This window comes from Salvelinus namaycush, chromosome 5, assembly GCF_016432855.1.
Source record: "Salvelinus namaycush isolate Seneca chromosome 5, SaNama_1.0, whole genome shotgun sequence".
NCBI classification, from domain to species: domain Eukaryota; kingdom Metazoa; phylum Chordata; class Actinopteri; order Salmoniformes; family Salmonidae; genus Salvelinus; species Salvelinus namaycush.
The window spans coordinates 39006858-39069929 of record NC_052311.1 but is presented as its reverse complement, the minus strand read 5'-3'; the positions used below and the strand labels follow the sequence as shown (position 1 = coordinate 39069929).

Here is a 63072-nt window from a genome sequence, read left to right as displayed (position 1 = left end):
CAGGTGCGGGTGAAATCAATCTCCCAATGAGCTAATTCGCCCGGCAACCAGACAGGGTGCGTTCCAGGACACCTGAAACACACTCCAGGACAGACACACAGGCAAACCCAGACTCAGGAAGCGGGATTCGTGACATTTAAATTGTTTAACTTGTGTCAAACGTTTTAGGTAGCCTTCCACAAATTTCCCACAATAAGTTTGGTAAATTTTGGCCCATTCCTCCTGACAGAGCTGGTGTAACTGAATCAGGTTTGTAGGCCTCCTTGCTCGCACACACTTTTTCAGTTCTGCCCACAAATTTTCTATGGGATTGAGGTCAGGGCTTTGTGATGGCCAGTCCAATACCTTGACTTTGTTGTCCTTAAGCCATTTTCCCACAACTTTGGAAGTATGCTTGGGGTCAATGTCCTTTTGGACGACCCATTTGCGACCAAGCTTTAACTTCCTGACTGATGTTTTGAGATGTTGCTTCAATATATCCACATCATTTTCCTGCCTCATGATGCCATCTATTTTGTGAAGTGCACCAGTCCCTCCTGCAGCAAAGCACCCCCACAACATGATGCTGCCACCCCTGTGCTTCATGGTTGGGATGGTGTTCTTCGGCTTGCAAGCGTCCCCCTTTTTCCTCCAAACATAACGATGGTCATTATGGCCAAACAGTTCTATTTTTGTTTCATCAGACCAGAGGACATTTCTCCAAAAAGTACGATCTTTGTCCCCATGTGCAGTTGAAAACCGTAGTCTGGCTTTTTAATGGCGGTTTTGGAGCCGTGGCTTCTTCCTTGCTGAGCGGCCTTTCAGGTTATGTCGATATAGGACTCGTTTTACTGCGGATATTGATACTTTTATACCTGTTTCCTCCAGCATCTTCACAAGGTACTTTGCTGTTGTTCTGGGATTGATTTACACTTTTCGCACCAAAGTACGTTCCTCTCTAGGAGACAGAACAGATGAACATTGTACCTTCAGGCGTTTGGAAATTGCTCCCAAAGATGAACCAGACTTGGGGAGGTCCCCAAAAAAATTCTGAGGTCTTTTGATTTGATTTTTGATTTGATTTTCTGATGATGTCAAGCAAAGAGGCACTTTTTGAAGGTAGGCCTTGAAATACATCCACTGGTACGTTTCCAATTGACTCAAATTATGTCAATTAGCCTATCAGAATCTTCTAAAGCCATGACATCATTTTCTGGAATTTTCCAAGCTGTTTAAAGGCACAGTCAACTTAGTGTATGTAAACTTCTGACCCACTGGAATTGATACAGTGAATTATAAGTTAAATAATCTGTCTGTAAACAATTGTTGGAAAAATTACTTGTGTCATGCACAAAGTAGATGTCCTAACCGTCTTGCCAAAACTATAGTTTGTTAACAAAAAATGTGTGGAGTGGTTGAAAAACAAGTTTTAATGACTCCAATCTAAGTGCATGTAAACTTCCGACTTCAACTGTAGGTCTGTAACAGTTTGGGTCTAGAGTGTCTCCCCGTTTGAAGAGCGGGATGACCGCGGCCGCTTTCCAATCTTTAGGAATCTCAGACAATACGAAAGAGAGCTTGACCAGAGTAGTAATAAGGGTTGCAACAATGGCGGTGGATAATTTTAGGAAGAGAGCATCCAGATTGTCTAGCCCAGTTGATTTGTAGGGATCCAGATTTTGCAGCTCTTTCAGAACATCAGCTGTCTGAATTTGGGTGAAGGAGAAGTGGGGGGGGGGGGGGGGGGGGGGCTAGGGCCAGTTGCTGCGGGGGGTGCAGAGCTGTTGGCCGGGTTTGGGGTAGCCAGGTGGAAAGCATGGCCAGCCGTAGAGAAATGCTTATTGAAATTCTCGATTATCGTAGATTTATTGGTGGTGACAGTGTTACCTAGTCTCAGTGCAGTGGGCAGCTGGGAGGAGGTGCTCTTATTCTCCATGGACTTTAAAGTGTCCCAAAACCTTTTGGAGTTAGAGCTACAGGATGCACATTTCTGTTTGAAAAAGCTGGTCTTTGCTTTCCTGACTGACTGCGTGTATTGGTTCCTGGCTTCCCTGAAAGTTGCATATCGCGGGGACTATTCGATGCTAGAGCAGTCCGCCACAGGATGTTTTTGTGCTGGTCGAGGGCAGTCAGGTCTGGAGTGAACCAAGGGCTATATCTGTTCTTAGTTATACATTTTTCGAAAGGGGCAGGCTTATTTAAGATGGTGAGGAAATTACTTTTAAAGAGCGACCAGGCATCCTCGACTGACAGGATGAGGTCAATATCCTTCCAGGATACCCGGGCCAGGTCGATTAGAAAGGCCTGCTCGCACAAGTGTTTCAGGGATCGTTTGACAGTGATGAGGGGTGGTCGTTTGACCGCGGACCCATAGCGGATGCAGGCAATGAGGCAGTGATTGCTGAGATCCTGATTGAAAACAGCAGAGGTCTATTTGGAGGGCAAGTTGGTCAGGATAATATCTATGAGGGTGCCCATGTTTACGGATTTAGGGTTGTACCTGGTGGGTTCCTTGATAATTTGTGTGAGATTGAGGGCAACTAGTTTAGATTGTAGGACTGCCGGGGTGTTAAGCATATCCCAGTTTAGGTCACCAAACAGAACGAACTCTGAAGATAGATGGGGGGCAATCAATTCACATATGGTGTCCAGGGCACAGCTGGGAGCAGAGGGAGGTCTATAACAGGCGGCAACAGTGAGAGACTGGAGAGATTCATTTAAAATTAAAATTAAAAGCTCGAACTGTTTGGGCATAGACCTGGAAAGTATGACAGAACTTTGCAGGCTATCTCTGGAGTAGATTGCAACTCCTCCCCTTTGGCAGTTCTATCTTGACGGAAAATGTTGTAGTTGGGTATGGAAATCTCAGATTTTTTGGTGGCCTTCCTAACCCAGGATTCAGACACGGCAAGGACATCAGGGTTGTGTGCTAAAGTGTGGAGTGTGCTAAAGCAGAGGCGGAGTGTGCTAAAGCAGTGAGTAAAATAAACTTAGTGTAACGCTCGTCCTCCTCCTCGTCTGAGGATGAGCAAGGATCGGACCAATATGCAGTGTGGGTTGAATACATAATGATTTATTAAAGAAAGACGAACACGAAGAACACTTGACATAATAACAAAACGACGTGAATAGACCTGTACTTGAGAACATAAAACAAGAACGCACGAACAGGAACGTACACACGAACGAATGAACGAAACAGTCCCGTGTGGCACAAACACTGACACAGGAACAATCACCCACAAACAAACAGTGAGAACAGCCTACCTTAATATGGTTCTCAATCAGAGGAAACGTAAAACACCTGCCCCTGATTGAGAACCATATCAGGCTAATTGAAAATGAACCCAACATAGAAACACATAACATAGAATGCCCACCCAGCTCACGTCCTGACCAACTAAACAAAGATAAAACAAAGGAAATAAGGTCAGGAACGTGACAGTACCCCCCAGCCCCCCCCCCCCAAGGTGCGGACTCCGGCCGCAAAACCTTAACCTATAGGGGAGGGTTTGGGTGGGCATCTGTCCACGGTGGCGGCTCTGGCTCTAGACGTGGTCCCCACCCCACCATAGTTAATCCCCGCTTCCGTGGCCTCCTCCTAATGGCTACCCACCATATTAACCCCACTGGATTAAGGGGCAGCACCGGACTGAGGGGCAGCACCGGACTGAGGGGCAGCACCGGACTGAGGGGCAGCACCGGACTGAGGGGCAGCACCGGACTGAGGGGCAGCACCGGACTGAGGGGCAGCTCCGGACTGAGGGGCAGCTCCGGACTGAGGGGCAGCTCCGGATTGAGGGGCAGCTCCGGACTGAGTGACGGCTCTGGCAGGTCATGGCTGGCTGACGGCTCTGGCAGGTCATGGCTGGCTGACGGCTCTGGCAGGTCATGGCTGGCTGACGGCTCTGGCAGGTCATGGCTGGCTGACGGCTCTGGCAGGTCATGGCTGGCTGACGGCACTGGCAGGTCATGGCTGGCTGACGGCACTGGCAGGTCATGGCTGGCTGACGGCACTGGCAGGTCATGGCTGGCTGACGGCACTGGCAGGTCATGGCTGGCTGACGGCACTGGCAGGTCATGGCTGGCTGACGGCACTGGCAGGTCATGGCTGGCTGACGGCACTGGCAGGTCATGTCTGGCTGACGGCACTGGCAGGTCATGTCTGGCTGGCGGCTCTGGCTGCTCCTGTCTGGCTGCCGGCTCTGGCTGCTCCTGTCTGGCGGGCGTATCTAGCGGCTCCTGTCTGGCGGGCGGCTCTAGCGGCTCCTGTCTGGCGGACGGCTCTGAAGGCTCAGGACAGACGGGCGGCTTTGAAGGCTCAGGACAGACGGGCGGCGTTGAAGGCTCAGGACAGACGGGCGGCTTTGAAGGCTCAGGACAGACGGATAGCGCAGACGGCACTGGGCAGACGGGCAGTGCAGGCGGCTCTGGGCAGACGGGCAGTGCAGGCGGCACTGGGCAGACGGGCAGTGCAGGCGGCACTGGGCAGACGGGCAGTGCAGGCGGAACTGGGCAGACGGCAGACTCTGGCCGGCTGAGGCGCACAGTAGGCCTGGTGCGTGGTGCCGGAACTGGAGGTACTGGGCTGGAGACACGCACCACAGGGAGAGTGCGTGGAGGAGGAACAGGGCTCTGGAGACGCAGAGGAAGCCTGGTGCGTGGTGTTGGCACTGGTGGTACTGGGCTGGGGCGGGGAGGTGGCGCCGGATATACCGGACCGTGCAGGCGTACTGGCTCCCTTGAGCACCGAGCCTGCCCAACCTTACCTGGTTGAATGCTCCCCGTAGCCCGACCAGTACGGGGAGGTGGAATAACCCGCACTGGGCTGTGTTGGCGAACCGGGAACACCATGCGTAAGGCTGGTGCCATGTATGCCGGCCCGAGGAGACGCACTGGAGACCAGACGCGTTGAGCCGGCTTCATGGCACCTGGCTCAATGCTCAATCTAGCCCGGCCAGTGCGGGGAGGTGGAATAACCCGCACCGGGCTAAGCACACGTACAGGAGACACCGTGCGCTTTACCGCATAACACGGTGTCTGCCCGTACTTTCGCTCTCCACGGTAAGCTCGGGGAGTTGGCGCAGGTCTCCTACCTGACTTCGCCACACTCCCTTGTAAGCCCCCCCCCCCCCAAGAAATGTTTTGGGCTGACTCACAGGCTTCCTACCGCGTCGTCGTGCTGCCTCCATTCGCCGGTATCCCTCCTCACACTGCTCCAGAGAATCCCAGGCGGGCTCCGGCATTCTCCTTGGGTCGATCGCCCACCTGTCGATCTCCTCCCACGTAGTGTAATCCAGACTCTGCTCCTGCTGCCGCTGCCTGTTACCCCGCTGCTTGGTCCTTGGTTGGTGGGTGATTCTGTAACGCTCGTCCTCCTCCTCGTCTGAGGATGAGCAAGGATCGGACCAATATGCAGCGTGGGTTGAATACATAATGATTTATTAAAGAAAGACGAACACGAAGAACACTTGACAAAATACAAAATAACAAAACGACGTGAACAGACCTGTACTTGAGAACATAAAACAAGAACGCACGAACAGGAACGTACACACGAACGAACGAACGAACGAAACAGTCCCGTGTGGCACAAACACTGACACAGGAACAATCACCCACAAACAAACAGTGAGAACAGCCTACCTTAATATGGTTCTCAATCAGAGGAAACGTAAAACACCTGCCCCTGATTGAGAACCATATCAGGCTAATTGAAAATGAACCCAACATAGAAACACATAACATAGAATGCCCACCCAGCTCACGTCCTGACCAACTAAACAAAGACGAAACAAAGGAAATAAGGTCAGGAACGTGACACTTAGGGAGGAGGCATCTGATGTTAACATGCATGAAACCAAGGCTTTTTCGGTTACAGAACTCAACAAATGAGAGTGCCTGGGGACATGCAGGGCCTGGATTAACCTCCATATCACCCGAGGAACAGAGGAGGGAGTAGGATGAGGGTACGGCTAAAGGCTATCAAAACTGGTTGTCTAGTGCATTGGGGACAGAGAATAAAAGGAGCAGATTTCTAGTTGTGGTAGAATAGATTCAGGGCATAATGTACAGACAGTGGTATGGTGGGGTGAGGGTACAGTGGAGGTAAACCCAGGCACTGAGTGATGATAAGAGAGGTTGTATCTCTGGACGCGCTAGTTATGCTGGGTGCGGTCACCGCATGTGTGGGAGGTGGACAAAGGAGGTATCTGAGGCATGTTGAGTGGGACTAGGGACTAGGGGCTCCGCAGTAAACTAAAACAATGATAACTATCCTAAACAACAGTATACAAGGCATATTGACATTTGAGAGAGACAAAGCGAGGCATAAAGCAATCACAGGTGTTGATTGGGAGAGCTAGCTAAGACAACAACGGGTAAGACAACAACAGCTAATCAGCTAAGACAACAACAACAGGTAAAATGGCGATGAATGGGCAGAGAGGGTCGGTTAACTACACACAGGGCCTGAGTTCGAGGCTGGGGCCGACAGATAAACAAAAAAATAAACAAAATGGAGTACCGTGATTAATGAACAGTCCAGCAGGCATCAGCTATATAGCCAAGTGATCATAGGGTCCAGTGAACAGCAATAGATGGAACAGGGAAGCCGCAGGGTAGTCGTTACTACGCTAGCACGCGGGAGACACAGCGTTTAAAGTTAGCAGGCCGGGGTTAGTAGAAGCGTCTGTTCCGACGTCCGGCAATGGCCGGTTGAGGGCACAGCAGATGGAATTCCGTCGGCAGACCAGTCGTGGTGGTACGGCGGGGCGCCGTGTCGACAAAGGGTTCAGGCCAGATGGCGAAAGGGGTATTGTAGTTGTAGTAATTTAGCTTGTTAGCCGGGAGATGCGCCTGGCTCGCGGCTAACTGGTGCTAGCTTTGGGGCAAGGGTGTTAGCCACTATAGCCACTCCGTAGCAGCTAACTAGCAGTGATGATCCGATGCAAAGGTCCAGAGCTTATGGCAAGGATCCGGTGGAGTAGTGGATTCTAGCCGTGTTGGGGTAGAGTCCAGGAGGCATCAGCTGTGTAGCCGAGTGATCACTGAGTAGGCCGGGAGGTGGGCCTGGCTCAGGGCTAGCTTCGAGGCTGGGTCACTCGGTGGCAGCTAGCTAGCTGTGTTGATCAGGAATATAGGTCCAGGGCTTACGGCAGGAATCCGGCGTTGTAGTGGAGAAAACAGTCCGATACTGGCAGGCTGGCAAGTATTATCCAGGCTTTAAAAAACGTCTGGTGTCTGTGCGGAAGGTTTCTTACGTGCTGTTCCTGATTTTTCCGTAGTGTATTTTTGTGTTGTTTTAGTGATTCACCATAGTGAAGGCGTAGACTCAGGTTTTCTGGGTATAGAGACCCAGAAAGAAATTAAGAAACCTATTTAACCAAAAACATAGAGGTTTTTGGTTAAATAGGTTTCTTAATTTCTTTCTTAGGTTTTTGCATTATTCATCAAACCATTTGTCATTGTTTTTAATTTTCTTAGGTTGTCTCCTTGACATTTTTTTGATGTGATAGGAAAGCTGAAATGTTAAATATACTGTTTAGACGTTCTACAGCCAGGTTTACACCTTTACTATTACAGTGAAATGTTTTGTCCAGGAAGTTTTCTAAAAGGGATTGATTTTGTTCTTGCCTAATAGTTTTTTGGTAGGTTTCTACACTACTTTCCTTCCATCTATAGCATTAATATTGAGCAGTTCCTTTTGCTTTGATGCCTCATGATAGAGTATTGCTCTGTTCAATTAGACTGTGATTTTGCTGCGATGGGGGTTTCAGTGGGCTGACTGTGAATGCTCTGAGAGACTCTGGTTTGAGGTCAGTGATAAAGTAATCTACAGTACTACTGCCAAGGAATGAGCTGTAGATGTACCTACCATTGGAGACTCCTTGAAGCCTACTATTGACTATGTACAGACCCAGCATGCGACAGAGCTGCAGGAGTTGTGACCCGTTTTTGTTGGTTGTTTTGTCATAGTTGTGTCTATGGGGGACATATTTGGGAGGGAATACTGTCATATTTGTCCCCGTGTGCTGAGAGTGTCAGGTTCTTGTCCAGTGCTGGCATTTAGGTCACCACAGACTAGTACATCTCCCAATTAAGTTGTCATTGTTAAAGTATGGGGATTCTATTGGGGGGATATAGGTAGCACACATGAGGACATTTGTCTCTGTTGAGATAATTTCCTTATTAATTTTGAGCCGGAAGTAAAATGTTCTTGTTTGGACTAATTTAATAGTGGGTTAGGGTTGCTCTATACCAAATTAGCATACTCCCTGAGTCTCTTCCCTGTTTCACACCTGGTAGTTTGGTGGATGGGACTACCAGCTCTTTGTAACCGAGAGGGCAACCAGTGGGTCCGTCTCCTCCATACCATGTTTCTTGTAGAGTGACAATGTCTGTATTGTCCTAATGTGTCCTGATTGCAGGTTCATGGGACATAATCACAGTGTATCAGTCCCCTCTGTCCAGCCTGGAGACACTGTGCAAATTCTCTGTAGAGCCTCACAAGACATTGGCAATGATATGGAAGTGCACCAGTTTAAACCTGGACAGGCACCCAAAACTCTTTTTATGATGGTAACCAGAGGTATTTATGCTCACCCGGGTCAGTTTGGTGGCTCCTATACTGGAGCTCACACCACCTTCACTATCAGTGGAGGTCAAGCAGAGGACGAAGTTAGTATTACTGTCAACACAGTGAAACATTTCCATCCACACAGTGAAATACAGCTGTACATAAACCTCAGATCACCGTTCTCATATGAGAATGTTGCCAAGCTCCAGTGCACAGTTTAGCTTCATTGAAAAACTGTTCCATGCTTGTAACCTCGGTTTACACTAGACTCTACATTCGGTCAAAACAGCCTCTCTCGTATGTGTTAGAGGTCATATGGACATTTGGGATCTACATTTCCTTATTGAAAACATGTTGTTTCTGGATATTTTGCTTCCATCAATAATGACATATCTACTGTACATGGACAACCTCTCAGACTCCTTATGCAGGAGCTATAAAGTCCCATGTTACCTGGGACATGATACAGCTGATCCTGGAATAAAGGCTGTTATGATTTTTTAAATTTACATTGATGGATATTGAATTGAGAAATGGGACCAGGCTAGGAATCACTGTGATGACATGATCAGTATGGGATGATTCCTGGTGCTAAATCTTTCATCTGTAATGAGCTATTTGTGTACACAAATATACATCCACTGGATTGATCAGTAAGATCATGTTTGAAATTGTAATGTTATTGAGTAAAACTATTTGAAAACAAATCCTTAACTCCCACTGTAAGATTGTTCATAGTTTATAACAAATCAATAGAAATATAATCTCTCTCACTGAAAAGAGTTGTAAAAAATGATGATAAACAATTGAATAGTTACATTAAATTATGGATAATTTGTATGATACTGTCGTGGTTGATATTTGTTTTGAAATTCTACCAACTAGTGCCATTCATGGTCCAGTGATTTTAGTGGAGAGAGGTTTTTGAACCTCCTCATCTGTTTAAATCACTGTGGTACATGTTTGGGCAAACGACCAAACGGACCGTTAAGAGTAAGTTGCAAATATTTATACAATGTTTCTAATCAATAGACTATATTGTTTATAGACATTTCTGTTATTATTGTAAGTGGAACCATCATGGTGTAATTGTGAACAGATATTTTACTGTAACAAACAACTATTTTCATAAAAAACAAGGGTGTGTTATTCTTTCAGAGACATTTTCATTTTGATATTGGCCTCTCTATGCTGCTGAATTGGAATGGACCCATCAAAACACTGCAGTTGTGTACGCTGTTTAATGATTTTCTTTAATCAATCAATTTCATAAATCGAATGTTTTGGTAACACTTTATTTCATCCTATCATATTATAAATTTCATGAAGCCTTCATAAATGCATATAAATGCTTTAAAAATGATAATAAATGTTCTAAATTATTATGGAATTAGAAGGCTTAGAATGCTTATAAATGTTTACACATTTATTCATGATAGTTATTATAATAAAGTGTTACCAATATTTTTCTTAATTATATTGTATTTTACAAATGTACAAAATATGTTATTATTATGTAAATCAAGAATAGATGTATTCATATTGTCTATCTGCATTTATACATATTTCAATCTGTTTATGCTGGAGGCTATGGAAATACTAAAGGAGAGGGGGGGGGGGGGGGTTCTACTAAGGTAACATATGGAATTGTTTTTAGATGGTCATACCATGGATCATTTAGCTATTTGATATTGAATTTTAGGACCCCTGTAGGTATCAACATTTTAAATGTTTGATAAAATATAGAATTTGGCCTTTACTACTATAGCCCATAGAAATGCATAGAATGGCAAAACAAAAAATTAATAATAAGGAATAAGGTTTTGAAGTGTCTGTCCAATATCTAGAAGATATAAGAAAGCTCAGAAATATATATATATATTTTTGGACACATATTTAACTCCTTTAAAAAAAATTTTTTTATCCGGTCCCGGGTTCCCTCCCGACGAGTTCTGTGACACTAGTGGGGGTCGTAGAGCAAAATGGAGAACACCACCGTGTTCGTGGGAGTCTCCCCATTCCAAAGAGTGGTTAAAGCGTTCGGATGCTACAAATGTTTTCATGAGAAGACTGATTTTCGGGAGGTCTCCTGGTCTGACAAACAGCGCTGTACTGTAGCTCTGCCACTTTCCACCGCAGATGAGGAAGGCCAGCATAGGCGGATGCGGTGGATTGAGATGCAGCCCATGCAGAAACATATCTCTAGATTAAACAGATTTTTGATGGTGATTTTGTATTATGTTCATTAATCGACTCTTAAGGATTAAACACTTGCTAGTTTGATTTTCAGGTTGTATAATATCTAACCTTTTTAATTCCAAGAGAATTGTTTTAAATATGTTTTTAATTACCATAATGTAGTATATTACCAGATGCTGATGCTTTGCATTTCCATTTATTCATGAATATATTTTCCACAGGTCATGCCACAGCCGCCGCTCAGGTCAGTGTCCCAACTGGTAAGGACCTGACCAGAACTCGTGGTCAGATCAGGCTGCTGTGTCTGATCAACAACTTCTACCCTGATCAGGTCACTGTGAGTTGGACAATGGATGGGAAGGGTGTCTCCGGAGACCAACAGGACAGCCAGTCTATACGTATTCCTGATGGGACTTACAGCACAAGCAGCACTCTTACTTTACCCCACTCTACCTGGGAGTCTGGAGAGAAGTACGTCTGCCAGGTCCAGCATTGAGCCAGAGGGAACCCATCACTGGAACCCTTCTGAGGAACCAGTGTGTGACGGAGGAGTTGCATCTTTATCTCTGTACTTTCATGAAGTATAGACATACAGCTGGTGTTTTCCCTTCTGCTTTTCAATAGACTGGTTCTGTTACTGTAGCTATACGTGCATTCGATTACTTTGACTACAACTAACAATGTTTCACTTCAGTAGGCTATTTGAGAAGTGTAATTACTTTTTCATCTTAAAAATGACATTTATTAAGAGGCATTTCTCTATTTTCACTTACATTCAATTAAAACATTAACACATGAATGAATCATTACAATCAAGGATGAAATTAAGTGGTGTACAATTGTTAAACGGTATCATTTTTGCTTGACAATAAGCATTTCATAAAAAATAAAAAATAAATGCCTGAGCGTGACTTTTTGATAGGTTGTTTGATTAGCTTATCGAGACAAGTGGGAGTGCTGGCATGAAACAGGTTATACTGCATTGCTCATGATTGCGACACATGCCACAAAGCCACAAAACCATATCTCATTCTCCTGTTGGATGCTCTGTCAAAAAAGATCGGTCATAGAAAAGATATAAGCCACCGGCATCTGCAATCCAATGTTGACAAAGTGCCACTTACCCATCCCCAACGCTCCTAAAACCATCCCTGCTGTAGTCCCTAGCGTACCTGCCCATGTGGACCACCCCACTGCCACTGATGCTGTGGCCCCAACAGACACCCCTGCTGCCCCTACCACCCCTAACAGTGCCCCTGAGGTCCCTCCCGCTCCCAGCACTACAGGGGAAGAGACCCTCACTACTATCAGAATGACCACTGCCAACCCAGCTGATCCTACTATAACCTTCCCCTTATCTTCCCCCCTGCCCAAAGGGCCTCCTATGGTGGCCCCTAAGCCTAGCTGATATAGCTTTGACACAAAAAATCCTGCGCCCAAGGCCTCTAGAGAAGATCTGTGGTTCATCTGGGTGCTAATGTTCCCTCTTGATATATCCTGACCAACCCTGCGCATTTTGATAGATTCCGACACCACTTCCTGATGTGCGTGCACAGTGAGCACCGCTATGGCAAACGTGGCAAACATTCCCATGCACCCTGCGAACATCCAGAAGTAAAAATTTGATGATTTCATGAACATGAAGGACATGAACAGGACCAAAGCTAAAAGGACCACAAACACAAACCGGTAGTCCCCGAATCCAAACACCCCAAATCCTGCTGTGACCATGGCGGTCATAGTCATGGGTATACCTGAAAATGCCAGGAAATCCATGTATTTCACTACCACTTTGTTGATCTGCTCTTGAATGGTCCTTTGCTCATTTACCTCCTCCGTCCATTCTCTCCTCTTTCTCCCCATCTCATTTCTCTCTCTGCGCTGTGCCTCCCAGTTTGCTCTATGCTCCAGGCCCTCTGTCCTCTGTCCTTCCTTGTCCAATGTGACAATCATCTGCTCAATCTCCACTGTCACTCTGTCTCTCTTCTTCACCTCCCTCACCTCCATCTCTCTCAGCTCTCTCTCCCTGGCCTCCAGAGAGCTCTGTCCCAGGCGGACACAGGACTCTCGTTGTCTCCATATGAACTTGAGAAGGAAGTGCAAAGCAGGTTTGAGCAGGGTGAATATGCTCAGTGCCAAGAGAAGTCCCACCAACCCTGAGCCCACCACGACTGTCTCAATGATGACTCCAAGTGTTGCTCCACTGGCTGTGGTCCCGAAAGCGCCAGCCAGTCCAACTGCGATCCACACAACCACAGATTCTGCCTGGGATGCTCCACCACCACTGCTCCTGGCACCCAGCAATACGGAAGCAATAGCCACTGCGAATATGACTCCAGCCACCACTGAAGTCATGACTGTGGTTAGTGCCGTTGCTCCCAGGAGGGTACCCAGTCCCAAGGGCCCCACAGTCTGGACTCCGTCAGACACATGCTTAAGCAGGGCCCCTGAGGTCATCACTGACATAGCCTCATTCACTGGCTCCTCAGTGGCCCCCAGCACACAGCCTCCCACCACTCCCAGGACAAAGCCCAGAACTGCTTCCAACATGGGGCTCCTGGCCTCTGAAACAAAGCAGGAAAAGGGAGGGTCACTGACAAAAACACTGGATGTGGTATAACAGCTTTGTGGTATAGTTTCTATATATTGCCTGAAGATGTGTAATAAGTAAATATTGATGAAAAAGTAAGTAAGTAAAGAGATCCAATCATCCCTGATATTTAATTGTTAAGTGGTTGGCAAATTGAGTACATTAATCATATTCTTCTATTGTACTTACAGTATTGACAGTATTTAAACTGTAGGCCTATGTATTTGTATTGTACCACGCAACTGAATGAAACCCCCATTTGTCACTTCAACCGTGAAGTGCCTGTAGCAAGTGACTGTCACCAGACTTGCTGATCGGGTTTAACCAGCAGAGCTGCCATGCATGGTGCCATGATATGTACTGTATATGGTGTTCACATTGCTCACATGGTTCCAACACTTACAATACTAGGATTTAGCTAATGCTCAAGCACTTTACTGGATATACTGTATATGTCCCAATGACTTCTCTCTGAAGCAGCAAAGTTGTTCTCCAATACTTATTTTATGACATCTTATAGCAAACAAGTACATAGTCAACATTATTCACAGTGTGCTGTCTGCACATGTATGTCAAGACAAAACAAGAGTTTCCATCTCCTTGATAAATAGAATCATTTACATATTGCGAGGTGCAGTACTTAATGGCAAACATGTCAATTCAAAACCACCTATCAAACTATTTGCCTCATATGAAAAGGTTGTTGCACACTACCTTATACAGCATAGGGAAATCATTCACCACCCCCATTATATGAAATGAAATGTTCAGTAAAATGCAGGTGACTTACTCAGCCTTGATGGAACCATGATGATACAGGAAGCTCAGTGTACAGTAGATGAGTTCCCTCTTCTTCCAGCGATTACAGTGCAGCCTCTCCTCCAGCCCTTTGTCTCAGGTGAGACTCTAGCTCTGTCTGTGTGTAATACAGGTGAAGTACTCCTCTGCTCCCTATTTGAGAGGCTGACTAGAACAGGATATACCCATTAACTGTTCCACGAATTCTCCCATCATTCTGTTCATACTAATCTCCAGGATCTCTACTACATCAAATGACTATCAACACTCACATGAGCATCGCTGTTCTTCCTTTGTCTGGCATCTGCCATGACTCCTCCCTGTCCCTGTCCTGTCATTCATCCACACCCTACTGGTGTGTGAAGGTAAAATGAGATAAAGATATAGTAGTAATGTATTAATCTTTATTCATCAATTGCTTTCTTTCGTAAGTGTAATAGAGTTCAAGTGCCTGTGCAGTTGTCTAAATGGGTTTGAATAAAAGAAGGCAGCTCAAATGACAACATATTTGTCATTGTATAAGTACACTTTGACGAATTAGACTCAGAAATAGTTTTTCAGGGACCATGATCAGAGTGACATCCAGTGACATCCAATACGAATGGTTGTAAACAGTATATTTCCAGTCCACCCAGCTGACCCCAGTTCAGTTGTTAGTAGTTCTGCTGCTCCCAGCACCATTGCCCCTAATGCCGCTAAAGCCAAGGCAGCTGAACTATGTTCTCCTCATCCAAACAAACGCTAGTATTGGCAAGGCTAGCGTTCGCACCAGAGCTGTATCTACCTTGCTCAATGTCACTGTTAGGTCTCACAAAATGGTGCCAATCACTGACCCAAAAACTGCCAGCCCAAGTCCCATCTATGAATGTTGTTTCCCATACGACCATAACAACTGCTTCTAGAGACACCCCCGATGCCCCAGCCATGCCCATCAGCAAACCTATCGCTCCTCCAGTACTAAGGTATGAGTCTCCTTCATGGCCGACCAGTGACATATCCACCTGTATGTTGTTGAGCACCACAACCTTCATAAGAGATATACTCACCCAGCCAGCTGTCTGCCTCCATGGAAGTAACTGAAACTGCCCCCAGAACAGAGCCAACCACCCTAACTAGCATCACTGCAGTATTAACCCTTGTGTCATGGATGTTTCAAACTGAGGGTGACTGCCTTCCTCAGCACTCAGTCCGAACAGGAATACTGCCAAACCGACAAACTGTCCACACAGGGCTCAATTCCCTGCAACTGTACTTGGTTTCCCCAAGATAATCTCTGCCAAAAAGGTCAGATGACCAGCTATAGGTAACAGAAAAATGCCTGCTAAAGGAATGGAAGGCAGGACACCCCCAGCAGACCTTGTAAACACTGCCAGCCAAACTCCTATACGCATGGTCATGAATGCCACAGCCATGAATAACAGCAACAGTCCAATCTGAGTAGTTGTCGTTGGCCTCTTTATTTGCCGTCTCAAGGGAAATAAGGAGAAGCTGAGAATCAGTCCCATGACACAAAGCCCCTTTGGTCCCACTTTCATCAAAGTAGATTCTAGTACTGCTCCCCTATTCTGGATCCCATTGCCATTTACCAGACCAGTTAAACCCATCTCTACAGCTGATCCGACTCTTGTTCTCATGACCAGTAACATAGCTCCAGCTCCAAAGATAATGCCACATGAGATGGATAAAAAGACCGTCCAAGTACTAGGAAGCCCAACAGTGCAACCAGTCCAGAAAATTGCCATGCAATCATCCCTTCCACAGTCTTCATGGCTTTTGCTGCTGCCATGATCAGAGCATAAGTACCTAGGCCTGATGTGATATTACCTCTGTATTGATAGAAGCAACATAAGTGCAACATAAGTATCAGCAATATGTGGCTAAAGCCTCTCTCTCTCTCTCAAACACACACACACAGTCAATGACAATCACAGTTTTTTCATACATGAATGAAAATTATTAAGAAAAGCAAATTAAGCCTTACCCATCTATGGCCGTCTGTAAGACGATACAGACAGCTACTGACAACCTGTAAAAAAAACAGGCCTACAGCAAGGAAAAAGTGCTGTTCTCAATTGATTCCAGTTGGCTAGACAGTGGGGAGACAGTACGGACTTCATCAGAGTGCAACGCATGCTGAATGCGGAACAAGAGAGCGCTCAGTTTGCTGTTTTGAATGTTTCTGAAAAGATTTTTCCTTGAAAAAACTATTATCTTTCCCAGGACACTGCCAAACCATAAAGTCTGAAGAGCTGATGCTTGGCAAAGCAGCTAGACTAGCTGCTAGCTATCAAGCTAGCCAGGTTTCCTTGACAGTTTGAACACAGCCCGCTACCGTGGATAGTCCCAGACTTGTAGCTGTTGAATCCCTGCTGTTTGTTGCTGTTTCCATTGGCCCTGCGAGCTGTGCTGGCTGGTATTGCGTGGAGTACCAGTGTTAGTCTACGTTATTACCACCATGCCGCCCAAAGTTAAAGAAGGTTGGAGTAATGGAGGGGACAGTGTTTCGCTATCACAGGTGAGTGATCTTTTAAATCAACAAAAATATGTCTACAAACAATTGTTACAACAACAGGAAAATAGCTGACACGTGTTGCTCACCCTTGTTTCCCCCTAACTGGAGACCAGCCCATTTTGTGTTTATTTATTTTGAGTTTGCAGGGATCTTTATTCTACATCTACTATCTTTATTGGCATACATTATTTTAGCCTGTGCTTTCCTTGGTGTTCTGTGCCTTTCTTTTGTGTGTCTCCTAATTATAGTGTCCTCCCATTTTGCTGGTCTCCATGGGGATCGGCACACCCCTAATTTACACACCTGAGCCTAATGCCCTTAACGAGCCATGTTCCCTGTACAAAAAGGTGCTCCCAGCTCACTTCAGCCCTTCTTCTGATGTTGAGAACAACCATTATTACTGAGACTGCTGCTGCCATGCCACCGCTAGACGACCGCAACAGAGCCATGCTGTCACCTAGAGGGGCGATGGAGGACAGAGCCCAGACGGTCTTTCCTGAACTGAGTGAATGAAGATTAAGTTCTACAGAGAGAATGCTGGCCTCACCCCTGCTCTGGTCTTTGTGCCAGTGGCGAGGCAGCATGTACCAATGACAGAGTGATGCGACGGGCAATCTACCCCCTAAAAAAAATATACAAGTGGACACCCAATGGATGGACAATGCACAGTGGTGGTGCTCATTTTTGTTCTACCTTAGCAGCAGCCAGGATTTAATCATAGGACTGAGTGTTTGTGTGGGCCGTTTGTTTGCTGAACTTTTGTAAACCCCTGAGGCCTCAAGTAAAGGGTATCTAAACTCTTAATATAAACATTGTCTGTGTGTTGACCTGGGATCGAACTTATCTTTGTCCAAATACTGCTGGGCTCAACTAACAAAATAATGGATGACCTGACCAGATAGGTCCAAGACCTAAGAACAGTTCAGAGTTCTCCCAGGAAGAGGTGCATGTCCTGAAAGAGACGTGCAGCAAGATGACATAAGCACTGTCTGTGAATTATTATTACAGATGACTGGGAAAACAGACTTGTCTAGAGGGACAACCCAGGAGGAGTAACACTGTTACCAGACTCTCCACAGGTCTGGAAAACCTGTAACCAGCCCAGGTGACAGACCCAGGCCAATAGTTGTCAGGTTCAAGGACAAGACGGTTGTTCTGGAGAGAGGCAAGAACTTGAGAGGAACCATCTTCCTCAATGAAGATGTGCAGAAAGAACTTATCCCAGCTATGAAAGTTGCCAGAGATCGTGAGGACATTGCTTACATCTGCTACGACAAGCTCATTGTCCACCCTCCCTCTCAAAAGCCTGGGAGGAGTGAGAGCCACACTTCTGGGCCAGTAGCTTCAGCACATCACACACACCAACTCACACAAGTCCCTGATTGACTGACTCTATAAGCTAAACAATGTTTATATTTTTGGTGAGCTACCTAAGGGCTAAGAATAGCCCATGTTAATATATGTAGCTTTAGAAATAAGGTTCATGAAACCAATAACTTGCTAACGTCGGATAACATTCCCACAATGGCCATCTCTTGAAACTTACTTAGATAAATCATTTTATATAGCAGTAGCAATACAAGGACAATAACATCTACAGGAATTATTATTGGGGAGGTCTTGCTGTATATGTTAAGATACATATTCCTGTAAAGCTTAGAGGACCTTATGTTGAAGTGTTGTGGTTGCAAGTTCACCTGCCTCATCTAAAGCCTTTTGTTTTGGGGTGCTGCTATAGGCTGCCAAGTGCTAAGTCAGTATTTGGATCAGTTCCCATTGGCTGTAGTGACCATAACCTTGTGGCAATAAAAAGAAAAGCCAACGGGTGGGCCTAAAGTAGTTAATAAGAGATCATACAAAATGTTTTCTCAGGACTCTTTTGTTGAAGATGTAAATCATTAATGTTGGTCTAATGTGTATGAGGAAGGGAATCCAGATGCAGCACTGGGGGTATTTGTAAGCCAAGATAAATGACATAAACAAATGGAAAAATACTTTGGTACCTTAAATTATATCAAGGGCAGAAAACCCAATTTAAGCTCCAATGTTCATTGAAGTTGATGGTTCATTTATAACCAAACCTTCTGATATTGCCAATTATTTCAATGACTTTCAATAGTAAAGCAGAAAAACTCAACATTGACAACATTGAAAAGTGAACCCTTATAATGAAAGGGAAGGATTGCTGTTTTGAATTTGGTCAAGTCCATGTGGGAGAGGTGGTAGGCTATTGTTATCATGAATAACAATAAGCCACCAGGAATAGACAACCTTGATGGGAAACTATTGAGAATGGTAGCAGACTGTATTGCCCCCTCCCCCATTTGCTGTATCTTTAACCAAAGCCAAAATGAGTGTGTTTGTACAAAATCGAAGAGCCCCAACTGTAGTATTTTTGGCTTTTATAAAACAAAAAAGTAAAGTAATGTGTGGCTGCAGCCTGATGTCCCAGTCATCCATCCCTCTGGAGCAAGATGGAAAGGAAAGAGAGATCCATCATGAATCCAGTACATCAAGGGAGTTTAATTCTACTATTAATGAATCAATCGCTAGTATTATAATTTGATAGTCAGTAATGAAGTTAATCGGTTCCTCTCTGTCCACCGCTCTCGTTTTCCTTTGACTTAAACATTCTGGCCAATGTTAGCAGGGCTCAAGACTAACCTTTTTCATCACCATCCCAATTGTATTTTTTTTTTTTTATGCTAGGTTGGGTCTACTCTAGGACCTATAGGTCATTCATAGTGATTTAATGTTAATTATCCTACATTATAGTTGTCATACATAACTGGCGTTTAGCCGATATTTATTTAATTAAAAGTCTGTTTGGCTATATTTTCTGTTGCCTCCCTCATGTCAGCATCGGTGTGGACATGAGGCTGTAGCCAATACACAACCTAGGCTGCACTTACATTTAGGCTAATTATTTATGTACACTACATTTATGCTAAATATAATTCCAATGTTGTATTTTAGAGGCATTTTGGGGGGGAAATTTCTGGCTCAGTTGGCAGCCCATTTAGGCCTATCTATTTCAGTAGTAATCTACTCTTATCTTTTTAAAACTTCTTCGGGATCGGTGTCCCATCCACGGGACGGTTGAGCTAACATAGGCTAATGCGATTAGCATGAGGTTGTAAGTAACAAGAACATTTCCCAGGACATAGACATATCTGATATTGGCAGAAAGCTTAACCCTTGTTGTCTTAAGGGTCAAAAATGACCCGCCACTTTGTTTAACATTAGAGAGAAGCCCATAAATGATCTTGAATCAGTTATAGAACCCATTGCCCTTTATGGTTGGGAGGTCAAGGGTCCGCTCACCAACCAAGAATTCACAAACACCAAATTGAGACTCTGCATGCAGAATTCTGCAAATACATCCCCCCTGTACAATGTAAAACACCAAATAATTCACGCAGAGCAGAATTATGTCAATACCCGCTAATGATCCAAATCCAGAAAAGAGCTGTTAAATTCTACAACCACCTAAAATGAAGTGGTTCCCAAACCTTTAATAACAAAGCCATGACCTACAGAGAGATTAACCTAGAGAAGAGTCCCCTAAGCAAGCTGGTCCTGGCACTCTGTTCACAAACACAAACAGACCACACAGAGCCCCAGGACAGCAACAGCAACACATTTAGACCCAACCAAATCATGAGAAAACAAAAATATACTTACTTGACAAATTAGAAGGAATTTACAAAAAGACAACGCAAACTGGAATGCTATTTGGCCCTAAATAGAGAGTACACAGTGGCGGAATACCTGACCACTGTGACTGACCCAAAATTAAGGAAAGTTTTGACTATGTACATGCTCAGTGAGCATAGCCTTGCTATTGAGAGAGGCCATAGGCAGACAAGGCTCTCAAGAGAAGACAGGCTATGTGCACACAAAATGAGGTGGAAACTAAGCTGCACTTCCTAACCTCCTGCCAAATGTATGACCATATCAGAGACCCATATTTCCCTCAGATTACACAGACCCACAAAGAATTTGAACTCCATAATGTATTGGGTGAAATACCAGTTTGCCATCACAGCAGCAAGATTTATGACCTGTTGCCACAAGAAAAGGGCAACCAGTGAAGAAAAAACACCATTATAAATACAACCCATATTTACAGTATGTTTATTTATTTTCCCTTTTGTACTGTAACTATTTGCACATCGTTATAACTGTGCATAGCCATACTATGACATTTGAAATGGCTCTATTCTTCTGATACTTTTGTGAGTGTAATGTTTACTGTTAATATTTTATTGTTTATTTCACTTTTGTTTTATCTACTGTATTTCACTTGCTTTGGCAATGTAAAAATGTGTTTCCCATGCCAATAAAGCCCATTGAATTATATGGTGTGATTAGAATCACTCATGTTTCAGTCATGATCATTTGATATATGTGGCATTACATGCTGACCAGACCGGACACGTCGCGTGCGCTAGCGTTGCGAAATAAATGTAGAAATCCATGTTATTCAATTATTGCACCAACGAGCGTCTGTGTTGCCAAGGGCTAAAATAGAAGTCATTCCTATTTCTGACGCAGATCGCGCTGCAAGTCCTGCCTCTCCCATCTCCTCATTGGTTTATAGAAGCAGGTACCCACGTGCCATCTCCTCATTGCTTATACCCACGTGGGTGATTGAAAGGCGAACTGTTTTGCCGGTCGTTGTGGTAATACTATGAAAGTTTAGATGCCAATCACCATATAAGTTCAAAGATGAAAAAGCCTGGAAGGAGGAGATGACTAGAAAAGATTTGGTTTACCTTTTAATGTGTGGATCAATTGTCAGAGTAGAGGACCTTGTGCATTTCAGGTAAAATAACAACTCAATGTTTATATCCCAGGACAAATTAACTAGCAACAGCAAGCTAGCTAAATAGGACAAATTAGCTAGCATGTGCAAGCTAGCTAGCTAAATTGCCATACATGTTTAATGCTTTTCGACCTGTCCCCAAATTAATGTAATTGGCTCAGAGTTTGTTCTGATATTTGAACCTGCGCGTCGTGATCGCGTTTGGTGTGGGGGGACAAAATACCTTTATGCACGATGGCGCACGCGCGCAGCCGGTTTGGGTTCCGTGTTAGAAGCTGTGCACAAAATGTGTGTGAAGCAGCATTCTCGTTCAATTCCTATGTGCTGCCAAACTAGTAGCCAGCAATCCCTCCCCCTCTGGTTGCCATGTGACAGAGATAAGTCACATGACCCAGGCTCTGTGTACAGGAAATAGAGACCAGCAAGAGAAAATAGAAGGAAAGTAGCTACAGTGAGGAATTTGCACCAATAAAGTGGGTTTACTGACTGCAAAAGTGAAACGTTGAGCAGGTATAGTACCCGAATTTAGTTTTGTAATATAATTTGTAATACAATATTATTGAATAAGGACTTATTTCCTTTTACTGCTTCAATGTTGGTGATCTGGTTCTTGATTGACCAGAACCTTACAGGCTTCATAATTCAATTATTGGGAACTATGCAGAAATCTGTTATTATGGTATGTAATAAACAACCCATGTGCAGACTCAGGGCAAAGTGCTTTCTGGCTAAACAGTTTTTTCACTTTCCCAGTTAACCAACATCAGTATTGTAGACACCACAAATATGATCCGTGCATCAAATCTGGGTGGTGCTTTCAGATTATCTTTGCTGAGCAACACAATTTGTTGTTTGTTTTGCAGATTTTTTCCTACAACCTAAATATAAACATATAGGACAAACCTTACATTTGCTTTGCATATCACTATTTCTCCTCAGAGATGAAGCTGTTGCCAGTGATTTTCCTGCTGGCATTAACCTCAGCTACCTCTGCTTTGGACAATGGTTTGATGAGGACCCCACCCATGGGATGGATGTCTTGGGAGCGTTTTCGCTGTAACATCGACTGTGAGAATGATCCCAAGAACTGCATCAGGTACATAATGGTAGACATATTTATGTGCAGTTTTACAGACTGACTCTGCAGTCACTCCTATTGTAGAGCTATTAACCTCATCCCCAGGCTAATTGCAACCGCATATCAGTTAGCTTCCCTGTATACAGATTAAGATTAGTCTTGGACTAATAAGCACTTTCAATCGAGAATCTCTTTTGAATGTAATTTTTTGTCTATAACTAGGCTTAATCTGTGTCCGATAAACTGGCCAATAGAGTATAACTCGACAGATAGTGACCAAGCTGGTGGACGAGACTATTGAGGTGTATATAGGCCTGGTTTACTTGTAGATTAATTTTCTTCTCATAGTGACTCTGATATTAATAGGATGCTGAACATTTTACATCAATAATATAATTGCATGAATATGAATATATGAATATCTCCCTACAGTGAGAATCTCTTCAGAGACATGGCAGACAGACTGGCTGAGGATGGGTGGAAAGAGATGGGATATGATCATGTCATGATAGATGACTGTTGGTCCTCCATGCTCCGGGATAAAGATGGACGGCTGCAGCCTGACCCACAAAGGTTAGCCTCTGTCTCACCCTTCTCCTAACTCTCTCCATCTTTGACTTTCTTCCTTATTTCCTGGCCTTCTACCTCTTCCTTACCCTCTCCATTTTTGCCATTCCTTCTCTTCTTCCCATTCAACCTTAATTAAAGACTGTAAATCTGGTGTACTAAAACTGTGCTGCTTGTAATGAATACCTTAGCATGGGTTAATAAAGGATATTGACTTGAGCTTGTCTTATCTACTACAACATTATAAAAGGACAGTATTAGGTATGAGACCCAAGACTTCACTGCCATCTCTCTAACCCCAGGTTCCCTGGGGGCATTGCCAAGCTGGCGAGGTACCTCCATGACCGCGGACTGAAGCTGGGCATCTATGGGGACCTGGGCACACACACCTGTGGTGGGTACCCTGGCACCACGCTTGACAAGATTGATACTGATGCCCAGACGTTCGCTAGTTGGGGTGTGGACTTCTTGAAGTTGGATGGCTGTTACTCCAATGAAGAGGAGCAACAGAAGGGTGAGTGAATCTTGAGGGTGAACTGTAACTGTACATTGGGAGTTACTATATAGAGTGTATCAGCATTGGTGGTCCTTTGGGTAGACTGGCATGGTAGTATCTAAAGAGATGGGTGCAAGAGAGGGTAGAGGGAAATAGACTCAGAGGGGGGATAGTGTGGATTTCTATTGACACGTACTATGTTCTTCTGTCATACAGGTTACCCTCTCATGTCCAAGGCTTTGAATGCAACAGGCCGTCCAATTGGCTACTCCTGTAGTTGGCCAGCCTATCGGGGTGGACTCCCTCCCAGTGTATGTTTCATTATGCTACCGGTGACACAATAACAGAAATAAGGGACCACGTATGCCCCCTGGCGACAGGGGTTTGTGCCCTGGCTCGGCAGATTGTCTGTGCCCTTCCTCTCTGTCTCCCTAGCCTTTGCTTCCTACTATGCTGTCATGAAAATAATAAAATACAGAAGGATATCAACAAAAAAAATAAGGGTTAGTGAATAGCTATGTGTTGCAAAGATTTTTAGTTTTACATTAACAATTATGGCTTGGAGGAAAAGATAATGGATGACCCTTCTCTTTGAATAATGCTCCATTCATTGTCATATTTTCACTGATTCCGATTTCTCGCATGAGCTACTTTTGCATGGTTACAGGTATTCCTCAACAGCACTGCTGTAGTTAAATGAGAAACTGTTGCTCCTTCACGTTTGATCCATCACTCAGATCATTCTTGATCAGAGGTGTTTGATGATTGTGGTTTTTTTCCTGAAGAATCAGGATGTCTTCCAAAGACAGGCAGGCAACAGTATCAAATCTAATGTCTTTATAACATTTGTACCCTTTTGGAAAAAAATCAAGGTGTATGTAAATACATTTTTATTGCTCACAAACACTCATACAGTCCATATCTCTTCTTTCTTCAGGTGAATTACACTCTGCTGGGGGAAATCTGTAACCTGTGGCGTAACTATGATGACATTCAGGACTCATGGGACAGTGTACAAGACATTACAGACTGGTTCTTTGACAACCAGGAGATACTGCAGCCTGAAGCCGGCCCTGGACGCTGGAACGATCCTGACATGGTCTGTCCGCTGTCTTTCCTATGTCTGACCATTGTCTGTCCCTTACTTACACCAATCACCTCTGTCCTTCTTTCTGTGCTCTCCTCTCTGTTCATGTCTAATACTGTACTCTCCTCAGAATTGTATTGGTAGAGTTTTCACCCTATTTCACATTTACTTTGGTCTGAATCTTACATTTATTGAAGTCTGTATACATTACTTGCTGATAGTCGCGGTATTGCTAAGTGTCCACCTCTCTTGTCAATATTCACCTTGTTCCTGCATTTGGAAGGGACTAGGAGTCACTCTCGCTCACATTGTTTTATTTATTTAATATGTGTATTTGTTCCACCATCAGTATTGTTGTACAACTCATTAACCTTACATATTTATAATTTTTCTCTCCCAGCTGATCATAGGAAACTTTGGCCTCAGTGTGGACCAATCACGCTCTCAGATGGCTCTTTGGGCGATCATGGCTGCACCTCTCATTATGTCTAACAACCTTCGAACCCTAAGCAGTGAGGCCAGGGCCATCCTGCAAAACGGTGCCGCCATCGCCATCAACCAGGACCCGATGGGCGTCCAGGGAAGACGCTTGCTACAGGTGACCCTCAATGACAAAATTACACATTTGTTTATGATTCTGGCAATATGAAATTCACTTCATTCAGACAGTTGGCAGACAGGCCAGTGGGAGAACAGTAGGAAGGGGATTGAACCCTGGTCTCCAATTGGGAGTGGAGTATGTGACTGACAGGGGGCGTTACTGCTAGACCACGGTCTCGGCACGAAATTCACTGTTTACTCTCCTATTCTTTGTCTGTATGTCACTCTCTTTTTTTCAGGAGAGGAGTCATATTGAAGTGTACTGGCGGCCCCTCTCCCAGTCGGCCAGTGCTCTGGTGTTCCTCAGCCGTCGCCAGGACATGCCCTATCGCTACCACACCTCCCTGGCCAAGTTAAACTACACAGCAGGCAGCTACGAGGTGTGCTCCTCTTTCCTGGTTCCTTTCCTAGTTCTCTCCAACCACGTTGTAGTGCATGATGACTCTATTTCTTCCAGCGTATGATGACTGTATTTATTCCTGTTGAGGGAAGTGGAAGTTTGAGCTGTGAGCTGTGTTTTTGTAAGTGACACAGTATTGTACCTCTTCATTTGTACTCTTCTATATCTTTCAGGCGTATGACGTGTTCACTGGGGAAACATTGAGTGGACTGTCTGCCACCACAGAGTTCACCGTCTCCATCAACCCCTCAGGAGTCGTCATGTGGTACGTCTATCCCAAAATGCACTACGAGCATCCGCAGGATGATGGTAGATACCCTTACATCCGACAGAAATACAGGATGTCCTCCTCGCTCCGCTTCCACAAGCCGAGGGTTGTGCCTCCTAGTCTGCTCTGAGTGGACATGAAGTAAGCAAGCAGGAGGGCGAATCTGTTGTTTTAAGAAGTCCTCCATCAATCCAGATCCAATCAAAGATATTTGAATCAGGAAGAATATTGATATTTTTTTGTGCTGTTGTGTTTTAACCCATATGTAATCTTGGCAACCCAGAACTTACATCGTGCGCCAGCTACTCGGTTAAGGTCTTGGAGTAGACGAAAGAGTAAAGATACTAGAACCAGTGGCGGAAACAGGTCGGCATCTTCATCACCGTCTCTGTCTGCAACAATTTATGTTATGTGTGTCTGCCCACGAGAGATTAAACCATGTGTAATGTTTGAACATTTCTAAAAAGTAGATTTTGTTTTTTGTTGTGTGACTTTATTCTAACAGGAAGGAGCGGTTCATATCTTGCCTATGTTTTTATAAAAGGAGGGTGCCATAAGGTGCAGAATTGAGACTGCATAGAGTAAGATGATGAACGAAACATGCCATTAAGACTTCAATGTTTGCACTTTCAGTCATGCAATAGTGTACAAGGTTTGGAGCCGTGTCAAAAGAGGAAGTGTGTGCCCATAGCAGTCATTCCCCCTTTCCACCACTGAGTGGCAGTGTAGACAGAGGTCCACAACAACCATTAGTGGGTTCCCTTTACCCTTGAAACACCAGCATGGCTATATCACAGTAGATTAGGTTGCACAAGGAAATTAGATGTGCTCCAGATTAGGCCAGGCATGTTTATTTGGTGATGGGATAAACTGCTGGTGATGTGTCAGTATGGAGAGATGAGATTGCTTCCCAGTCAATGCCGGTCTGATAGGGCTTCTGGATAAGCGATACGGTGTGTCTTGTTGGTATAACCTCTAGGTAGGTATGCCTTATGTCAGTTCTGTGAAGGTGGCACACATGCACACACACATCTACCCGGTACAGCCAGAAGAGGATGGACCACCCCTCTGAGATGGGTTTGATTAAACATGATCAAACCTGCACATCAAATCACATGCACATATGCACATGTTATACAAGGGACACATACATGTTATACTAAACCATCACACATCCTTACTCATCTCCAGTCCACATACAAAAATAATTTAGCCTGTTCCTCTCTCTTCCAAATGGTCCTCTTCTTTCCTTCCTCTGGCCTCCCTCTGTTTCGGCGTACGTGTAAGGAGGGAGCATCAAGGCTGGCAGGAGTCCTGACATCCTCTCCTGGTACAGAGCATCTCTGTCCACAGTGCTTTGTCTGTGTATTTCTGTGTATGTTATTTTCCATGTGCCCATACAGTAAGCAGAACAAAATGTTTCACTGTGGGTGCATGAGTGTGTCATGCCATGCCATGTCGTTATGTTCCATTCTGTCTATATGACACTGAAATTAGCAGGTTTATGTGTTGGCTGTGCTACACTGCAGTCCAGATCTCAGAGAAGGCCTTCAAACTGTCCTCCATACATTATCACAGACGTTATCCTAAATTCTAGAGGCAAGCCGTGTTTTTGGGCAGTAATAAGCAATTTAACCACTTTACCCATACCCTAACTAAGCCTAAACCTAGCCGTAACCTTAATCCTAATTGTAACAGAATTCTTATGCCTCATTTTTAGCTAAATTCAGTAACTTCCAGGTCTGCAATAATGGTGAACGGGAGAGTTGGCAGGAGGAAGAGGCAAACTAGCCAACCAGAGCTCAGATCATAACATGTTGTGGCAAGTTTGTAGGTCTACTCTATGTTTTACCTCCATATTTTCCTCCATTTTCCCTCCATTCCTCCACAGAAATCCTCCTGAACTCTTATACTGTTCTCCATACATTAACACAGAAATCCTCCTGAACTCAGAAGAAAGTCACAACAGCCAGGTCACACAGCAGATGCCTCCCAGTAGGACAGCATCTCCCGGGCCGCTGTTCAGTATATGGCATCCACTGCCAGCCCCATCCGCAGCCCCACGCATCCCCAGTGCTCAGCCCGGTCTTTATTGTGTCGTAAAACAGGTGGCATGCGGTGCCCAGGTCTCATAGAGGATGTCACACAGGTGTTCCTATGCAGCCCTGTGATGTGGGCTCTATGGATGCTGCACATTGGGGATTCTGTGGGATAAGGCTATGAGCAGTTCTCATATACAGTTATCAGCCTGTCACACAGTAGTATTATATATTTGAGGGCCTTGTGGAACTGAATTAAAACCACAAAGAAGAAATTTAAATTGCGTCATCCAGTGGTCACGTGGCCAACAAAATGGGCTCACGTACAAGAGACACATGCAACAATTACAGTGCTGCATTCAGAAGCTTTTGGATTCATAATTAGATCATGTGTTTTGCTGATATAGGATGGAAAGAGTGAGCATAATATGCGGTAGGGGACTTTGTGAACTGCTTTGTTTTGGTGAAATGGGCCGGTCCCTCCTGCTCCATCTATGACAGCGAACAGATGAAGGGGCCGATTGTCATTCTGTTGCGGAACCCATCGGAGCTTGGCAAGGGCAGCTGCTCCACAAACTCTGTGGTCGACTTTGACTTTGAGGTACCCATTGTATTTGGTGTCATCTGTTCATCTGAGTTCAATGTTTCCGAAATGCTGTATTGTAAATGTCATCAAGGGAAGCAATGATACACCATACACACATACACATGCTCAGCCATACACACACACACACACACACACACACACACACACACACACACACACACACACACACACACACACACACACACACACAATGACACTGGTGATGTTTGTCATGTGTCTGATTAGGGCCCATGTGGGAATCAAACCCCTCCGCACTCTTCCGATGTCCGGAATCTCGTCTCAGAAATCCAACACTTGCCCCATTGTTACACTGTCTCATTAGGCTAGTGTAGAGAGAGAGAGAGAATTGTGGCGAGCGAGACAGGCTGGTATTGAGAAATGTATCCCTGACTGTACTCACGTAGACACTCTCTCTTTCTTCCTCTGACTCTCTCCTCTCTATTTCTCTCTTACTCTTTCTCCCGCTTTCTCTCTCACTCCCTCCACCATGCTCACCTGCTGCATTGCTGTGAGGAGATGGCTTTATCCTGCCTCCCTCACACTGCTTCTTTTGAAGAAAAGCCTCTCTTTCTTTCCTCTGTCTGTTTCATCCTCAGGGAGCTGCAGGTGGATGAAATAGGCCATGCCGTTAAGAGAGGAGTGGTTGAAAAGTGAGAGTGACTGAAAGGGCTGGAGCAGCTCAGTCGCATCACAATAATGGCTGACATGGTGGAAAAGATATACAAAAATAGCCCGCTTTCCCAACCACCATTTTCTAGCCACAACACAGCACCTGATGTAAACACCCACATCATAGCACCTACAATCACAGACGAGTCATTTTGCACTTTTGAAATATAGCCTAGTCTTCCAAAGCAGCTGAGTCAGACTAAAAACCACATATATCATTTGAAGAGAGATGAGCCAGTCTAGTTGTCTCCTCACATCTCCACACCATCTTCTTCTCCGGCTGCTTCTTCCCGCAGATATCTGGCACCTCGGCGGTTCTCTGCCCCATTGTGGCGTCCTGGCCTGCTTTTATTTATGGCCTCTGAAGGGAAGTCATCTGTTCAAATAAACCTGGAGACTGTTCTGCAAATAGGATTCAGGTGTTTCTACAACTTTCTGCTTTTTTAATGGAATTCGTACAGGCTGCTAGGTTAACCTGCTGCTGTTTTAGCTGGAGTCACTGAAAAGGGGTGCGTGGGTATTTATGTGTGCCCCGTGTGTGCCTGTGACTATGCATGCATGTGCTAAATGACAGCCTTAAGTAGTTTAGAAGAGTGGGTGCTTTCTATAAGGGAATTTTCCCTGGGGAAATAAAAATGCCAGGGTAGAGCGCTTCCCTAAAACCCCACAGCATTCAAATGTATAATCTCTTGTAGCTTGACCCCACTGCTCTTCTACCCTGTTTCCTCTTGGCCTACATTCACGTTTAATATAAGCCAAAGACAATAATCTGTACAGAGCTCTCCATTGTGAATTAAACTTCTCCTCTCATGTGGTTTACAATATTTCACCTTTATTTAACTAGGCAAGTCAGTTAAGAACAAATTCTTATTTTCAATGACAGCCCAGAGGGTTAACTGCCTGTTCAGTGGCAGAACAACAGATTTGTACCTTGTCAGCTCAGGGATTCAAACTTGCAACCTTTTGGTTACTAGTCCAACACTCTAACCACTAGGCTACCCTGCCGCCCTGCAGGATGCTGGGCTAAGACCTGCATGGAGCCAAATTCCACAGATTACATACATGAGGGAAAAGGTCTTCCAACTGTGTGATCTCAAGTTATTTTTCTGAAGAGATCCATAGAGTATATCCAATTGAAAACCCAGGTCAGTGCATGTATCCTTTGAGGTTGTGGTACAGAGAACGTCCTATAGGGCGCAGTGTTACTTGGTCAACGGGGAGGTTGGAAAAGAAAAATCGACAAGGAGACTAGACCCAAACCCAGGTGCCTTTTATGAGAAGGACATTGTGTTAGTGCAATGCTATTTGTTTTAGTGCTCATGCATTGTATGGCCTCTCTAATGCTTTCTGCCTCTGTGTGCGCTTTGGGCTTGAATACTGATTACTGGATCACTGTATTCTGATCCAAAACTTCTCACGGGAGATTAACCTGGGTGATCTTCGCATCGGCACTAATCCAGCCCATCATTATGACTTACTGCCCTTAATACCATCCCCTCTGCTCTCTCACCCCACTGACCACTGTCTGAGGTCAGGGTAGGGATGTGCCAGGGATGGGGCCATGGGTCACACTCACCATGAAAAAGTAGTACCAGCAAGATGAAAGAATCTCACGCTTGCTTTCCTAGAACCCAGTGCTATGGGGCTGACATACAACTAACATACAGTTTCATATAGGCTGCATGGGATCTAATACTGACCCCACTGCTCTTCTAGACTGTTTCCCCTCATATCTGTCTCCTCTTGGCCTACATTCAAGTCTATCCCTGTCAATAAAACAATACAAATACCTAAGGAGAGTAGATTTCCACTACCACTCTCCTTTAAAAAAAAAGTTGACAGAAGCTGTTCTTGTGGCCTGATTGTTGGCATTTACACTGTCGTGTTTAGATATTGACGTCATACTGGAGGTGTTGTGAAATTTCTGGTTCCTATTTTGTGACAAATGCTTTGCCAAGACTCCGGGTCCCTCACCATTATGACCAGGCAAATGGGATCCAATGACGCAGATTGACACTCTGGACCCGACTGCCGGCACGTAGAACCAAACCAATTAACAACCTCAAATGACCCATTATATAACCAATTGCAACACACAATACAGTCCTCCCGCTTGGGTGGACCCAACTCAATCACACAATAAATGCCATGTAACTCCATCACATTTAACCTCTGGTGAAGCAGGACATCACTCTGTGGGTGGCCTGGATATCCTTAAACTGCTGGCAGTGGCAGTGGTTGGAGGAAGTAGTTGATCATATACACATCAGCATACAGTCCAGTAAGTATTCTCTGTTTTTATGAATGGGTCTCTGGGTTTGCCCAGCAGTGGCTGCTCTTGACCTGTGAGGACAGACTTGGTTAACCCTTGCACAACTCCCACCCACCCCCCTCTCTTTCACACCCCAGCCAAGCCTAATCCCTGGGCTTGCGCCCAGGCGTATACATGGCCGGCTGCACGTTGCAGAAGCTTAAGTCCCTGGGTGGCAGAGGGCCAGCCTGTCAGCTGCCTTCTGGCAGGAGAGAGTAGGTCAAAGTCAGAGCCACCTGCCAGTAACCAGCCCAGAGAGCAGCAGGCTAGCAAAACCAAACCACACAGAACCTGCTTGGTAACCCTAGCCTAGAGCATGTTAACAAAGTAGGGCATACAGTAGCATGCTAGCAAAGTAACATAGCACATGCCAGCAAAGCAGCATAATGTAGATCAGGCAGCATAGAGTGCACTAGGCAAACATGTCCACATTGGCACGATGTGGGTCCAATGTGGGCCGAAATATTGGCCCCATGTAGGCTGCTAATGTTTTTATAGTACATTTGGAATGTATTCATACCCCTAGACTTCTTTATTATGTCTCCTCCCCTTCAATCACTGTAGATAATGTGGATTTAACTAGTGACATGAATAAGGGATCATAGTTTTCACCTGGATTCACTTGGTCAGTCTATGTCATGGGAAAGAGCAGGTGTCCTTAATGTTCTGTACACTCAGTGTATATACAGTGCATTCGGAAATTATTCAGACCCCTTGCCTTTTTTCACATTTTGGTGGACATGAAGGGCTGATAGTTGCGGTTTCGAGATTTCACACTGAATTACCATGACCAGGAAGTAAGGTGATTTGACACACTAAGCAATCAGAAAGAACTGGAGCAAAAATAATTTTGATGATGACCAGACAATCAGATTGTACACTTATGGTTTCTGGGCTAGTGTGTCCTAGGTCAGAGTAGTGGGCGTACTTTTGTGTACAGAGTCCGGGGGTAGACTATTGGGGAGAGGGGGTGCAAGGCCTATTAGTCCAGAGGACGTGCAGTGCTGCACTGCTGCCACCCGCAATATTGTACGCTTCATGCTCCACCTAGTTTCAATACCACAATCATCCCCTTGTTTAGTAGAAATGTTCAGTGGTCAGCTTCTACAGGGGCTTTCCTACATACCAACTTCATGTATAAAACAATTTTTTTGGTGCTTATCAATCACTTCATACTTTGCATACATTGTACATACAGTACCAGTCAAAAGTTCGGACACACCTACTCATTCAATAGTTTTTCGTTATTTTTACTATTTTCTACATTGTACAAAAATAGTGAAGACATCACAACTATGAAATAACACATATGGAATCATGTAGTAACCAAGAAAGTGTTAAACAAATCAAAACATATTTTATATTTGAGATTCTTCAAAGTAGCCATTGGTACAATGACAGCTTTGCACACTCTTGGCATTCTCTCGAAAAGCTTCATGAGGTAGTCACCTGGAATGCATTTCAATTAACAGGTGTGCCTTGTCAAAAGTTAATTTGTGGAATTTCTTTCTTTCTTAATGCGTTTGAGCCAATCAGTTGTGTTGTGACATGGTAATGGTGGTATACAGAAGATAGCCCTATTTGGTAAAAGACCAAGTACATATTATGGCAAGAACCGCTCAAAGAAAGAAATGACAGTCCATCATTACTTTATGACATGAAGGTAAGTCAATCGGGAAAATTTCAAGAACTTTGAAAGTTTCTTCAAGTGCAGTCTCAAAAACCATCAAGGGCTATGATGAAACTGGCTTTCATGAGGAACGCCACAGGAAAGGAAGACTCAGAGTTACCTCTGCTGCAGAGGATAAGTTCTTTAGAGTTAACTGCACCTCATATTGCAGCCCAAATAAATACTTCAGAAAGCTCAAGTAACAGACACATCTCATCATCAACTGTTCAGAGGAGACTGCGTGAATCAGGCCTTCATGGTTGAATTGCTGCAAAGAAACCACTACTAAAGGACACCAATAAGAAGAAGAGACTTGCTTGGGCCAAGAAACACGAGCAATGGACATTAGACCGGTGGAAATCTGTCCTTTGGTCTGATGAGTCCAAATTTGAGATTTTTGGTTCCAACAGCCGAGTCTTTGTGAGACGCAGAGTAGGTGAATGGATGTGTGGTTCCCACAATGAAGCATGGAGGAGGAGGTGTGTTGGTGCTTTGTTGGTGACACTGTCTGTGATTTATTTAGAATTCAAGGCCCTCTTAACCAGCATGGCTACCACAGCATTCTGCAGCAATATGCCATCACATCTGGTTTGCGCTTAGTAGGACAATCATTTATTTTTTAACAGGAAAATGACCCAAAACACACCTCCACTCTATACCACCTACTGCATCTTGCCATCTTTATGTAATACATGTATCACTAGCCACTTTAAACAATGCCACTTAATGTAATGTTTACATACTGTACCCTACATTACTCATCTCATATGTATATACTGTACTCGATACCATCTACTGCATCTTGCCTATGCCGTTCTGTACCATCACTCATTCATATATCTTTATGTACATATTCTTCATCCCTTTACACTTGTGTGCATAAGGTAGGTGTTGTGAAATTGTTAGGTTAGATTATTCGTTGGTTATTACTGCATTGTCGGAACCAGAAGCACAAGCATTTTGCTACACATTAACATCTGCTAACCACGTGTATGTGACAAATAAAATGTGATTTGATTTGTAAGGGCTATTTGACCAAGGAGAGTGATGGAGTGCTGCATCAGATGACCTGGCCTCCACAATCACCTGACCTCAACCCAATTGAGATGGTTTTGGATGAGTTGGACCGCAGAGTGAAGGAAAATTCCTCATGAAGCTGGTTGAGAGAATGCTAAGAGTGTGCAAAGCTGTCATCAAGGAAAAGGGTGGCTAATTTGAAGAATCTCAAATATTGTCACGCCCTGACCGGAGAGTCCTGTGCCGGCTCCACGCACTCGACCTGATGAGTGTTTCATCAGTCCGGTGCAACCCTCGCCGATGCCCAGTCCAGGCATGGTGTCCAGTCCTGCTCCATGGCAGGAGCCTTCCTCTGCGCCAGTGTCCAGTCCAGGCACGGCGTCCAGTCCCACTTCAAGGCAGGAATCCTTCTCTGCGCCGGTGCCCAGTCCAGGCACGGCGTCCAACCCAGCTCCATGGCCGGAGCCTTCCTCTGCGCCGATGCCCAGTCCAGGCACGGTGTCCAATCCCGCTTCATGGCAGAAGTCCTCCTCTGCGCCGGTGCCCAGTCCAGGCATGGCGTCCAGTCCTGCTCCATGGCCGAATCTGTGGTTTGGGCGGGTGCTAAGACCCGCACCGGAGCCGCCACCAACGCTAGTCAACCCACCCTAACCCCCCCCCCCCCCCCCCCATTTGGTTTCAGGTTTTGGGGCTGGAATCCGCACCTTTGGGGGGGGGGGGGGGGGGGGGGGGGGGGGTACTGTCACGCCTTGAACCCCGAGGGCTGTCTATGGCCTACCCAGTTCGGTACGTCCTGTGCCTGCTCCCCGCATCGCCCTGAAGAGCGACTGGACTGGGGAGGAGCCTTCCTCGGCACCGGTGCCCAGTCCAGGCACGGCATACAACCCAGCTCCATGGTCAGAGCCTTCCTCTGCGCCGATGCCCAGTCCAGGCACGGTGTCTAGTCCCGCTTCATGGCAGGAGTCCTCCTCTGTGCCGGTGCCCAGTCCAGGCACGGCGTCCAGTCCCGCTCCAAGGCCGGAGCCTTCCTCTGCGCCGATGCCCAGTCCAGGCACGGTGTCTAGTCCCGCTTCATGGCAGGAGTCCTCCTCTGCGCCGGTGCCCAGTCCAGGCACGGCGTTCTGTCCTGCTCCATGGCCGGATCCGTGGTTTGCCACCGACGCTAGTCAACCGACGCTAGTCAACCGAGCTGCCACCGACGCTAGTCAACCCTCCCTAACCCCCCCCCCCATTTGGTTTCAGGTTTTGTGGCCGGAGTCCGCACCTTTGGGGGGGGGGGGGGGGTACAGCCCTCGGGGTTCCCTATGGTATTTTAGGTCAGGGCCTGACTCGGGGGGTTATCTAGTATTTTGTATGTCTATGTTGGTTGGTGAGTGTGGTTCCCAATTAGAGGCAGCTGTTTATCGTTGTCTCTAATTGGGGATCATACTTAAAGGTGTAATTTGTTCCCACCTGCTTTGTGGGATATTGTTTTTCAGTTAGTGCCTAAGTGCGCTCTGTCCTGGACGTTAGTTTATTCTTTGTTGTTTTTGTGAAGTTTCACTTTGTAATAAAGTATGTGGAACTCTATTCACGCTGTGCCTTGGTCCACTCCTTTCGACGAACGTGACAAATATAAATATATTTTGTTAAACACTTTTTTGGTCACTACAGGATTCCATTAGTTTTATTTAATAGTTTTGATGTCTTCACTATTATTCTACAATGTAGAAAATAGTAAAAATAAAGAAAAACCCTTGAATGAGAAGGTGTGTCCAAACTTTTGACTGGTACTGTATGTATCTACATTGAGTGTTCAAAACATTAGGAACACCTTCCTCATATTGAGTTGCACCCCCTTTTGACCTCAGAACAGCCTCAATTCATCTGGGCATGGACTCTACATGGATTTTGCATTGTAGATTTGTGGTAGTAGGGTAGTGGCCTGAGGGCACACACTTAATGTGTTGTGAAAAGTTGCATGAAATGTAATGTCATATTTTGTATTTTATATAACTGCCTTAATGTTGCTGGACCCCAGGAAGAGTAGCTGCTGCCTTCCCCCCTATTGGGGATCCATAATGGGGATCCATAATAAATACAAGGTGTCGAAAGCATTCCACAGGGATGCTGGCTAATGTTGACTAGAATGTTTCCCACAGTTGTCTAGTTGGCTTGATGTCCTTTAGGTGGTGGACCATTCTTGATACACAAGGGAAACTGTTGCTAGCATGAAAAACCCAGCAGCGTTGCAGTACTTGACACTCTCAAACTGGTGTGCCTGGCACCTTCCATCATACCCCATTCAAATGCATTTATTTTTGTCTTGCCCATTCAGCCTCTGAATGGCACACATACACAATCCATGTCTCAATTGTCTCAAGGCTTCAAAATCATTATTTCACCTGTCTCTTCCCCTTCATCTACACTGATTGAGGTGACATCAATAAGGGATCATAGCTTACACACGGATTCACCTGGTCCGTCTGTCATGTTCCTAATGTTTTGTACACTCAGTGTAATTCACATCCCAAATGGTAGAATTAAGTCAAAATAAGGAATAAAGCTTTAAGGTTACCTTCTCCCCAAGCTGCCTCCACTACTGTTCCTCTCTCTCTCCTCTCACTCCCCTCTCTTTTTTCTCTCTCTGTCCTCTCCACTCTTCATAGATTGATAAGATTATCCTCCTGGTTGAGGCTGGTTTAAACTTCCAACCTGTAATGGGCTCCCATATCACTAATGAAAACTGCTTTGTCACACTGCCCTTGCCACTGCTGGCTGATATGACCAAACTGTTGTGTCACTGATCATTGTTAGAGTAGAATAGACCTACAGTAACTGTATACTGTTATCTCTGCTCATGGCTCTGCCAACAGCCATAAAGTATCTATGGGCAACCTATCGATTACTTATTTTAAATGACGTTATACTGAATGGAGTTACAAACTCATTTGAATCCTGAACTGTTAATTTGATCACAGATATTGGATGCGATTCCTATTTGCTAGCCAGGATGATTGATACTGGTAAATTGATAACGGTAAGAGTCTGAAAAACAGCTTCTATCTCGAGGCCATCAGACTGTTAAATAGCCATCACTAGCACATTAGAGGCTGCTGCCTATATACATAGACCTGAAATCACTGGCCACTTTAATAAATGGAACACTAGTCACTTTAATGGTGTTTACATATCTTGCATTACTCATCTCATATGTATATGCTGTATTCTATACTATGCTACATTATCTTAGTCTATGCCGCTCTGACATTACTCGTCCATATATTTATATATTCTTAATTCCATTCCTTTACTTAGATTTGTGTGTATTAGGTATATGCTGTGAAATTGTTAGATATTACTTGTTAGATATTACTGCACTGTCGGAGCTAGAAAAACAAGCATTTCGCTACACCCGCAATAACATTTGCTAAACACGTGTATGTGACCAATAATGTTTGATTTGATTTGAGTCTAATGCCATGAACATCAATTATGCAGTGCCCAATGCCATCAGAGTGCTGATGCTAATGCTGTGAGAGGACAGTGGACTTGGCGGCTTATATAACATATTTTAAAGAGTCAGTGGGCTATGATTCCTATTTGCTGGCAGTGCAAACCTCCTTGGTAGTAGTGGTAAATTGATGGGTGGCGAGGACGGTTCAAATTCAGTGCCAGACAAGAGTCTCTATGCCATAAGAATTACATAGGAATCAACTATAAAGTGCCAAATGATATCAGAGTGCTGATCACAGAAGTTCTGATGCTAGTGCTGTAAGGTTCAGTGGAATGACAGTCAACTAGGATGCTCAAGTCCCTAGCAATTGCCCCTTCAGGTCATCACAGTGATGAATCATTCTAAACAGAGCTTTGCCACGTTGACATTTGTGTCCTAACTGCAGCTTTTACGTGTGTGTTTATCAAGTTATACTGCAGAGTTTACACATCTTTGAGGCATCCAATAAAAAGAACAGCTGATGTGAAAAGACCATCTGATGCTAAACGGCTGCATACAGAATTGTATTTGTGGGGCCAGGTGTGTGTGTGCATGTGTGGGTGTGTGTACGTGTGTGCGTATATACGTGTGAGTGTGATTTAATGCTTCCACATTGCTTCTGTCACAGGCCACACACATACCTCTCCTGACTCAGCACTTCTCCTTTTCGTGTAGAGGTCCAGTGACCTTACTGACGTCCGTCTGTCTGACGTCCAGTGACCACAAGTGCCACTGTGAAACAGTAACTAATCTACAAGACGTCAGGGATCAACCACTATTCATAAAGAACAAGTGAGATCATACCAATAAAATGTGTAATACACTTCCTAAAGGCATCGTAGCTACATTGAACATGTTCAGAATGGAAAATGGGAGAGAAGAAAGATCCCAGTGAGCATTATTGTTTCCTCTCAGTCAATTCACTCATTGTAAGGGTTATGTCATCAGCCTTCCCAAGGGAGCGGCAATTATTTCAGGGGCACAATGACTTCCCTTTGAGCTCAGAGATAAAGAGGGAATCCACTATACATCATAAACCCCTCCTTTAGGAACGGGTGTACGCTTGGGGATTGACTCCCCTTACAGGAGCTCCTGAGTGGCGCAGTGGTCTATTTTTATTATTGTTTTTATTTTACCTTTATTTAACTAGGCAAGTCAGTGCTAGAGGCGTCACCACAGACCCTGGTGCAATTCCAGGCTGTATCATAACCAGCTGTGATTGGGAGTCCCATAGGGCGGTGCACAATTGGCCCAGTGTCGTCCTGGTTAGGGTTTGACCGGGGTAGGCCATCATTGTAAATAAGAATTTGTTCTTTAACTGACTTGCCGAGTTAAATAAAGGTTAAATTAAAAAACAGCCAAAGGTCTTGATTGATTTGATGGCTGTCATAGAAACAAAAGGACAAAGGCCAAATCTTTTCACAATAATATCTGACGGTGACTGCTCTGGCCGTCTTACATGTCTGCATGATGACAGAGTCAATATTGGAAAGTTGGCCGTTCTGCCAAATGGGAGACATCCACTTCACAGACAGAGATAAACAGTTACCAATTAAACTATGGTCACACACAGAAACAAATACTGTATTCAAACAGTTGATGTATACAGTATAACGAGGGGAACAAAAAGGCATTTTTGGCTCCTGATTATGTAATCTTTTTTGTCTGAATGCTGACATGGTTCCACTTGTTTATAAGACCGATTTAAACATTCTAAAATATAGCAATGTCATTGAAAAAGCGCGTTTGATATTTGTGTGATATTTAGCTACATGTTTGTAAACTAATTCACAGACACTTACACACTCACTCAAATATGCACGTGAATGTCCTCGTTCACCACAATGTATTTGCAACGCGAGATTGTTTTGCTTTGGCGCTTGGATACCAAATACTGACAAGTGTTGATCACTTTTCAACATTTCACCTGAGCGTCCCTGTTGCTTATTGCGGAAAGGTCAGCAGACATGGTAACAACTCCAGTCGACACACAAAAAGGTAATCAGTTAATGAGAAGTTTGATTCTAATTGGTCAACCTTCCCCAATAGTGGCAGTTGGAAAGGTCAGTGATTGGTTAAGAGGAGAAGTGTAACATAAATAACTTGCACACACTACAGCTCATGAATTCATGTTGACATAATAGAGAATGTGTGCACACACACCATTACGAATTATCTTTACGATTGCTCACACTTGACTCTCCTAAAGCCTGAAGTTCAAGGCCAGGCATGACCAGAACATGACCTGTGCAGTGTTGACAGTCAGAACTAGGCAGAATTGCTGAAAATGCCCAGGCAGGACCGGGAGAGCCTGTCCGAAGTAAGCACAATAACACCTATGATATGCTCCACCATCTACACTATAGCGGACATAATGTGGCTCAAAGGTTAGACATAAGAAGGGTCAAGGACCCTCAAGCCAGGATAAGAGCCTTAAGAGTCAAAATCAGGGAAGCTCACAGTCTGATCCACTGGTCCTAAGGCTTCACCATAGGGCCAAAAAAATAGAATTGCCATTTTTGTACCAAATTCTGCAATTGCGATTTTACTTGTGATTATAGATAAAACCCCTTGGGTAAACTGTTGGAATCATAGAAATAGAATGATCGTTCTAATTTCATAGTTGGAATACAGTGGGCACTTGGAATGCAGTTTTGTTCGTCATGCCAAACAAAACTGCATTCCAAATGCTCACAGTATTCAAACTACTGTATTATTTAAGAAACAAAGTGGAAAGCTGTGTCGTTCTTGTTTGGAAAAATCTGTTCAGCATCGTTCTTAAGCTTTAGCCCCGCCCATCTATTTAAGGTGTGATCCGAATGTACTAACAACAGCAGTCAAGCACCCAAGCTAACTTGCTAGCTACTTCCAGACATCTAGGTGAGAGAGAACAGCTCACTGAACATTACTCGCCCTAGCAGAGCTGCTTAGGCTCCAGAGCGTTGATGACTGTGCAGTCAGAGTGTCTATTCGTTACTGACACCGGCCATATTCAACAGGTGTTGAGCATTCATAAATTCAGCAGTTATTCTATGCTCTCTGGTAGAGATCACAACTTATTTATCTCATGATCACGACATAACAAAAGTTGTTTTGTCGAGATCACAAGATATCAAAAGTACCACTTATCATCAATTCATTTGTTCAGATGCACAATAACCACTTCATCAAGAAGCCCTGTGGCTGCGTTGATTGCAAAGCAGGGCATTTAAGCCCTGAACGATACCTGACAGCCTGTCAGGAATGGAGCTCACCCACTCTGTAAATGTAAATATTATCCATAAAACATGAAGTGTCCGTTACAATTATACACATATCAGTTACGCAAGATAACAACCAGAATAGATAACAAGCTAGCTAGCTAGCTAAGAAAACTATCGAGCTAACTAGCTAGCTAGCTTGCTCACAAGACTAGCCAAGCTAGCTACGATGATGCTTGCATGCGATTGGCTGTGGTCTTGTCAGGCATCGTTCAAGGCTTAAATGTGTCACATCTGCTCTCCCCCCCCCCCCCGCTTGAGGGCGCCAGACTGCCCTGCATCACGTACCCCTTCCATCCATTACGCACACCTGCCTTCCCTCGTCACGCACATCAGTGATATTGGACTCACCTGGACACACTCATTATCTGTTTATTTCCTCCCCTATATTTGTCAGTTCCCTTGCTCTGTTCCTCGCTGCTGCATTGTTTGTCTTTTGTTTCTGTTACCTGTTTGCTGACGCTGTTCCTGTCTCGTTCCATGTCCGTTCTACATTAAATGTTTTACGCCCCGTACCTGCTTCATCTCTCCAGCGTCAACTCATGTGACAGAATGCAGCAGAAGCCATCACACGAAACATCGGGGAGTACTGGCATTCCGGTTGGTATGGGGGCATCGGCTCTGGGTCGCCACCAATGGAACCGGGAGTGCCTAGCCAGCTCGTCGGGCTTCCACGCCCTAGCTGTCTCGAGAGGTTTCCTTGCCTCGGTTGGCTCGGCCGCTTCCCATCCCACGTCACACTCCACCAGATCTTCGGACTCCCTCTCTGCAGCGGGATCGACAGGCGTCTTGCCTCAGTCGGATCTTCGAGCTTCCATGCCTCAGCCAGCTCGCCAGGCTCTCACGCTCCTGCCGGTTCGTTGGGTTCCACGCCCCCAACCGGCTTGCCCAGCGCCCATGTCTCGGCCGGTTTGCCCAGGTGGGACGCTGGGTGGCGCCCAGTACCCCCCCTAGAGGGGGGGTACTGTCACGTCTGCTCCCGCTCTTCCCCCCCCCTGGCACTTGAGGGCGCCAGGCCGCCCTACATCACGCACTCCTTCCATCCATTACGCACACCTGCCTTCCCTTGTCACGTACATCAGGGATATTGGACTCACCTGGACACACTCATCTGTTTATTTCCTCCCCTATATTTGTCAGTTCCCTTGCTCTGTTCCCCGCTGCTACATTGATTGTCTTTTGTTTGTGTTACCCGTTTGCTGACGCTGTTCCTGTCTCGTTCCATGTTCGTTCTAAATTAAATGTTTTACTCCCCGTACCTGCTTCATCTCTCCAGCGTCAACTCATGTGACAAAATGCCCTCGAGGGTTTAGATGCCCCAAGAGCTCTTAGCTTAAGGTAAAGGACATTTACTTGCTAACATTCTAACTTATAAACTGATAATGAGCTACAAACACAAATTAAAGCATGATGTTAGCATGAAATGTACCATCCCTTAGTTTAGCAATCAATAAAAACATATGTGCTGATCCACCGTGGGCTCTGCCGCCTCAGCCACACTGTCAATCTATTATCAATACATGCACTCCTATTTATAGAGTTTATCTCGTAATCTTGACAAAACAACTTTTGTTATGTCGTGATCATGAGATAAATAAGTTGTGATCGAGACATAACGAGGGAATAGTTTTTGATTCATATGTCCTCTCTGGACTTCCGTAGTTGTTTGGTCAAAGCATGCAGAGTGAATCTCGAGTCCGAGGAACTGCCTGCTTGAGTGACAGGGGGCGGGGCTTGGTGTGTGTGGGATTGGGAAGCGGCCAAAAGAGGAGAGACAGAGAGAACTCCGTCATCTCGAGCAATACATCTAAAATAAAATTGGATTACAGATGTGGCGTTTCAAAATATTGCAGCCTCTTTTGATATGGATATTGCCCATGTCTATATCGCAATTTCGGAGAGCCATCATCGACTCATTGAGTTTTGTCCAACTTGTCTCCGGACCTACGCATTGCCACAGTCATACCCTGTATCTAGTTTTGTCCCGTGGAATAAATATTGTGGATCTAAATGTTTTTCTTCATAATCCCGGACTTTCGTACCACCACTTTATTACGTTTGCAATCACAACAAATAATCTGCTCAGACCACGACCAAGGATGATCAAAAGTTGTGTTATAAATTTTCGAACAACCCAAAGATTCCTAGATGCCCTTCCAGACTACCTTCACCTACCCAAGGACATCGGAGTAAAAATCAGTTAACCACCTATCCAATGATCTAAATTTAACCTTGCGTAATACCCTAGATCATGGCTGCCCAACCCTCTTCCTGGAGATCTACTGTCCTGTAGGTTTTCAGTCCAACCCTAATTTAGCATATCTGATTCAGCTAGTTAAGGTCTTGTTGAGCAGCTAATTAGTAGAACTGGGTGTGTTAAATTAGGGTTGGACTGAAAACCCACAAGACGGTAGATCTCCAGGAAGAGGGTTGGGCAGCCCTGCCCTAGATGCAGTCGCACCTCGAAAAACAAAAAACATTTGGCACAAGAAATGAGCTCCCTGGCACACAGAAAATACCCGAGCCCTGAAGCAAGCTTCCAGAAAATTGGAAAGGAAATGTCGCTCCACCAAACTGGAAGTCTTCCGACTAGCTTGGAAAGACAGTACCGTGCAATATCGAAGAGCCCTCACTGCTGCTAGTTTAGCCTACTTTTCCAGCCTAATTGAGGAGAATAAAAACAATCCCACATTTATTTTTGATACTGTTGCAAAGCCAAATAAAAAGCAGCATTCCCCAAGTGAGTATGGCCTTCACTTCAGCAGTGATGAAATCATGAACTTCTTCAACGAAAAGTTCATGATCATTAGAAAGCAAATGAAGGACTCCTCTTTTAATGAGTTTGCACAGAACTGCCACAAGCTAGGATCAATGGAGCCACTCAAGTTTTTTAATTGTATATCTTGACACATTCATGAAAATAGTCATGCCTTTTAAACCTTCCAGCTGCCTACGGGACCCTATTCCAATTAAACTAGTAAAATAGCTACTTCCTGTATTTGGCACTCCTATGTTGAACATAATAAGTGGCTCCCTATCCTCTGGATGTGGACCAAACTCACTAAAAGTGGCAGTAATAAAGCCTCTTCTGAAAAAGCCAAACCTTGACCCAGAATTTTTTAACTATTGGCCTAGGATGAATCTCCCATTCCTCTTAATTTTGGGGGAAAAAGATGTTGCACAGCAACTCACTGCCTTCCTGAAGACAGATAATGTATATGAAACGCTCCAGTCTGGTTTTAGACCCCACCATAGTACTAAGACTGCACTCGTGAAGGTGGTAAATTAAATTTTAATGACGTCAGACCAAGGCTCTGCATCTGTCCTCGTGGTACTAGACCGTAGTGCCACTTTTGATACCATCGATCACCACATTCTTTTGGATAGATTGAAAACCCTAACTGATCTACAAGGACAAGTTCTTGCCTGGTTTAGATCTTATCTATCAGAAAGATATCAGTTTGTCTCTGTAGATGGTTTGTCCTCTGACAAATCAATGGTAAGTTTGTGTTCCTCAAGGTTCCGTTTTTGGACCACCTTTTTTTCACTATATATATTCTAACTCTTGGTGATGTCACATTCACTGCTATGTGGACGACACACAGCTGTACAATTCGATGAAACACGGTGAAGCCCGAAAATTGCCTATCCTGGAAGCCTGTGTTTCAAACATCAGGAAGAGATGATAGTTCTAGGTCCCAAGAAACAAAGAGATCTGCTGTTTGATCTGACAATTAATCTTGAGGGTTGTACAGTCGTCTCAAATAAAACTGTGAAGGACCTCGTGTTACTCTGGACTCTGATATCTCTTTTGACTAACATATCAAGAATATTTCAAGGGCAGCTTTTTCCATCTTCGTAACGTTGCAAAAATCTGAAACTTTTTGTCCCAAAATTATGCGGAAAAGCTCATCTATGCTTTGTCACTTTTTAAATTAGACTACTATAATGCTCTACTCTCCGGCTACCCAGATAAAGCACCAAATAAACATCAGTTAGTGCTAAATACGGCTGCTAGAATGTTGACCAGAACCCCAAAAATGTATCACATTGCTCCAGTGCTAGCCTCTGGCTGGCTTCATATTAAGGCTAGGGCTGATTTCAAGGTTTTACTGCTAACCTACAAAGCATTACATGGACTTGCTCATACCTATCTCTCAGATTTGATCCTGCCGTACATACCTACACGTACACTACGGTCACAAGATGCAGGCCTCCTTATTGTCCCTAGAATTTCTAAGCAAACAGCTGGAGACAGGGCTTTCTCCTATAGAGCAGACTTTTTATTGAATGGTCTGCCTATCCATGTGAGAGTCTCGACCTTCAAGTCTTTACTGAAAACAAATCTCTTCAGTAAGTCTGAAAAGTGAGCGGGAAGGCACAGGAGTGGAGAAACGCCCCTGCTGTCTCTGTCTGGCCGGCTCCCTTCTCTCCACTGGAATTCTCTGCCTCTGACCCTATTACGGGGGCTGATTCACTGGCTTACCAGTGCTCTTCCATGACGTCCCTAGGAGGGGTGCATCACGTCATGCCTGGCTTTTCCAATATACTTGACTTGAGTGGGTTGAGTCACTGACGTGAACTTCCTGTTCGGTTTTGCACACCCTTGGGTTTGTGTGGTGGAGGAGATCTTCGTGGGCAATACTTAGCCTTATCTCAGGGTAGTTGGTGGTCTGTTGATATCCCTCTAGTTGTGTGGGGCCTGTGCTTTGGGAAAGTATGTGGGGTTACAGTATATCCAATTCTCCTGTCTTATCTGGCCTCCTGTGTGAAATTACTGTAAGTAGTATGCGCCAAGAGCATTAGTGCCAACAGCATTAGTGAGGTCGGGCACTGATTTTGGGCAATTAGGTCTGGCCTGCAGTCGGCGTTCCAATTCATCCCAGGGCTCTGAGCAGGCCAGTCAAGTTCCTCCACACCGATCATGACAAACCAGTTCTGTATGGACCTCGCTTTGTTCACGGGGGCATTGTCATGCTATAACAGGAAAGGGCCTTCCCCAAACTGCTGCCACAGAGTTGGAAGCACAGAATCATCTAGAATATCATTGTATGCTGTAGCGTTAATATTTCCTTTCACCACGATAAACAGCCCCAGACCATTATTCCTCTTCCACCAAACTTTACAGTTGGCACTATGCATTGGGGCAGGTAGCGTTCTCCTGGCATCTGCCAAACCCAGATTCGTCCGTCAGACTGCCAGATGCTGATTCATCACTCCAGAGAACGCGTTTCCACTGCTCCAGAGTCCAATGGCGCAAGCTTTACACCACTCCAGCCGATGCTTGGTATTGCGCATGCTGATCTTGGTTCAGACATGGAAACACATCTCATGAAGCTGCTGACGAACAGTTTTTGTGCTGACGTTGCTTCCCGAGTCAGTTTGGAACTCGGTAGTGGGTGTTGCAACCGAGGACAGACTATTATTACGCACTACGCACTTTAGCACTCAGTGATCCTGTTCTGTGAGCCTGTGAGCTTGTGTGGCCAACCACTTTGCGGCTGAACCGTTGTTGCTCCTAGATGTTCCCACGTCACAATAACAGCACTTACAGTTGACAGGGGCAGCTCTAGCAGGGCAGAAACTTGATGAACTGACTTGTTGGAAAGGTGGCATCCTATAACGGTGCCACATTGAAAGTCACTGAGCTCTTCAGTAATGATATTCTACTGTAAATATTTGTCTATGGAGATTACATGGCTGTGTGCTCGATTTATACACCTGTCAGCAACGGGTGTGGCTGAAATAGCCAAATCCATTCATTTGAAGGGGTGTCAACATACTTTCATATATACAGTGTATGTACAGTGCATTCAGAAAGTATTCAGACCCTTTGACCTTTTCCACATTTTGTTATGTTACAGCCTTATTCTAAAATGTATTAAATTGTTTTTTTTTCTCCTCATCAATCTACACACAATACCCAGTGGTATAAAGTACAAAAGTAAAAATACTTTAAAGTACTACTTAAGTAGTTTTTTGGAGAATCTATACTTTACTATTTATATTTTTGACTACTTTTGACTACTACTTTTGACTACTTCTACTTTAACTTTTTTTTTTTTACTTTTACTTTTACTTCACAACATTCCTAAAGACAGTTATGTACTTGTTACTCCATACATTTTCCCTGACACCCAAAAGTACTAGTTACAATTTGAATAAGGAAAAAGGTCAAATTCACACAGTTATCAAGAGAACGTCCCTGGTCGTCCCTACTGCCTCTGATCTGGTGGACTCACTAAACATAATTGATTCCTTTGTAAATTATGTCTGAGTGTTGGAGTGTGCCCATGGCTGTCAAAAAAAGTAATAACAGAACAGCGCAAACTGGCTCTAACCAGAGTAGAAAGAGGAGTGGGAGGCCCCGGTGAACAACTGAGCAAGAGGACAAGTACATTGGAGTGTTTGAGAAACATAATCATAATTTGAGTCAATTGGAGGTGTACCTGTGGATGTATTTCAAGGCCTACCTTCAAACTCAGTGCCTCTTTGCTTGACATCATGGGAAAATCAAAAGAAATCAGCCAAGACCTCAGAAAAAAATTCCAAACGCCTGAAGGTACAACGTTCATCTGCACAAACAATAGAACGCAAGTATAAATACCATGGGACCACGCAGCCGTCATACCGCTCAGGGAGGAGACACGTTCTGTCTCCTAGAGATGAACGTACTTTGGTGCGAAAAGTGCAAATCAATCCCAGAACAACAGTAAAGGACCTTGTGAAGATGCTGGAGGAAACAGGTACAAAAGTATCTATATCCACAGTAAAAACAAGTCCTATATCAACATAACCTGAAAGGCCGCTCAGCAAGGAAGAAGCCACTGCTCCAAAACCGCCACAAAAAAGCCAGACTATGGTTTGCAACTGCACATGGGGACAAAGATCGTACTTTTTGGAGAAATGTCCTCTGGTCTGATGAAACAAAAATAGAACTGTTTGGCCATAATGACCATCGTTATGTTTGGAGGAAAAAGGGGGATGCTTGCAAGCCGAAATACACTATCCCAACTGTGAAGCACGGGGGTGGCAGCATCATGTTGTGGGGGTGCTTTGCTGCAGGAGGGACTGGTGCACTTCACAAAATAGATGGCATCATGAGGCAGGAAAATTATGTGGATTTATTGAAGCAACATCTCAAGACATCAGTCAGGAAGTTAAAGCTTGGTCGCAAATGGGTCTTTCAAATGGACAATGACCCCAAGCATACTTCCAAAGTTGTGGCAAAATGGCTTAAGGACAACAAAGTCAAGGTATTGGAGTGGCCATCACAAAGCCCTGACCTCAATCCTATAGAAGATTTATGGGCAGAACTGAAAAAGCATGTGCGAGCAAGGAGGCCTACAACCCTGACTCAGTTATACCAGCTCTGTCAGGAGGAATGGGCTGAAATTCACCCAACTTACTGTGGGAAGGTTGTAGAATGCTACCCGAAACGTTTGACCCAAGTTATACAATTTAAAGGCAATGCTACCAAATACTAATTCAGTGTAAGTAAACTTCTGACCCACTGGGAATGTGATGAAAGAAATAAAAGCTGAAATAAATCATTCTCTCTACTATTACTCTGAAATTTCACATTCTTAAAATAAAGTGGTGACCCTCACTGACCTAAGACAGGGAATTTCTATGATGATTAAATGTCAAGAATTGTGAAAAACTGAGTTTAAATGTATTTGGCTAAGATGTATGTTAACTTCCGACTTCAACTGTATCTCTTATTCTCTCCCTTTTTGCTCTCTCCGCTCTCTCCTTCTGTGAAACTGAAGCGAAGCTTCACTGTATCTGTGTGAATGGTTTGTCAGTTATTTGGACAAAACTCTAGCCTGTGCTGGATTACCTGCTGATGAAAGTGTGCTCATACTCCATAATCCTGCAGACGACCCCCACATGCACAGGATCTCTGGACAATTACCCCCCATCCTTTACCCCTCTGATCTCCCTGTCTGGACTGTACACTCACTCACATCACTGGGATTCGACTCTCCTCCAGTTGCCGCTTGTTTTCTCACAAGCCCACCGAAAAGTCTACCATCATGGTTCTTATTAGTTATCTTATATACATACAGAATTCACACCAACCATATCATCTGTCTGGAGGTGAAGTTTTATGTATGCTTCTTCTTAGAGACTGAATGAAGGCTTTGTGTTTCTCATCATGGCTCTGTCTTTGTAGTATTGTCAGCCAACCCCCAAGAGAGCTTTGTTGCCATGCTGTCCTTAGATATGACAATATGTTATTGTACATAGTTTTTTCTTTGGCCACTGCAAGGGCCATGTATTAAGATGATTGGAGTGAAACAATATAACAGTGGTTTTCAATGAGTTCTGGGTATTTGCCAGTGTTCCTTTGCATGTCGCAACATTGCACTGATAAATCTGTCCAACTAAAACATTGATGTTTTCCGAAGAGATGAATGGGAACATGAACCTTCATTGACTGTTCTGGAGCAGACCAAACACCTTAACCAGACTGGTCACAGCAACAGAGAATACTTCTTTACAGCATTCATATGATGGGGTAAAACCTGCTATGTGTGTCATCAATTAAATCAATTAAGGTTCTAAAGGTAAATCCTTCATTTTTTTCCAGAGAGAGTTAACCACGGGACCAGAAGGAGGAGCTGTGGTCCCATTGAATGTTGTGGCTGTAGTCACCATAGTTCCCACTGCTATGCACTTAGTTGTGACCCTCAAGAGGGACTGGCCAAAAAAGGCTCAAACTCTATGACTGTAGTGAAACGCTGCATGACACCAACCAATCCATAGGAACTTCTTAAAGAAAGTAGGCCAGTCTGATCCTAAAATGTAGGTGCCACCTGGAATTGTACAGGTGCATTTGGAAAGTATTCAGACCCCTTCAATTTTCAACAGTTTGTTACATTACAGCCTTATTCTAAAATTGATTAAATTGTTTTGTTCCCTCATCAATCTACACACAATACCCCAAAATGACATATCAAAAACAGGAATTTAGACATTTTTACAAATGTATTAAAAATAAAAAACTGAAATATCACATTTACATAAGTATTCAGACCCTTTACTCAGTACTTTGTTGAAGCACCTTTAGCAGTGATTACAGCCTCGAGTCTTCTTGCGTATGACGCTACAAGATTGCCACACCTGTATTTGGGGAGTTTCTCCCATTCTTCTCTGCAGATCCTCTCAAGCTCTGTCAGGTTGGATGGGAGCGTTGCTGCACAGCTATTTTCAGGTCTCTCCAGAGATGTTCGATCGGGTTCAAGTCCGGGCTCTATCTGGGCCACTTAAGGACATTCAGAGACTTTCAAGCATTGTCTTGACTGTGTGCTTAGGGTGTTTGTCCTGTTGGAAGGTGAACCTTCGCCCCCAGTTTGCTGTGAATGCACTTTCAACTGTGGGACCTTTTTTAGACAGGTGTGTGCCTTTCCAAATCATGTCCAATCAATTGAATTTACCACAGGTGGACTCCAATCAAGTTGTAGAAACATCTCAAGGATGATCAGTGGAAACAGGATGCACCTGAGCTCACTTTCGAGTCTCCTGGCAAAGGGTCTGAATAATTATGTAAATAGGTTATTTGAGTTTAATTTTTAAAAATAAATTAGCAAGAAAATTGAAAATCCTGTTTTCGCTTTGTCATTATGGAGTATTGTGTGTAGATTGATGAGGATTTTTTAATTTAATCTATTTTAGAATAAGGCTGTAACGTAACAAAATGTGGAAAAAGTCAAAGGGTCTGAATACTTTCCAAATGAACTGTATATGAAAAACAAATATGGGACTTAGTATTGGACTCTTGGCGGACATATCTTGTAAGGTAGATTTGGATGCTTTCCGGGATACCACTGTTAATGGCCAATGATGTTATTGTCAGTGCTTTTAAATAGCAGCCATAACGATCAGGTGCTGATAGGACTTTTAACTCAGGTCCTATTTAAAGGTCAGAGTCTCTGCCCCACAAGGGCTCTATCTGTGCACTGGGTCATTGGTTTCCACAGAAGCGAGAAAACGATGCCAATGGAGGGGTGCCAATTGGCCCAAATATGGCAAGTCTAAAATACCATTGTCGTCAAGTGTTGTGTGGTGAGATAAATGAGATAAATATCATATGCATTGTGTTATAATGTATGCACTAATTCATAGAATGGCTTAATTTGCCCCTGCATTAAAATAGTGGCCTTGTAGCAAAATTATTTTAGAGCACATACACATAGGGGAGTTGGTTGTCACACTTTTGACTAATTAGTGTATTTCTCAGTACCAGTATATCTTACAAGACTATTTTCAATATTAGGAGAAGAAGATCTGAGGTTGAAATAGGGAACCTTTAAATCCTCATATATAATTCCAACATCGAGTTATAAGCCATTAAACACATTCTGTCAACTTAAGACAACTAGCCCCACCCCCTGTCTATTCCACAAGTTACCACCGACTAAATCTTTGACGTTAAAATGCTTATTTACTCTGTTTCATCTGACTGCGCAACCCATTGTCTCATCAGCAAATCCAGGCAATTTCTGAACTTGATCTCCATTTAAAAAAGCATCTAGACATTATCTCACATTTCTCCCATTTAATTTCTCCCATTCTTCTCTGCAGATCCTCTCAAGCTCTGTCAGGTTGGATGGGGAGCGTTGCTGCACAGCTATTTTCAGGTCTCTCCAGAGATGCTCAAGGACATTCAGAGACTTGTCCCGAAGCCACTCCTGCGTTGTCTTGGCTGTGTGCTAAGGGTCGTTGTCCTGTTGGATGGTGAACCTTCACTCTCGTCTGAGGTCCTGAGCACTCTGGAGCAGGTTTTCATCAATGATCTCTCTGTACATTGCTCTGTTCATCTTTGCCTCGATCCTGACTTGTCTCCCAGTCCCTTTAGCTGAAAAACATCCCCAAAGGATGATGCTGCCACCACCATGCTTCACCGTAGAGTTGGTGCCAGGTTTCCTCCAGACGTGACACTTGGCATTCAGGCTAAACAGTCGAATCTTGGTTTCATCAGACCAGAGAATCTTGTTTCTCATGGTCTGAGCGTCTTTAGGTGCTTTTTTGGCAAACTCCAAGCGGGCTGTAATGCGCCTTTTAATGAGGAGTGGCTTCCGTCTGGCCACTCTACCATAAAGACCTGATTGGTGGAGTGCTGTGGAGATTGTCCTTCTGGAAGATTCTCCTATCTCACTCTGTCAGAGTGACCATTGGGTTCTTGGTCACCTCCCTGACCAAGGCCCTTCTCCCCCGAATGCTCAGTTTGGCTGGGCGGCCAGCTCTAGGAAGAGTCTTGGTGGTTCCTAACTTTTTCCATTTAAGAATGATGGAGGCCACTGTGTTCTTGGGGACCTTCAATGCTACAAAAATGTTTTGATACCCTTCCCCAGATCTGTGACTCGACACAATCCTATCTCGGACCTCGACAGACAATTCCTTTGACCTCATGGCTTGGTTTTTGCTCTGACCTGCACAACTGTGTCAACTGTGGAACCTTATATAGACATGTATTTGCCTTTTCAAATCATGTTCAATCAATTGAATTGACCACAAGTGGACTCCAATCAAGCTGTAGAAAAATCTCAAGGATGATCAATGGAAACAGGATGCACCTGAGCTCAATTTGGAGTCTCATTGCAAACATTTGTAAAAACCTATTTTTATTGTGTGTAGATTGCTGATGAAAAAATATATTTAATCAATTTCAGAATAAGGCTGTAACATAACATTATGTGGAAAATGTCAAGGGGTCTGAATAGTTTCCGAAGGAACTGTATATACAAAGAAAATCAATAGAAAACAGGTAGTGCAGCTAGTTTACAGCTAGTTATGGATGTATCCAAATAAATGTCACTAAAAAACTGTTTAAACAAATGCAAATGCAAATGCAGATACTTTGTTGTTTTTCTGTTTGACGTGACTTTAAGTTAGCCGTAGTTGGCTAGCTAGCAAGCAAGGAATAAGAACACTGCCAGCCAGTATGGCAATTGAACATTTAGAACAAACGACTGGGTTGCGTCCATAGATACAGAGAAAAAATACTTAATGACTGACCCGATAGTACGAACAACCAGCGGGCTTGTGTAGCAACCCTAGATTTGTGTCGGGACTACATCTCGTGGAAGGATGAAATAGTATGAACAAATGAATCAAAATAACATTTTTAATTTAAATATATAAATCATTATTTGATATGTTGGTAAACCGTTGTATAAAAGTGATAATGCCCTCGAAGCCGGTGTTTGGAGGATATATTGGCACGGTTTGCTAGCCCGAGACGAACAACCCCCCTGCCAATATATCCTCCAAACACCGTCTTCGAGGGAATTATCACTTAAGTATGGGGTTGGTTGTCATAGTGTTTGCCATTTGTTTTTCAGCAACAATTGAAACAATTTACAAAGTTTTTGAAAAAGTAAAGCCTTGATTTGAGAAAAAAGTAAAACCTTTATTTATTGAACAGTACTTATTGAACACAATAAAAAATAAATAAGTTAATATAAATTCAACATATTTGCTGTGATGCAGTTCTTACGCCACTAAAACGGACATATAAATGCTTAATAAAACAAACAACAGTAACAACAGTTTATTCCGTACAGTAGAGTAGAGTACAGTAGGGTACAGTAAAGTAGAGTATAGTTCAGTTCAATACAGTATAGTACAGTACAGTAAAGCACAGTATGATACAGTAAAGTAGAGTATAGTTCAGTTCAGTTCTGCACAGTAGAGTAGAGTACAGCACTGTAGGGTAGAGTACAATGTACTGCACTCTACTCTGCTCTATCTGCCCTACCAAGCGAAAAGGCAGTAACTGCCCATTTGGTCGAAAATGAGTTAATGTTGTTTTTGCTACATTAAATACATGCTTAATCATGTGGACAAGTATCTATATTGTATTGTGTTTTGGAGAAAATGGGGGGTCATGTTAGCAGTAACTGCATAAAGTTACTGTTTAACCAAGGTAAATAAAAGCCATTTTTCTCAGTTCCACGCAATGAGCAGTTACTCGGGCTTTTTGCTTTGTAGGGCATATATAGTATATATATAGTAACTATACTCTACTGAATTCAACATAGACGTCTTTTCAACATCCGGAAAATATGTCTTCTAGGCGTCTTTTCAACGTCATTTAGCTTACTTTGTTCCAATAGGTGATGATAATATTCCTCTCAATGTTTTGTGATCTTGACCTATATTGACCACATGGATGACCTCTCATATGGAGGACACACATTTTTATCTTGACATTTATTACACAGCACTGTGACAACCAACCCGTGCAACAACCAACCCCAGTCTCCCCTACACTGGACTGGATTCAGAGTTCACATGACTTCTGCTGGACTGACGTGGACAACTGCTGTGGGGTCAGTGGGTGTGTGTTACATTGTGACTTGCGGGTGTGTGTGAGGTCCCTTGTGGCATAGTGTGAGTTCTGTAGCATTTGACTTTGATGGATTTGTGCTAGTGTCTGTGTGTGCTAGTGTGTGTTTGTGTGTATGTACGTGTGTGCGAGCATGCAAATGTGTGATTGTGAGGATGACAACGTGAGGTCATTGGGTCATATGAGGACATAGACAGGGGGTGTGGTTGGTGTTGGTAGGTTGATGGAAAGTACACATTCCGACCCTCCTCCCACCATGCAGTGACACACCCATAGAATGTAAACTTCACCATAATAACCAGCACTTTTAACAAACTCATGAGAGCAGTAGCCAGGTGAATGACAGTACTCATATCAACCTAGACTCACAACGTGAAGCACATATTGAATGCTGCTTTACCTAAAAAAAAAATGTAAAGTTGGAAACAATAAATGTTTAACTTTGTGAGTTAAATCAAATGTTCTATTGATAAAAGAATCACCAATGATTTACTGAGACATGCTCCTTCCTGATATGAATAGTATTGTATGAGTGCATTTTCATCTTTTGTTTGATTAAAAACTGCACCTAATACCCCGTGGTGCCAAGGTCAAAAGATTAATAAATTAAATAACATAACCGACAAAGGTTGGTGTTTGATTGTAATGTATTACGTTGCGTACAATGACAACTGAAAACACCCCTGAGGGACTTCCAGAGCTGTCACAGTCAGGATCTGCCTTGCAGCATGTGCAGCAAGGCCCAATTATAAAAGCCGCACAAAAAGGCCCAAAAAGCCAAAATGAAAAAAAAACCTTTGGTGAAAATGTTTGAAAAATAAATACTTTTTTATTTATTTGTCCCCCTATCCATCCAGTGGGGATATGTAGCACATATGTAGGGTGCCAAACCCCTCAGCATGATAAGACAAAACACACAGGAAACAGGTTTTACCTCACACAGCACATCATGTACTATACCATGCCAACATATGCACAATGTATTTTCTCCTGCCTTTCCTCTATACTGCACGAATAGGCTAAATGTTGTGGTCAAGTTATTTGTCACACTCCATATGCAAAAAGGCCATTTCCCAGCTTGGAATAGTAGGAGAGGAAAGACAAAAGTTCAGAGCAGTCAAATGGTATGAGTCCACCCAAAAATGCACCCCTCGCAAGTGCTTCAATGCAAGCAATCCCCCTCTGAATGCCTGTAATTGCATGTAAAAAAGCTTGTTACAGCTTTTGTTGCGTGGCTCATATATCTGACCAAGAAGTAATGTTACGTGGCTCATATATCTGACCAAGAAGTAATGTTACGTGGCTCATATATTTGACCAAGAAGATTTGGCTGGCTCGGATGGTGCCTGGCTGAGGTTGGCGTGCGACACGGGTGACAGCTCCCCCCTCTTCTAGCTGAGCGGTCTGTCATTACCCTTCTCTGGAAAACAGGCATTTTCCCCAAATCCATGCTTTCATTTTTTTTCTTGTAATAAAACGTGTCGCCCACGTAAATGCACGCAGACATATTTAGACTTAACTACATGTTTGCACTTTTAGCGATTCATGGGTCCAACTTTAGACATAGTCTCTGAGATCGTGGGGAGCTGTGAGGGACAGAGAGAGAAATACAGGCAGACACCAGAGACCAAGTAAACCTAAGACTATACCACATTCAACATGACAATCTATATAATTTGTGCACAACAGTATGCATGTCTTATGTGTGTTTGAGTTATGTGTGCATGGGCTTTTAAAGTGGAACTGGCAGCATCTTAGCTTAAAATCTGTTCATATACAGTACATTCCCAGGAAGAATATGACACTTAAAAAGAAATTCTGACAAGTGAGCACTTGGATATGGGCATTTTCACGTTTTCATAAATTCCTAGAATGTTTGGGATTTACGTATACTAAGGCATTTGTGAAAATTCTATAGCAATATAGAGACGGAAGCGGCCGTGTGTTTGGACAAATTGCAGTAAATTATAAAACCTAATAAAAACATCTTCCTTGTCCAGGACCAGAGTCTATGCAGACTACTGCACCATAGCCAATCAGAGCTACAGTAGACCTTTATGCAAACAAGCCATTTGCCACACAGGCCTGCCATCATTCACTTTGAACTGGATTGTGTGTTTACAGGCAGTTGCAACAGCGCAATATTAGCTTATTAGAATGCATTCGCCAAAAGCCATAAAATACAGCTGAATGGATTTCTACAAATACCACTGGAGTCTCTTGCATTTGGGCACTTTACAGTCCTATTGGTCAAACAACCATTAAAAGGTTCTCTCCCTCAGTTATGCACACCAACAACAACAAGATCAATAACTAATGCTAGCCAGAGCAAGATGAGCTAAAATCTAATAAAGGAACATTAGATAAACCCTCTCAAACTTTTCCAGCTAGTTGTCTATCAAAATTGCACTGATAAACGATGGGGAATTGTACTGTAGCCTACTCATCCTTCTGCAGCTTGCCTGCCAATGCATGCTTGTCCCAACCAAGCACCCAAGCTAACTGGCTAACTGGCTAAAGCTAACTGGCTAAAACACCTCACTCTGACAATTTTACTCACCCTAGCAGAGTTGGTTAGACTGTTTACATGTTATCTAGAGCGTTTGTGACTAACTATAACTTTTTTTTGCCTACATTTACTGACACCAGTCATATTCAGCGAGTGTTGCGTGTTCGTAAATTCCTCAGTTATTCTGCTTTGAAATCAGAGTAGCTAGCTAGATAGCCAGAGTGAATTTGCGAAAGCGAAAGAGATATGCTAGCTAACCGGATAACAGTTGTTTAAGTTCTTGCTAGCTAACCAAATGACACCTGCATCTAGCTGTTTATAGGCACCAAAAAATTATATGAGGGGTAAAAGTCAGTCACTCACCCAGTCCTCCAATGACATGACTGGATACTGGACATCCTGGCGGGCCGCCCCCATGTGGTAAGGGTAGGTAACAACATATCCGCCATGCTGATCCTCAACATAGGGGCCCCTCAGGGGTGCATGCTCAGTCCCCTCCTGTACTCCCTGTTCACTCATGACTGCATGGCCAGGCATGACTCCAACACCATCATTACGTTTGTCGATGACACAACAGTGGTAGGCCTGATCACCGACAAAAACGAGACAGCCTATAGGAAGGAGTACAGAGACAACCTCTCCCTCAACGTGATCAAGGCAAAGGAAGATGATTGTGGACTACAGGAAAAGGAGGACCGAGCACTCCCCCATTCTCATCGACGGGGCTGTAGTGGAGCAGGTTGAGAGCTTCAAATTCCTTGGTGTCCACATCACCAACAAACTAACATGGTCCAAGTACACCAAGACAGTCGTGAAGAGGGCATGACAAAACCTATTCCCCTTCAGGAGACTGAAAAGATTTGGCATGGGTCCTCAGATCCTCAAAAGGTTCTACAGCTGCACCATCGAGAGCATCCTGACTGGTTGCATCACTGCCTGGTATGGCAACTGCTCGTCCTCCGACCGCAAGGCACTACAGAGGGTAGTGCGTACGGCCCAGTACATCACTGGGGCCAAGCTTCATGCCATCCAGGACCTCTATACCAGGCAGTGTCAGAGGAAGGCCCTAACAATGGTCAAAAGACTCCAGCCACCCTCTTCGTAGACTGTTCTCTCTGCTACCACATTGCAAGCGGTACCGGAGCGCCAAGTCTAGGTCCAAGAGGCTTCTAAACAGCTTCTACCCCCAAGCCATAAGACTTCTGAACATCTAATCAAATAGCTACCCAGACTATTTGCATCTGCACCCCCCCCCCCCCCCCCCCTTTACGCCACTGCTACGCTCTGTTATTATCTATGCATAGTCACTTTAATAACTCTACCTACATGTACATATTACCTCAATTACCTCGACTAACTGGTGCCCCCGCACATTGACTCTGTACCGGTACCCCCTGTATATTGTCTCGCTATTTGTATTTGTATTTAGCAGCAGCTACTCTTCCTGGGGTACAGCAAAATTAAGGCAGTTTATACAATTTAAAAAAATTACAATACATTCACAGATTTCACAACACACTGTGTGCCCTCAGGCCCATACTCCACCACTACCACATATCTACAGTACTATATCCATGTGTATGTATAGTGCGTATGTTATCGTGTGTATGCATGTGTCTGTGCCAATGTTTATGTTGCTTCACAGTCCCCGCTGTTCCATAAGGTGTTTTTTAATCTGTTTTTTAAACTAATTTTACTGCTGGCATGAGTTACTTGATGTGGAATTTAGTTCCATGTAGTCATGGCTCTATGTAGTACTGTGTGCCTCCCATAGTCTGTTCTGGACTTGGGGACTGTGAAGAGACCTCTTGTGACATGTCTTGTGGGGTATGCATGGGTGTCCGAGCTGTGTGCCAGTAGTTTAGACAGACAGCTCGGTGCATTCAACATGTCAATACCTCTCATAAATCAAAGTAGCGATGAAGTCGATCTCTCCTCCATTTTGAGCCAGGAGAGATTGACATGCATTTTATTAATATTAGCTCTCTGTGTACATCCAAGGGCCAGCCGTGCTGCCCTGTTCCGAGCCAATTGCAATTTTCCTAAGTCCTTTTTTGTGGCACCTGACCACATGACTGAACAGTAGTCAAGGTGTGACACAACTAGGGCCTGTTGATAGTGTTGTTAAGAAGGCAGAGCATCGCTTTATTATGGACAGACTTCTCCCCATCTTAGCTACTTCTACATCAATATGTTTTGACCATGACAGTTTACAATCTAGGCTTACTCCAAGCAGTTTAGCCATCTCAACTTGGTCAATTTCCACATTATTTATTACAAGATTTAGTTGAGGTTTAGAGTTTAGTGAGTGTTTTGTTCCAAATACAATGCTTTAGTTTTAGAAATATTTAGGGCTAACTTATTCCTTGCCACCCACTCTGAAACTAACTGCAGCTCTTTGTTGAGTGTTGCAGTCATTTCAGTCACTGTAGTAGCTGACGTGTACAGTGTTGAGTCATCCGCATACATAGACACTCTGGCTTTACTCAAAGTCAGTGTTATGTCAGTAGTAAAAATTGAAAAAAGCAAGGGGCCTAATTAGCTACCCTGGGGAATTCCTGATTCTAACTGGATTTTACTGCTGCTCTTTAACTACTTCTTACTTTTATTTCTTATTCGTATTTTTCAAACTGCATTGTTGGTTAGGGGCTTGTAAGTAAGCATTTCACTGTAAGGTCTACACCTCTTGTATTCGGCGCATGTGACTAATACAATTTGATTTGATTTTGATTTGACATCCTCCTAGCAGCTAGCTAGCTAGCTCTCTAGTTAACGTTAGGCTCCAGGTTTTTAGCTTTCTACATAGATAGACATGATAGCTTATTAGCCACGTTATGATGGACTTGTGATCATTGCCCTTGCTAGTCTGATTGTATTGACATTCCCAGCCTTATTTACATTTGTCAGTTTTTGTCCAAAATATTGAGTCATTGAAACTGAAACAGTGCATCCCGAATGGAGGCAGCATACAATGTACCAGGTCAGCTGTAATTTACAACCTGATAGCAATACTTTTTGGACTACCAAGAAATGTATTGGTGAATTATATTAATCATGCATTGAACTGCATCCATCTATTTTGCCAACAATGCGTTAGTGTACAGTCATGGCCAAAAGTTTTGAGAATGACACAAATATGAATTTTCACAAAGTTTACTGCTTCAGTGTCTTTAGATATTTTTGTCAGATGTTACTATGGAATACTGAAGTATAATTACAAGCATTTCATAAATGTCAAAGGCTTTCATTGACAATTACATGAAGTTGATGGAAAGAGTCAATTTTTGCAGTGTTGACCCTTCTTTTTCAAGACCTCTGCAATCCGCCCTGGCATGCTGTCAATTAACTTCTGGGCCACATCCTGACTGATGGCAGCCCATTCTTGCATAATCAATGCTTGGAGTTTGTCAGAATTTGTGGGTTTTTGTTTGTCCACCCACCCCTTGAGGATTGACCACAAGTTCTCAATGGGATTAAGCTCTTGGGAGTTTCCTGGCCATGGACCCAAAATATCGATGTTTTGTTCCCCGAGCCACTTAGTTATCACTTTTGCCTTATGGCAAGGTGCATCATGCTGGAAAAGGCATTGTTCGTCACCAATCTGTTCCTGGATGGTTGGGAGAAGTTGCTCTCGGAGGATGTGTTGGTCCCGTGCTTTATTCATGGCTGTGTTCTTAGGCAAAATTGGGAGTGAGCCCACTCCCTTGGCTGAGAAGCTACCCCAAACATGAATGGTCTCAGGATGCTTTACTGTTGGCATGACACAGGACTGATGGTAGCGCTCACCTTGTCTTTTCCAGACAAGCTTTTTTCCGGATGCCCCAAACAATCGTAAAGGGGATTCATCAGAGAAAAGGACTTTACCCCAGTCCTCAGCAGTCCAATCCCTGTACCTTTTGCAGAATATCAGTCTGTCCCTGATGTTTTTCCTGGAGAGAATTGGCTTCTTTGCTGCCCTTCTTGACACCGGGCCATCGTCCAAAAGTCTTCGCCTCACTGTGCGCACACACAGATGCACTCACACCTGCCTGCTGCCATTCCTGAGCAAGCTCTGTACTGGTGGTGCCCCGATCCCGTAGCTGAATCAACTTTAGGAGACGGCCCTGGCGCTTGCTGGACTTTCTTGGGCACCCTGAAGCCTTCTTCACAACAATTGAACCGCTCTTTTTGAAGTTCTTGATGATCCGATAAATGGTTGATTTAGGTGCAATCTTACTGGCAGCAATATCCTTGCCTGTGAAGCCCTTTTTGTGCAAAGCAATGATGACGGCACATGTTTCCTTGCAGGTAACCGTGATTACAGAGGAAGAACAATGATTCCAAGCACCACCCTCCTTTTGAAGCTTACAGTCTGTTATTCGAACTCAATCAGCATGACAGAGTGATCTCCAGCCTTGTCTTCGTCAACACTCACACCTGTGTTAACGAGAGAATCACTGATGTCAGCTGGTCCTTTTGTGGCAGGGCTGAAATGCAGTGAAAATGTTTTTGGGGGGATTCAGTTCATTTGCATGGCAAAGAGGGGCTTTGGAATTATTTGCAATTCATTTGATCACTCTTCATAACATTCTGGAGTATATGCAAATTGCCATCATACAAACTGAGGCAGCAGACTTTGTGAAAATTAATATTTGTGTCATTCTCAAAACTTTTGGCCGCGACTGTACGTCATGGAATGTTGTGTCAAATATAACCTATTTTAAAACCTCTTATCAAGTTGGTTTTGTAGCATGAACTGGGAATTGTATATTTATTGCTGTTATTATGATTGTTTGTTAGTTTCATAAATGCAAAGTAGTTCAAATGCTGTCAATTACACTTTTTTACAGCTAATGCTGTAGTGTCTGCAATGACACAGTGAAATTGTGAGTAACATAAATGATCGTATCCTCTGGATGTTTTTGGTTAGGGAGCATGGGTATTTAGACCACAGGTTGCAGCAACAGTCAAACTCCAGCATGTCTCTCACATTCCCAAACGTAAAGTGTTCACAGAGCTGATAGTCATACCACCCACCTTGAATTCCCATATGGACACTAGCTAGATGCCAGGTTAAGGCCTGGACCTGATTCTGCACTGTCCCTTTCTTTCTCAATGTACCATGATTCCTTCTCTATGGAATCCAGAGACACTAAACCACCTCTTTTCCCATTAGACCACTATAGTATTACTATATCCGTACATTATCTTACCCCCACACCAAAACCCATTCTCCACCACTGTATGTTTTGTGTAATCTCGGAAACTCAGATACAAAATCTTGCATAACTGTTAAGATACATTTAGAGATACATAACTGTTAAGATACAGTCTGTCCATGAGAGATTAGTGTGGCCATTATGTCCAGTTGGGCCAGCGATCCCAGTGATGATACTGCACTGAGAGAGAAGATTGATAACTGTGTAAAACTCCAGTGGTGAAAACAAAGAATTTACAACACAGCTCACATTTTACACTCCCTAGGGGGATGTGATGAGAGAGGTTTTGACTGGGGCTTGCTCAGGGGTCAAACTAGGCTTCACTAAATGCTATTATAGGTTCATGGCTGAAATTTACTCATATGCCTGACGGGTATGTTTTTCAGTGATCACCATTTAATCTCTTCATGTTCCTGGAACAGTACTCATGACCAGACATATCCAGTGAATCTCACAATGCTGTATAATAAAGAATTGCCAGAGAATTTACCACAGAAAATATGTCCATAGTGATAAAAAAAAACATTGTGGTGGTCACTACATTTAATTTTCACAATTGCTGAAAAAATCTATCACACCTCCCCATATTGAGAATCCTCTCATTTTAGCAACCGCAATATGGAACCCATGTATGGTCATCTTTCTCAGCTCCCACTCTCACCATTCAGTGTGACACCACTTTGCATCTGAATTACTCCTAACCTTTTTTCTCTCCATCTCTCCATCTCTCCATCTGTCCCAAAAGTAACAGTGTTGTGTACTCTAGCAGTGTCATCCCTTGGAGCAAACAGGACTCATCTTTAATGGGAACCATTAGTCTTCCTGGAACAACATGAGATGCACATCTACCTTCACATCGTCCCTGACAACACAACCTGTCTCGCCGGGCCTCAGCCATAATCAGGAGTAAATGAGACGTGGTTGATTCTGGAGACAGGCCGTCTCTACGCTATTGCAGATAAGGATAAAGAGAGCATTACC

General features: G+C 44.0%; 1 protein-coding gene across 2 annotated transcripts; it reads left to right on the top strand.

The window, feature by feature from the left end:
- Positions 1 to 21871: 21871 nt before the first annotated feature.
- Positions 21872 to 26451, top strand: LOC120047526 (alpha-N-acetylgalactosaminidase-like). Of its 2 annotated transcripts, XM_038993052.1 has the most exons (10): positions 21872 to 21994; positions 22424 to 22580; positions 22995 to 23135; positions 23432 to 23643; positions 23842 to 23936; positions 24563 to 24724; positions 25113 to 25310; positions 25552 to 25692; positions 25886 to 26121; positions 26264 to 26451. In XM_038993052.1, the coding sequence occupies exons 2-9, from the start codon at positions 22426 to 22428 to the stop codon at positions 26108 to 26110; spliced, it is 1329 nt and encodes a 442-aa protein (XP_038848980.1). In that variant the 5' UTR covers positions 21872 to 21994; positions 22424 to 22425; the 3' UTR covers positions 26111 to 26121; positions 26264 to 26451. The 2 variants fall into 2 exon arrangements, with proteins under 2 accessions (XP_038848980.1, XP_038848979.1); XM_038993051.1 differs by having other exon boundaries at positions 25886 to 26451.
- Positions 26452 to 63072: the final 36621 nt, after the last annotated feature.

Bases quoted from the DNA above. Each gene is read 5' to 3' on its own strand.
- LOC120047526 (XM_038993052.1), top strand. From the start codon at position 22,426: ATGAAGCTGTTGCCAGTGATTTTCCTGCTGGCATTAACCTCAGCTACC. The intron at 22,581-22,994 runs GTACATAATGGT...ATCTCCCTACAG, and splicing joins GATCCCAAGAACTGCATCAG to TGAGAATCTCTTCAGAGACA. The intron at 23,644-23,841 runs GTGAGTGAATCT...TCTGTCATACAG, and splicing joins TGAAGAGGAGCAACAGAAGG to GTTACCCTCTCATGTCCAAG.